The sequence below is a fragment of the Amborella trichopoda genome, chromosome 4 (assembly GCF_054954075.1).
Source record: "Amborella trichopoda isolate Santa Cruz 75 chromosome 4, AtrichopodaSantaCruz75HAP2 v2.0, whole genome shotgun sequence".
Lineage (NCBI taxonomy): Eukaryota > Viridiplantae > Streptophyta > Magnoliopsida > Amborellales > Amborellaceae > Amborella > Amborella trichopoda.
The window spans coordinates 13,920,558-13,992,646 of record NC_142339.1 but is presented as its reverse complement, the minus strand read 5'-3'; the positions used below and the strand labels follow the sequence as shown (position 1 = coordinate 13,992,646).

Below are 72,089 nucleotides of genomic sequence, written 5' to 3'. Positions count from 1 at the left end.
TTAAATTTTGGATAAAGAAAGTACCAGAAAATATTTAGAGAGAGAAACTATCTCAAATTTTTCAAAGAGATAAATTATCTCAAAGTTTAAGTCTTAGAGAGAGATTACCTCAAAAAATTTAGAGAGAAAAACTATCTCAAAATTTGTAAAGAGATAAACTATCTCAAAATTTAAGTTTTAGAAATCTAAAAAGGTTTAAAGAAAGAAACTACTTCAAAATTTTTAGGGAGAAAAATTTATAAAATTTTGAGTTTTAGAGAGAGAAAGTAACTTTAAATTTTAGATAGAAAAACTCTATCAAATATTATATAGAGAAACTATCTCAAAATTTGAGTCTTTGCGAGCACGTGCCTTAAAATTTTTAGAGAGAGAAAATATCTCAAAAAAGTTTTTAAAATTTTTAAGGAAACTAAATTTTTAGAGAGTACTTGAAAATTTTTAGAGAGTACTTGAAAGTTTTTAGAGAGTACTTGAAAATTTTTAGAGACAAAAAATATCATAAGTTTTAGAGGGAGAACTATCTTACATTTTGAGTTTTAGAGAGAGAAAGCGTATTAAACTTTTAGAGAGAAAAGCTTGAGTAGGAAAAATACGGCAGTTCAAATCGGAACCACCCGGTTACATCAGAACTGGCTACTACCCATTTTCGGTTTCAACTGGTTTTGGTGAGCTAGCTGAGGAATTTTTAATAAAATCCCAAAAAAAATGGAATTTCTTTGTAATGCATTTTTATTTTTATTTTCATTTTGGTAAACATTGGAAATTGTTTTGGCCATTTTTACTTATTTTTATATTTTCCCATTTTTAAAAATTTTTCAAAAAACCTCTCGTGCACAAATCAATTGCTTAAATCATTTTTATTAATTTTCAACTTTATTTTGATGTGCTTTGTTTAAGAAAAAAGTTTATATAAGGATGGAACCTTATAATGTAGAACTACGGAATTGGCTACCACCCAGTTTCGGTTTCAGTTGCTTTTGGTGAACTAGCTTGGAATATTTTTAAAAAATTACATAAAACCCCAAAAAAAATGAAATTTCTTGGTAATGCATTTTTAATTTTTTTTTTCATTTTGGCAAACATTGGAAATTGTTTTGGCCATTATTACTTATTTTTATATTTTCCTATTGTAAAAAATTTTCAAAAAACCTATTGTGCACAAATCAATTCTTTAAATCATTTTTATTAATTTCCAACTTTATTTTGATGTGCATTGTTTAAAGAAAAAGTTTATATAAGGATGCAACCTTATAATGTAGAACAACGGATGCACCTCAAAATCCATCAGAAAAGGTAGTTTTAATGTTGAAAACCCCTTTGATTGATCATCTCGACATCGAGATGTATGACCATGAAAAATAAAAAGATTTTAGGTCTCAGAAAGAGTGCATTTTACAACATATTATCTACACCGTTCATTTTCAAGATTTTTGTATATTTGTATATCTACTTGTTTTAAACTATTTTTTAAATTTAAAAACTTATAATTAGATATAAAAATAGATTTTGAGATAATCCTAAGAACATTTTACATTAAAATTATATACCATGATAAAATTTGAAGGTGCACCTTACCTCTACAGCTACAGATGCTTCTGTATGCTTAAATATGTTATATATGACAATACATAACATGTTTATATATATATATATATATATATATATATATATGTTGAGAGTTCCACTCTTTTCAAAAAAATCCATAGAATCCATAGATAAGTGATTTTAGTATCCATGGGATCACATAATATAATGGTATCATCAACATATTGTAAATATGATACTATAAGACCATTATTACCAATATTAACACCTGATATGATCATTTGCCCTGTCAATCTATTAAGCATGACAATAAAGCTCTCAGCTACCAAAGTATATAAAAAAGGTAAAAGAGGGTCCCCTTGTCTCAATCCTCTTGATGCTTTGAAAAAACCAGTTGCTTTTGCCATTAACAAAAACTAAAAAATGGGTAGAAGACAGGCAACTGTCAATCCACAATCTCCATCTTGAACGAAAACTCATTTTAGCCATGATGCTTTGTAGGACCCCCCAATCAACCTTGTCATGTGCCTTCCCAAAGTCTAGCTTACAAATAAGGCCTGGTTTGTCATCCTTGATATCCGCAATGACATATTTCTTTGGGATTAAAGCAATAAAAGTAGAATTCATTGCAATATTAATTTTACCCATCCAATAAAATTCTTCAAATAATTGAAGAATATCGTCTTTCAAAATATCCAAAAAAAATTGAAAAAACGCCACTGGGTATCCATCTGGGCCAGAAGCTTTATCTCTGCCTAGGCCAAAAACTACATCTCTTATTTCTTGCACTTCAAATTTTCTCTCCAACCACTGAGCGTGTTCTAATGGCAACCTATTGAAAAGTAGATCTTGAATAGATAGTTGAATTTGCACTATCAGCTTCGTAAGACTTCTTAAAATAATCAACCAGGGTCCTTTTAATCTCTGATATGTTGTCAAAGTCTACTCCTTCAATACGGAGGCCTTGAATTGAGTTACCCATTTTTCTTGCATAAGCAATAGCATGGAATAATATTGTGTTTTTATCGCCCTCCTTGAGCCATTTCACACGAGATCTTTGTCTTCAATGAACTTCCTCCAAATTAAGCAACTGTTTATACATAGACACCCATAAGCTTCTGTCTCTGAATTGATCATGTATTAGAGCACCTCCCATAAACTCAATATTATCTAACTCTACTATATGAGACTTTGCTTCCCTGATTTTAGATTGTAAATTTCCCCAAATATTCATCTTCCCTGTAATAATCCTTTGTTTTAATAGCAAGAGCTTCTTTGAAATTTAGAAACCTTTCCACCCATCAAGGATAGTATTTTTCCAGAAATCTTCAATCAAGCTGAGTAAAGATCTCTCTGATAGCCATGTCAATTCAAATTTAAATGGGGATGGTCCAGACAAGAAACCGTCAATATTAAGGAGAAGAGGGACATGATCAAAAGAGATTTTAAGTAGGGCTTTGACACTTATTTATGGGAAACGAGAAACAAACTCAAAAGAAATAAGAAACATGTCTAACCTTATCAAAATAGAATCTTGTAAATTATGATTGGACCAGGTATAGTTAGCCCCAATAGAAGAAAGATCAATCAATTCATGGCGCTGTAAAAAACCTTCAAACAATCTCATACAGAAAGACATAGAAGGAGGAGATGAAGATTTACTTGGCCATCTAAAAATATTAAAGTCACCACAAACCAACCAAGGCACATTTAAATTTAACTGGATATTTGTTAGTTCCTCAAAAAAAACAGATCTATCAGCAGCTCTGTTAGGCCGTATCTGCGAGCACTGCTCAAGCAAGGGTAACCTACCCCAAATGCTTTGAGCTTGGGGTTAATAGTGTCCAAGTTGGGGACGAAGGGGAATTTTTATGTTATTGTTTATATATATGCAGTAAGAATAAGGCTTAGAGTGAATCTACTCATGAGGGTCATCGCTACGGAATCCATGGTTGACTCAGTTTAAACCACTATTTGACATATCTCTCCCATAGTTACCGGGAGAGGGAGCGTCGGATCGACAGTTGCCCAAAGCTCCGGAGCTCGGTGAACGAGTTCCGAGGATGGTCAAGTAGCGGATTGAGATCCCGTATGAACTTGGAGGGTGTTCTCAATACATCGGGTTCGGGTACGTTTTCCATGTCAAATGGGATCGTGTTCCCATATTCATTAGGATCGTGATCCCATCTAAAACAAGATTGCATGGGTATGTGTTCTATGTCAAATGGGATCGTGTTCTCGTATTCATTAGGATCATGCTCCCATCTAAAACAAGATCGCGCCCCCATTTTTTACCGTGTTCATATTTGGAAAAGATCGAGCTCCATTCAAGGAAGCATTGCGTTCAGCGCATGATTAGTCAAATTTTGACTTAAAATATAATTATTTTATTTTAAAAGCTAATTTTATTTAAAAAATTTCTTTTAGGAAGCTCCAAGAACATAGGTATGGAGTTCCGAGAACAAAGGAATTGCGTCCCTACAATAAATTATGAAAGCACGGTTCTAATTTATTCAGGAACGAGATCTACAATTTTAATGAACGTGTTCTACGCGACAATGGGATCGAGATCCTTTGCACATGGAATGGAGATTCCTATAAAAAGGAGCCATGTGACAGTGGGATCGAGATCCTTTGTGCATGGGATGGAGAATCCTATAAATAAGAGCCAGCTCCTGAAACATTTAAAACGAGTTCCAATCGAGGTCTCGGTCAAAAAAGGCCGGAGCTAATTCCGGAGCGGAAGCGCCACCCTAGTTCAATGCTCCCGGTAACTAAGGGTCTCCATCACCATCTAATCAACGGGTGGACAATGATAACACTCCCATCCATGGATTGTCCATGTTCACAAGCATTGAATTACGCTTGCAAGAAATATTGTCTAAAGGAGGGAGATGAATTTCAGCTATTTTCCTGTTTCAGACTTGCTAGGAGGTGATCTCTACTGCAAGGATGCTACTTGTGCAGTTGTTCCTGATAAGCTTTGTGTTTTAAAATATAAAGAATAAAAATACCAAAAAGACTACAGATTGAGTAAATCTATAAACACATACAAATATTCAAAATAAATCGTCTAAATAATTTGTTACAAGATACACTATTTTTAGAACTTGAAATTCATTTTTTTATTTCGTATCTGCACATCTCAAAGTCGAGATGATCAATTGAGGACCTCTCCAACGTCGTAACAATCACTTGTTGAGGTACACTTTCAGTAGCATAATGCTGTGACCTTAGATATTTTCATTTAAAATTAGGGAATCTATACTTACCATTGATAAAAAAAAAAGGTTAATTGGATAATTAAAAATGATCAAAATGCCAGCAATATTTCCGGGTATTTTGGTATTTCTTTCGTCCAAGTTACTTTTGTTTTCCTCATTTTTTCTACAACCATGTGATTGTATGAAATATAGATGCCGTAGATTGATCTTAGTCCAATGCATAATTTATCAAAATGCCTATGAGAGATGAACTCAAAATATGTGGGTTTTTACTTGTATAAACTTACATCAAAAGATATAGATATTAAAGTATTCAACTCTCACAGATAATTTTCATATAATTGAGAGAGAGAGAGAGCGAGAGAGAGAGATGTGTCTTATGGTTGGATCCATAGTTAGGAAGTTGGGGAATAATAAAATAAGGTAAGTTATGGAATTGTGAATATTTCGGATTTGGTTTATAAAACAAAACAAACCATAGATTTATTGAGAGCATAAAATGAAACAACAACACTACTAAATACAAGAATGAATTAGCAAATGACAAGAAATTTGAACCAGGTATAACATTATTTTTCAAAGAAAAAAATAAATACTGCCTACAATATAGGAATGTGGTTAATTAAGAGAAAACACAAAGATCCACATATTTAAAGGGATTGTATACATTGAGACCATTACTTTTGGTACAAGGAGGTACCAACGTATAGTTTAGAACTTTCGTATACAACATAGAGTTTAATTCTTACCAAGGTCCCAAGTCGATATTGAAAACTAAATAAATAAATTTCTGCAAAAGTAAGAGGTCTACAATGTGACCAAAGTTAAATACATGGCCCAAAAAAAAGATTGAGAAGGCAATCCAAACTGGGAGTAAATGTAAGACCTGTATTTATGAGACTACACTTATTTAGTAGAGGCATCAAAATTAAGTTGCAAGAAATAAAATTTTCCAAAAAAAAAGAATATTATTTTTTGAAAAAAAATAAAGGATCTCGATCCCAATGTCGCACGGAAAATGTTTCTTAAAATTGTAGATCTTGTTCCTGAATAAATTGGAACCCCGCTCCCATAAGTTATTTTAGGAGTGCAATCCCTATGTTTCTGAAACTCCATCCCTACGTTTTCACAGCTTCCTAAACAAAAATTTTTAAATAAAATTAACTTTTAAAATAAAATAATTATATTTTAAGCCACATTTTTATAAAAGTGGAGTTCTGCAATGGTAGCGCGGACTAATCATGTACGGAACGCGATCTTCCTTGAATGGAGTTCGATCCTTCCGAAATAGGAACACGATCATTCTTAGATGGGGGAGTGATCATGTTTTCAATGGTAGCGCGATCTAATGAATATGGAACACTATCCCATTTGATATGAAACACATACCTATGAAATAAGGATCTTGAACCCGATGTATTGAGAGAGCTTTGGGCAGCCGTCAATCCGACGCTCCTGCTATCGATAACTACGGGAGAGACATGACAGTGATAGACGAAAATCAAATAGTTTTAAACTCAATCAACCATGGATTCCATTACGATGACCCTCACGACTGTAGCGTAGATTCTCTCTAAGCCTGATGATTAATGCATACATATATTTTTTATAGATAAACATAACACAAAAATTTACCTTCATCCCCAACTTGGACACCATTGACACCGAATGCTGAAAGCATTTGGGGTAGGTTAGGTTAAGCCTTGCTTGAGCAATGGTCGCAGTTACGAGCAGGATGCGACGAGAATGGCAAGGACCTTTGAATTCTCCATTTCCTTTCCTGCTCTTTAGCAGGATTGCCTTGCCATATTTATAGCAGAAACCTGAATTTTTAATGTTATGCATAGTTTTCATGCTTATCCAAACTTGGTTGGCATCAATAATTTACTGTCCATTTGATCTGTGGATATGTTGTCTTGGGATCAAGAATGACATCATTTCCATCATGGTTTAAGTTAAAAAGTAAATAAAAAAATATAAAAATTTAAATTGTTTCTAATTTAATATTTAGGGTTTCAAGAAAACTTCATGAATTTAAATGGAAAAATATTCTTTTACTCTTGCCAGATATTTGGTTATTAAATTTAAATTGGGAATGATTTGCCTCATATTCCTCGTGCCAGATATTTGGTTAAAGAAGCAAACTGTGTCCAAGAAGATAAGGATGATGATGATCAACAGAGTTTTTGTTTTTTTTTTTGCCATCTTCTTTCAAAGTTTATTTGTTTAATTAATTTGTTTGTTCTGTTCTTACAATTTCGAGTAAAGTAAGTATTGATTTTATTCTTTGACGATTTACAGTCTTCCTTTTCTTTTTTTTAGTTAGTGATCCTTAGAGTGTATATTCTTCCTCTTGTCAGTAACTATTTGTTTGGATTATTATTACGAAATCAGATATTTTTGTTTGAATTTCACAATATTTTTAATTTAATGTATGAAAAAATAAAATTTTGGATTCAAATAGAAGTGAATTTAGAAATCTTTGAATTAATTAATTTTTGTTCCTAAACAAAAATACAATGAAAATATTTTTTTGTTTTTTTTTGGTAGGGGGGGCCAAGTCCCCTTCTCTGTCTACCCATCTCCCTCTATAATTTGCAGTTCTTAGCTTTTATGATTAAAATTTACGTTTCCAATTTTTTAATATGCATTTCTTAGCTTTTACATATATTAATAATTTGCAGTTCTTAGGTTTTACCACCAAAATCCTCATTTTATAGCTTTTACAATTAGTTACTTGCAGTTCTTAGTTTTTACAATTAACATATGCAGCTCTTAGCAGTTGTAATTAAAAAAGTAGAGCTTTTACGATTAAAAAAGTGCAGCGGTGGTCCACCTAAGCTGTAGTGGCTCCATCTTGCGGCCTGCAAGGTTGGATTTAAGACTTTTTATAAAGGTGTTTGCTCCTACATTTCTTCGATGTAGAATCTCTCGAACATGCCATTGCGTTAGGTGTATAGAATAATATTAGGCTATTAGCTCATTGGAATTAAAAAGAAAAAAATAATATTGGCTCATAAGATATTAGAAAGCAAAAACTAATACTAATACTAGTATATTGAATATTTTAAAAGAAAAAAAAAGGTAGCTTCAAAAGAAAAAAATAATACTAGCTCATACCACTTCAAAATCTATTTTCAAGTTATTTTATCAATTTTTCCATATTACAAGTATGAATTTATTTATTATTTTTCTAATTTTCTTAAAACATGATTTCAAATTTATGTTTTTAAATTCTATATTTTGTCCGTACTAATTAATACACAATAGATTTATTTATTTTTTAATGTCATACCCTTGTTTTCTCTCTATTAAATCAAAAGATCCAAAACTCTTATAAACTTTCTTTTTTTCACTATAAATTTGAGTCAGAAACATCCATTCTATTGCAATGAGTTGCATTTTAAAATTCATTTGACTGTAAAATAAATATAATGGATAACAAATACTAAACATGTTCTCGTACTTATGTATTTTAAATAAAATAATAAAAAACTATTATGTAATACCACTATTTTATTCAATACCTAAAAATAGATTTTTAAGAAATTCGATCAGGATCGCCGATCCGTTGACCCAACCTGTTATTGGGATGGACGATCTGAGTCACCGATCCATTTTTTTCAAAGCTTGGTGTGGACCTTAATAGCATTTATTCTATTATTAAGAGTTGTATACTATGAGACCATTTATTTAGTTACAACGATGCCACAACTACTTTTAGTCATCAGAGGTTTGGTTTGAGATATATTATGAAGTTTGAAAAAATTCTTTTTGAATTTTGAGTCTAGTAAATGACACTCTTACAACCACCTGATTTGAAATTTTATGGACAATAGTGACTGTGATTTCCTTGTTCCAAAAGTAAATATTGTCTTTGTAAACTTTTTATATTATATAATTAGGCTCTAGCATAAAACACTAAACAAAAATCATCAACATCAAACTCTGTTTTTCTTAACTTGAGAGTGATAATACGAAGTCAAACAGTTTACTTTTAGAAAAAAAGAAAAGAGTGACTTTAAAAACTTTAATCTAATTATAAAAAACATGGAGGATGTCCAATCAATTTTAAATCGATATTGGCTCTCTATTTCGTAATTTTATTCGAATCCAGTTACTAAACTACATACAGGTTTACCCGACAATCCCCTCAAATTTTTTTATTTTATTTTTTTCCCTAAATTACAATAGTGCATGTTCTATATTAAGTTTCCATATCACCAACCGTAAACCTTGATCCTCCTATTTAGACAGAGATTCTTTGGGATGATATCACTTATAGAGACTTCGCTCAGAGATATTATTTACTAACAGAGTTCTCTTAGTAAAGCTGAAATTTATTTCCAAACTACCATGAAAATGAAAATATGAGTGAGAGTCTTGGAAATTTATTTAGAGATTGTATACAATGAGACCCTTTACCTTTCGTACAAAGATAATCATCCAATATGAAATCTGATAGCTTGGGTGTATCATAAAGTTCAAGAAAATTTCTTTTGAACTTTGAGATTGGTCAATGAAATAAATTCTGCCACCCAATTTCACATCCAATGAGCAAGATTAATTGTAACAACCTTGTACCAAAGATAAATAGTCTCATTGTATACTTTCACATTTATTTAATACCTAAGACTATAAGAAAACTAAAACTATATTACTGAAGCTTACATTTTCGACATGGTTATATTTGATCGACATGTGGTTTCAAAACGGAACTCCTACTTTTCGTATGCTTCTATACTCCTCCAATACCTAACTTGTTTTTTATTTTTTAGTTCAGTTGCTTTTTTAATTTAACGAAAAAAAATTAGCTGAATGCTTGAAAGGCTTTTATAGCAAGAAAAATAAAAATTTATCAAGAAATATGTTATTCCAAAGACTTTTCGTATGCATGTGATTCCAAACCAAAGGCATGAAAGAGGTTTGGTAAGTTTATATGTCCTACATACTTATAAATTTAAACTATATGTTACTAGGATTTCTAAGCATTATATTTTGCTAAAGAAAAATTTTTTTTTTGTGAAGATAGTTAAAAACAATCTTCAAATTAGCAATCCCCAACATTATTTATGGGGTGAACTACTTCATTAAAAGTTTATGTACCCTAAATCCACCTTAAGAATATATGTTTTTATTCTTGCGATATGTATCCACCTCTTAACTATGACTTAGTAATAAATAATTACATAAATAACAAATGGATTACATTTTTTGCATGCAGTAAATCAATTTAAATACGTATGGCAGAAAGTATATTTTTAGGTCACATGCTCTACATCTTCTCTAGAGATGGTGTCCTCCTTAATTCTTGTGACATGTGTCCACCCTTTAAATATGACTTAATAATGTAGTAGAAATACATACATAGATGATAGAAGATGTTATACTCCCACAAGAATCTACTGTCCATTTATTCCCTTGGGTTAAACCCCACCTAGCCCTAATTTTTGGGGAAGTAACCTTTTCGACCCTAACAAAAAAAAGATTTCCTAATTAAATCCTCTATGTACTTAAAAAAATAATATTTTGAATAGAGACTATCAAATTTTTAGATGGTGTGATTTAAGTGTTAGAAAACTTGAGATTGAAAACATACTATCCAAGTTTTAGATGGTGTCGTTTGAGTATTAGAAAACGCAAATTTCAAATTTGTTCTTTTGATAATTGCCTAGTAATATAAGTGGTTCTCAAAATAAGATAATATTTTTAGATCCCTTGTTTTAAAAACTTTTGGGCTACAGGTTTTTTTCTAAAAAATATATCTTCTAATCCCCTGGACCCAATATACCAATTAATTGCTTGTTTTTTGCCCAAATAAAAACTAAAAAACACCTCTATCTATCTACTAAACTCTATACAACGTCTTTATTTTAGTAGAAATGTAGAGGTGTGTTTTTAAGTTTTGTTTGGGTAAAAAAGTGCAGCAAGAAAGGGTAAATTAGGTCAGACATATAGAGATGTCCTTTTAGTTTTTGTTTGGGAAAGAAAATAGTAGTCAAAAAAGGTAAATTGGGTCAGAATATACAATTTTTAAACAATTTATACCACCATAAAGTTTTTAAAACCCTCAATCTATGATGAAATGATATTACCAAAAAAGAGTATAGAGAGATATTTTCCTCAAAAAATATTAAGAAATTTACAAATAACCCCCAAGATTAGACTTTCTACGCATGTTACCCCACACCAAACTATTTTTCATCACTTTTTACCCTAAAATATACTTTCTTAGCAAATATCCCGAACCCAAAAAAAAAAAAAAATTAAACTACCCTCCCTTATTTTTACACACGCCTCTTTCTCTTTTTTCCCATGAAAAGGTAGTCCGGCATATTCTCAGGGCAGTTCTACAGTGTAATATTAGTTTGGTAAATAATAGTGGTTGTCCGACAATAAAGTGGCGGTCCGACACTGATAAAGAACAGTTTGGTAATAAGCCCATGCGGTTTGGCAATGCTAAATAGCGGTTTGGCAACAGGCCTATGCGGTCCAGCAACAGGCTCAAAGTGTGGTCCGACTATATCAAAGAGAGGTTCGGCATTTTTTTTAATTTAACGGCAGCCCATGTAAGCCCACATTAATGTCCAGCCAAAATTAAATTTTTATGTACGACAAAGGGTATTTTCATAAAAAAAGTGTACCTTTTTTTACTTGGAGGTATGTGCTAGAAAAATGTATTTTGGGGAAAAAAAAGAAAAAAAAAACTTTGGTTGGGGTAACTAGCATAGAATGTCTAGTCTTGAGGATTATTTGTAATTTTTCCAAAAATCTTCCCAAGTTCATATTAGAACTCAACTGTGGGCGGAGTATACGTACTCAGATTAGGTAGGAAAGAGTTATAGGCGGAGGAATGTCTGAGGCTGCCAACTTCTTTATACTAACAAACTCTTGGGTCGTTTGGATACCTGGAAATATATTGTCTATGAAATATATTATTGGCATAATACATTAGTACATAATATATTACATGCAAATTGATTGTTACTGTTTGAGTAGTATTTAAATGCAACCTGAGAAATACATTGTTGTTACTTGACATGGTTTAATATGGAATTGCCTACATTGCACCTCAAATTTGCTATTCCATTGCTCTTATTAGACGTACCAATTTAATATGGAATTGTATACAAAGAGAACATTTATCTATTGTACACACAATCTTGTCCTTTAAATTTCAAAATGGGTGGTTGTACTAGTTTCATTGAATAAATACAAAATTTCAAAAATAAAAATCACTTCATAACTCACCTCAACCCATCCAATTTGACATGTAATATTTGAGAATGATTGTGACCTCCATTCACAAAAGATAAATGGTTTCTTTGTAGACATTCCTATTTAATATTGAAATGTATATGTATAAATAGCATGACTATACCATGCTTGTCATGCCTCAAAGAATAATAACTTATTAGTGTGAATTAATATGGGTCATAAACATTGAATGAACTATTTTAGTCACCATCTTTCAATAACAATAATTTGTAGTTTAAATAGTAAATGGTAATGTATTTTAAAACAAATTATTCTAAAATGGTAAAGTATTTTAAAAAAATTTATTGTAAAATGGTAAAGTATTTTAAAAATTAGATTGAGAAATTCGATGAGGTGAATTTGCAACTAATTTATCATTTCTTTATCTGTATCTAAACTCTAATCCCAAAAAATACATTATTTTCCAAAAAAATTTAATCATTACAATTTAAATAAAATATAATGTATCCCTCGTTTATCTTGATCTAAACCCTAATAAAAAATCCTTTTCTTTTTTTTCAAAATATTTAATAATCATTATAATTTATGTGCACGCTACCTTGTAGAGAGAGATGGAGAAGGGAGGCTGAAAGGGAAAGACAAACTATATCAGAAGCTCATACATAAAACATTTGGTTTTCATGAACGCAGACTGATGAAGAAAGAGAAAAGTTGAGAAAACGAGGGAGAGGAAAGCGAGTGGATTCGAACAAAATGATGGGATAAGAGAAATTGATATCATGATTTAAAAATAGCCTTCAATCCGGAAAAGAGGAACTTGAGAGAGGGGAGTTTAAGAGAGAAGCGGAAGTGGTAGGCTTATCAGGTTGAGAGGAAAAAGGGGAGCTTGAGAGGGAGAAGTGCTTGAGAGTGAGGTAATCAGTAAACTTGGTTGAGAAGAAAAAGGGAGCTTGAGAGGGAGAAGAGGATGTACTCACGAGAAAGGAAAAATGATTTTTTAGATAGCGACCAGTAGATTATCCGCGATTTTCTAGATAGGGACTAGTAGATTACCTGTCATGCATGTAAAAGATTTCCCAACCCTCTCGCGTGTAATAAAAATCATAATATTAAAGAATGATTGTGTAATTTATTTTCAGTTCTTTATTAATAAATGTACCCAAACAGTATAAATTACGGGTACCTCTTATTTCAAATTTTGTAAACTCTTCCGCTAAGCTCTCTGCACTCCCTCTCTCTCTCAAATCTTCCTCCCTCTTTTTTGGTTTTCTACTCTCTCTCCCTTTCAACTCTCATCCTTTACGCTCCCTCTCAGCTCCATCCTTATTTTCCTTTTTCTTCCTCTCTTTTTTCCCAATAAAATGGGGCAAAACTCTGGAAACTCTAATCTGCCATGGAAATGGGTAACAGAAAAATGCCCTCGAACAGTGATGATTGGACCCAATATAAAGCAGGTTGAAAAGTTGGTTGAACCGCATCATTAAATCCCTAAAAACCTTGTTAAAACAGCAGGAGAAGATGTAGAGCACGAAAGCTTGCATGGTCTCAAAGGCTCAGAAGTTCCAATAAAGATAGAAGGCTTAAAACCAATGGATTTTGGCCCAAAATTTAGATTCAGCATTCCAAAAAGATGATTGAGGATGACCTTTTGGCTATGGGAGCCAAGCTGCCTCTCAAGCCCAAGAAGAGACCCGCAGCTGCCAAGAAATACATAAGGGTTAGATTTTTTGCATCTCTCTGTCTCTGAAATACGTTTTGTCTTTTTGGCATCTCTTGTAAAGTATTCTTTTGTTGATTTTGCAGGATATCTGTATTAGGAACGATTTGCCTCATATTTCTCCTGCCCGATATTTGGTTAAAGAAGCAAACAGTGTCCAAGAAGACGAAGACAAGGATGATGATGATTAAATTTTTGTTTTTCTATCATCTTCTTTCTAAGATTCTTTATTTATTTAATTAATTGTTTTGTCCTGTTCTTACAATTTTGAGCAATCGTGAGTATTGATTTTATTCTTTGACAATTTATTGTCTTCATTTTCCTTTTTTTTGGTTATTGATTGTTACAAATGTACATTCTTCCTCTTGTCAGTAAATATTTGTTTGGATTATTAATGTGAAATGTGAGATTTTTGTTTGAATTTGACAATACTTTTTTATTTAATATGTAGAAGAGTAAAAATTATGCATTCAAATAGCAGTGAATTTAGGAATCTTTGGATTACTGAAATACAAAAATACAATGAAAATATGTTTTCTTTTATCTTTTTCTCTTTTGGGGGCCAGTAATGAACATATTTTCAAATCAATATGAATATCAGATTGAAAGTTCCCCTTCTCTCTCTACCCATCTCCGTCCCTCTGTCGTCCTAACCGTTTCTGTCCCAAAAAGGATACTCCAAACTCAAAAAGAATCTAGGATTTGTAAATCCGATTTAGTATTCTCAAGATTTTTCAACAACTCCAAACTTTTCTGAAGTTCCGACAGATTCTATGATCCGTGGAAACATATTGCATTGGCTCTATCGTAGTTCCTCTAATAATTTTCATTGCTCTGAGAGAAGAAAAATTTTATTTTATTAGATTTTTCTTTTTTTTTTTTGGTTCCTTTTCTCTAAAAAAAACACTAATTTTGAGCTCTTAAACCCATAATGGATCAGGGTCCAAAGTCAATATCACATATAGAACTCGTTTAAACAATTTCTAAAAGCCATATCATTTTAAAACAAAAAAAATCTGATGAATAAAAATGATATCACCTTTGAAGTGAAACCGACCATCTAAGATGGTGGTTTTGCTGTTTGTTCCAATGTGCAAATTGGTCCCATCAGGACCACTAAAACTTTTCCGCCATGACTTTAAGCAGCTTGAGCAGCTCTTAATCACACATTCTTGTATTTGATATTACTGGGTTTCTTCCACTAAATATTTTTCCAAGAAGAATGTGATTGTCAAGACATTCTCTGATAACTAAGAACAATTATGCGATTGCCACAAAATTCACTGTTTTACTTCCATTTTTTGTCCGTAAATAAAATTGGTTTCCAAATTCACTATCCTAGTTGTGATAATTTTCGACGAGTAAAAAGCATTAATAAATGTATAATAGTATTGTTAGTTAGATTGAAACTAATTTCACCTTATATATGATAATATTATTTTTAATCTTGTAATATGGAAATATTTTTTAATATTTTTAAATTATTTTGTTGCAATATTATATTATTAAATTATAGTTAATAATTATACTGACATCTATACAAGAAAATATCGTCTCAATATTCACCTATTTTTACAAAGTAATGAACGTACATAATGCACCACTCCTAATTACGTTTGGAAACTAAAAGAACACTATTTTTAGATATTTATAGTGATTTTTTGAAAAACTTTGAGACAAAAATTGTCGATTCCACCAATTCTCTGATCCGATCCACTGATTCCCCGATCCGATCCACCGATTCTCCGATCCGAAACGGGTATGGGTGAGGGCGAATCGATTCACAGAGCTGATTTTTTTAAACCTTGTCTTAATCACTCATTCTTGTATTTGATATTACTAGGGTTCGACCATAAATATTTCTCCAAGAAGAATGTGATTGTCAAAATGTTCTTTGCTAACTGAGAATAATAATTTAGTGATTTACACACAGACTATAAAATTTATTCTAAAATACAAAATGCTTCACTTATACACAAAAATTACAAAGAATGTCGGTCAACTTGTATTATTTTTTTTTTCAAAATCACTCTTCTTCGGTTTCAGGATAGAATCCTTGACTAGAATTTCAAACAAACAAAAAATTTTCCAATTTTTTTGTTAGTAGGGTAGTGCCTGACTGTCAAAAAAACTATAAAATAAAATAAAATAAAATAAACAAACTTATAATAATTTAATCCAATGGACCACAAGAGTAAACTTATCCAAGATTGCCACCAAATTCACTATTTTGCATCCAAGGCAGAAGAAATTGGTTCCCAAACTCACCATTGTTATTGAGAAAAGAAAGAAAAGAATCCATATATTCTCATCCAAATCATGAAAAGAAAAATCTAGACACCTAAATCATGAGAAGGAGCATCTGGACTTAATAAAAGAAAAAAAATTTATGGCAAAATCTAGAGGAGACAATCTTATATTACTAGAGCAATTATGAATCTTCATCTCCGGTAAAGAAAAAAAAAAAAGAGAAAAATAAAATCATTAATATCTTCATCTTGTTCATGCAGAAAGTTACTTAGAGCACAAACTATATCGGCAAATTGGATACGATTGATTGCACTCGAGCCACTTGCATATGCAGTCTTCATGATATTGATGCAAACACGGCATTTCCCTTATATTACTGGCGCCATTGCTCAACTCGGACATGCATATAACACATACATCTTCTTTTGTGTCCGTCGCTTCTACTAGCTTAAGGACTCCACCAAAGAGGCCTGAGGTTGAAGAGAATTCTCGAGCTTATTTCGAATTTCAGATACAAAGTTATCCAAAATCTCGGGTTCTAAGTCACCCGCTTCATCATTCACCCTCAATAAATTAGTGAAAGTCAATTCTTCTTGTGACCCATTAGGATTAGCACGAAGCGCCTCGGCTGCACCAAACATGTAGGCTGTTGTGATCTTACCTAGGCTAGGTATCACCGGGTCTACTTGCTCGAGTTCTTCATCCATAAGGGAGATGGCATCTTCTAAGTTTGTCGGCATGTTTTGGGCAGTAGAAACCATGAAACATCTTCTTTCCTTCATTCCAACTCTTAATCTAACGATGAGTTTTATAAGTAGGTGGTGAGTATTTTCGCGGGGTGGGTAGCAGGTGAGAGTGAGTTTTAGTCTTACATCAGTCCAAGCCAATGTGCTTTGGTTGGGCAGAAGAGTTAAGAAAGAGGAAGACAGGGCTACTTCAATGAACAAGACAGAAACAACTCGAGATGGGAGATAGAAATAGAGAAAAAGACAGAAACAACTAGAGATGGGAGATGAAATAGCGAAACAGAGAGAGATGAGAGCCAAAGTACGAATAAAGTTGATCCAGTTAAGGCTGAAACTTCGGAGAGAGAATTGAATAAAGTTGAGAAGAGAAAACAAGGGAGAGGAACGTGATTTTGAAACAGGAGAGAGAGAATTAAATAAAGTTGAAATAATGAGAGAGGTTTCTAATGCGTTGTTAAAGAGGAAGAGAGAAAAATAAGGAGAGATGGGATTGATAAGATAGAAGAAACAAAGAAAGACAAGGATTGTCTTAAACTTGAAAAAGGAAGAAAATAATAAGAGGAGGGGGAGCACCTGCGTGTTATATCGATAAAAGAGAGGGAGGAGTTTCCTTTTCTTCTTTACGGACAGGTAGATTTGGTTTGGTTGATGAGATAAGAGAGAGAGGGTTCCTTCTTTTCTTAATTTGTTTTACAGGACAAGATAAACATAAATTTGGTTTAGTTGATGAGATAAGAGAGAGAGGGTTCCTTTCTTTCTTGGTTTGATTTACATGATAAAGACAAGATAAACATAAATTAGCGTTTGAAGAGAGAGGGAGATAATTCCTTGTTCTTGAGAGAGAGAAAGAGGTGTCTCCACTTTTGATGGAGAGAGAGAGATTTTCTTCTCTCTTTATTGGCCAGATCGAGAGCTGCGGGGGATTTGTAATGTTAAAGAGGTAATAAGTGTAATGTTAAAGAGGTAATAAGATAGACTATATTACAGCGTTTTGGAGAGAGAGTATCATTTTAAAGGAGAGATAAAGAAATAGATCAAGATAGGGATTTGGGACACGTAGGAAAACTAATTTAAGATTGAACTATTGCTAAATCAAGATTTATACAAGTCCTAATTACTTTCGAAAAGTTGATTTCTAATGGGCGACGCCGTTCTCGATATTGGATTTTTTTTATGTTTTAAAAATGGAAAATGGTTTCATAGAGCTGTAGCCCTATCAAAATAAATAAACCCTCACCTCATAATGCACAAAAAATTCCAATTCAAGCATTGGAAAACTTTACATGGATCATCACGACTTGAACGTATTAGTTGTCAAAAAAATTATGATTTTCAACTCCAAAAATATGTATATTGTAAGAACTTATCTAGACCGTCCATTTCACCCTAAAATTGAGTATTTATAGATCCGCATGATTAGTACCATTTCTTGAGTTTCAAATTTTATTATCGGTGATGAAAATTGATTTGGATACACCATGGAGATTTCCAATGCCAAAAGTGCTTTTAAAATGAGTATTTGAGGTGAGGCTTTATTTTGTTGTTATAAAACCTACGCCCTATAGAAACTTTATCCTTTAAATTTTGTTTATCGGGACTCGAAAAAGTTTCATAAGTTTTCTCACTAAAATAAACTCTAAGCTTTTTAATCTTTATTTTTAAAACCAATTATAACACTTTCTTAATTATTAAAATTTTTATTGTCTATTTTTTCAATTAAAAATAAGGCTAAGGAAATATGCCATCTTTATCCTATTAACTAAGGCTAACTTCTTAAATTTCTCTCAATTACCTTAATTTTTTTACCTTTGTAATATGATATTATTTTTAATTTTTCAATTACAAATTTTATTATATATTAAAAATAATTTTCATCAGTTTAAATTGTTTTTAATATGATCTTGTGCCTGTGCATTGCAAAGACCATGAATGTATTTTTTTTAATGTGTACTTCTTGTCTACCGCTTTCCCAAGGAGGATCGCCTTTCTATGGCTAGGCTTTAGATCATATTGTGCCTACAGTTGGCCTCGTGGGATCAAATTGAACATTTGGTCCGACGTGCAAGACGCCTAGTTAGAGGGGTTTTATGACAGAAATTTTCAAGTCATTTTACGTCACCTTATGACCAAATATATTGAAAAGACAAATTGTTTTGAGCTCTTAAAACCTAATATTGCTTTATATATTTATTTTTATTTTTATGGAAAAGTATACAAAGAGACCTTTAACTTTTAATGTAAAATGCATAATATATGATTAGTCCTTAAATTTGAAAATAAAAAAATTTATTCTTTTTTAATTTCCATTTTATCGTTTCCACACCAATAAAATTTTGCAATTATATGCTATAAGACCGTTTATCTTTATTACAAGGTATATCTAGCCATTAGACAGCTTAGGGTGTGACATAAAGTTCAAAAGAGTTTTATTTGAATTCTGAGTCTAGTCAAAAACATACAAGTACCTGATTTGAAATTTGACGGACAAAATTGTTTGTAATTGTACTAAGAGTTTTTAATTCTTTATCTAAAATCCATGTAGTAGATGTAAAAGAAGAAATGGAATAATAAATCTCAAATTTGGCGCATAAATTCTTGTGGACCCTACAAAGAAGCCTATTAAACAAAATTTGGAAAAGCCCCAGAAAATTCTTTTTCTTGAACTCATCGACCAAAGGCCTTCTAGTTCATGAGTTGTTGGATTAAAGCCTTCAAGAACTTATAATTCATTTTAATATTTTTATTTCTTAAAAACGAAGCAATCTACAGAATTTGAGATCAAAAGAAGTCCACACAATTCACCAAGCTAAAAATACTCTTGTTTTCTTTCCTAGAGTGGCGAGTTTGTATTTAAAATGTTTTCTCTCCTCTTAAAGTTTGGGAAACGTTCTATACTTCCCCGACAATGTAGAAGATCTGTGCTTCCCCTACCATCCAGCCGTCCAATTTTGATCAAGTGAGACACTCACCATTTGATCTTAGATCTGATGCCTCAGAGTATTTTATTTTTAATCTTTTTATAAAAATTGTATGAATATGAAATTTGGTAGTGTCATCTTCTCATTGGCGTGCACCAACAAGAAAATTTTAATTTAATTTTTCGATAAAATATAATGACTAAAATACCCCTTGAAAATTTCAGGGTATTTTGTTTATTGTATTTTATTGCGAATATTTTTTTACAAGTGCTAGAATGATAGAGGATTAGACACCCAAAATTTGGTATCAAAATATTTTATAAAAAATTAAAAATAAAATAGTGTTGTGATTGGCTCAATCTTAGCCCTCCATTCAGAATGGATGGTTAGATAAGAAGAAGTATATAAGTTCATGTTGTAAGGGAAGCATAGAAAGCTTGCCCCTTAAATATTTAAATTTTTTTCTCTTTTAGTTTTCTTAGAGGAGCACAATATACTTATCTCTCATGCAGAATGTTTTTTCTCATTATTTTGAAATATTGGGGTCCATTTTAAAATGTCATATGCTTATTTTAAATAAAATTTACTTTTTTAATGTGGGATTTTCTACAAAGAGCGATTTATCTTTTTCAGATGGAAGTCACAATCATTGTAATGTCTTGGACTGTTTCTATTCAATCTTGAGACTTTTTTTTTATATGCATGTTTATAGGGCGCAATTAGGAAAAAAAAGTTTAGTGAGGTTAATCTATATGTTAAAAAGGTTATATCCCCAAAATTTGAGGTCCTAAAATTTATCCAAGGTGGGGTTTTACCAGGAGTCCCAAACGACTAGAATATATTTGGCTTATGTTGGACTAATTTTCTTGTTGCTATCGATATTTTTAAAAGATAATGTGATACTTGATTTTTAGATTTTCTAAGTATATGTTTTTAGCCTAAATCCTCATACGAAAGTGATATTTTTAGTGAATTCTTAAATTTCTCTCAATTACCTTAGTTTTCTTTTTTAGTATAAATTTAATGAATGTGATGCTACTTTTTATATATAATATGATTTGTTGTGCCTTTGTGCATGAGTAATTCTTAATATTTCCATTTGGTCTGCCATGCAAACCTCATATCTTTTGGTGTGGTTTCCATAAGGTTTCAACCTTAAACAATCTAATTCAGACGTCAAATTTTATCATAACGTATAATTTTGTTGTAAAAATTTTTTAAGATGATGTTAAAATCGATTTTCATTTCTAATTAGAAAATTGTACACTCAAAAAATGTTTAAAATCAAGTAAACCTATAAACATATGAAAATCTTGCAAATGGACGATCTGGATAATGTGTTGCAAGATCCACTATTTCTGGGACTCAAAAACACTTCTTTTTTTTTTTTTTTCATATGCATACGTCTCGATATCGAGATGATCAATTAGAGGGTGTTTCAACATTCAAACAACTTTCCGATAGATTTATAAGATGAATTTATAATTCTACGCTTTAAGGTTGAAACTCAAAAGAAATTAGGATTTATAAATTGGATTTAGTATTGATCAAGATTTTTCAACAACTCCAAACTTTTCTGAAGTTCCGAAAGATTCCGTGATTCTCGGAAACAGATTGCATCCGCAGTTCCTTTTAATCTATGTGAAAGATTTAACTGATACAAACCAGCATATGAACAAAGCCAAAAATGAGAATGGCTCCCCGAACCCATAATTTTCAAAACAAGACACACATGATGAAGACTCATTTTAATTTCTCAATTGCTTTGAGTTTCCATCAACATTTAAAATGAGCTTCTGCAGTTGGGTACAAAGTTTAACAATTTCTGGGACAGATTCGTGATCTTGGGCAATCTGCATAATAAGTTTACATTGTTTGTCTTGTGAAGAAGGGATATGGGGTGGTACTGGAGGAGAGAGAAAAGGATGCTTAAGCAGCTGTGGGATCCTCCACCTCTCACTGCGCTCCCACGTAAGGCACTTTTTCATGAGGTCAAGCAACCAAGGGTTTGACACAGGGCCATAAGAGATCTTATGGTTCCTGTCGGTTATTACCTTGAATTTGGCCCAAAAGGTCTTATAGTCTGCAAATGGAGTTTTCCCATAGACCATTTGATATAAAATACAGCCCAGGGACCATATATCAGATGCACGCCCACATTTGATGGTGTTTCCTTTGGAGTCTTGTTCGTTGCACATGAAAGCCTCCGGGGACATGTAATTTAGGGTGCCCACCTATAATGTCAATGTCAAATGATCAAAGGCTTGAGTCCTTGGGTTTCGAAAGACTTCATATAATGAGAGAAAGAACAAAAGAAGCTCCAAACAAGAAGGCCGACAACATTTACTCCCAAGAATGCCATGCTAAAAGAGACGAAACGTGAGAGAGAAAGAGACACAGAAAACCTGTGAATCCCGCTGAATGTGAGTGGTATCGCTTTGTATTGCTTTGGCTATGCCAAAGTCGATCAACTTCAACGAACCCTTGACGAGAAGGAAATTTGCAGGTTTCAAGTCAGAGTGCACGATACGCTCCTCATGTATTGTGTTCACAGCCTTAAGAATTTGCTGCAAGAACAGTACCATTTGGTTTCATAAGGCCACAAGTCTGGTTTTAAGTTACACAACCAACAAAAAATAGACTCGATTTGCAAATTAAACAAAAGGAAAAGCATATATATTATGTAACCATCCCCTCTATGTAAAAAGATATAAAACCTGATGTCTGTAGGTGGTAAATGATTTTTAGATGCCATAAACACCGAATTTGAGCAGACACTACCATTCCCCATCTTTTTAACGATAATTGATATTACATTTATTAAAGGAAGGGCTTTTTATGTGACCCCACGCACATATATGGTATATGTGACCCCTAGTCTCAGCCATCAGATCTGAATGGATAGCTGAGATGGTTTGAGTCACAATGTCGCAAGCTAGCACTTAAGCATCAGATCTTGATCAAACGGCTCACGGTGTTTTATTTTTTATTTTTATATTTTATTCTACAAATAATTTTGAAGCCAAATTTGGGGCATGCATAGATCTAACAAGGGCGCAAATGATAAAATATTAAAAAAATATTTCCGATGATTAAAAATTACTAGAATACCCCTGAAAATTGTAGGGGCATTTTTGCCATTTATTTTTATATAAAATATTTGTTTTTTTTTACTTTTTCCAGGTTCACCCTAATTTTTTTATGGGATGCCCAAAATTTCATCAAAAAATTTTTTGTAGAAAAAAAATAAAAAATAAAATAGTGTTTGACTTGACATTATGATAGGAACAATCGTAGCCGTTCGATTTAGATCGAACTGCCAAGAAGTGGCGCCGCATATAACTTATATGTTGTTGGGGTCACAGAAACATTTTCCCTTATTAAAAGCTATAAAAATTCACCAGCCTATCATTAATTGATTCAATCCAGCACTTCTTTTAAGTTTTGAACAAGATTGTTCAGAAGACAGCTGGTTTACGCCAATTCAAACTAACTCAACCACTTGTCCATTCTTAATATCTTTGAGGTCCGAGGTCACAATCCCAGAACCAGTGTGTTCTCAATCAACCAGCCAAACTGACAGGCTTAACGGTTCAGTGGGCCACATAATCAAAGTCTAATAAGGATTGGATGAATACAACTCTACTGAACCTGTAATTTCAGTTTTAGTAACACTGATTTCGATCTACGGCTTTTGGGAAAAGCACTAGTTTGGCTCATCATTTATCAATTAACCCACCAACAAACCAAAACTTCGAAGAATAATCCAAAGAAGATATTTAACTGTCATTAAAGTGGACTGGTCGACCAAAAAACAATAATACAAAAACATGTAATATTTGGTGCCTGAAAATTTGAAAACCATGAAACTGTATTTTTTTAGTGCATTTGACTCTTGTGTGTGTGTGTGTACTGTAGATGTACATGTAACGGGAACCAGGCACAACAGAAAAATGTGCCAGCGGGATTGAGATTATACAAATTACAATGCTGCGAGATTTATGGAAAAAAAGAATAGGGGTGGCAAGAGGGGATAGATAAAGTGGAAGATAAAGTGGGAATTGAAGGGCAGGGGTTTCTGGCAAGCATCGGTTAGTGGGCAACACTACAAGGTTTTGCCTTGCAGCTCCTAGTTTTGCTAGTGAGTATGGTTCAAAATTTGCTTCTCCCCACGGTGTTTGAAGGCCATCTATAGGGGGCTGATTGAATAATAGTTGGTCACAGTTGAGGTCTAGGCTCCAAGCTCAAGGGGGTTTTTTGCAGGCCTAATCAATGAAATTTTGGAAATCTCATTCCGCCAAGAGGTTGAGGCCCCAAACAGTATCAAAAAGTTTGGCCTTCCCATAAGGCCTTTGCTTCAGCCATCACTGAGGTAGCCACCTCGATCAAGCATGAGAAGGAGAGCAAGTTGTTTCCCAAGTGCTCTCTAAACAAACCTCCTATCCCAGCTAGGCCAGCGTTACCCAGGGAGCAATTCAAGGTTGAATTTGATGGTATCTAACCATGCAGGAATCTATATGTTCGATCTAGAGATAGACACGGGCATGTAGGACAAGTAATGCTTCCAATTCAGCAGGAAGCCCCAGTGCCCAGTCTGAAACTCTTTGATATTCCTGGCCCAACAGATAGTTAAAACCAAGACATGATCCTCCATGCACTCTTACTCTTACTGATGGTTTGCCAAATAGTTGAAGGGACTGGAAGAGAATTGGAAGTGATATCGGGATCAGGAGCGGTGGGATAGTGAAAGACTAGGACATCCCCATGGTTGGGAGCAATGTCCATACTATTCATAGCTTAGGGATCACGATCCTAGCCTTTCGAGGATCCTAATCCAGATATTTTTAGATCTCAATTCCAAGCTTTCAAGGATCTTGCTTCGAATCTTAAAGAGTACATATAATCTAAAAGTATACATACTCGTTAAAGTAGGGATCTCTTTGTTCATAGACCCAAGCAATGTAGTTATATTAAAAGATAAAAGTATGGCTTCATTACTAGCTGGCCCGAAAAACATCATTTTGATCGTTATCTTAGTCTTCAAGGTCGAGAATGAGATCCCTAATAGTGGGGATCAAGATTCCTAACAGAGGAAATCGAGATCCCAAAATTAAAAAATCGAAATACTTTGAAGATGTTAGGGATCTCGAGTTTCCGAAATTAAAAAATCGAGATACTTTAAAGATCCCTTTCTTGAAACGTGGGAGCAAGATCCCAGCAACTGTTGTTTGCCCACAAAGATCCAGGAGCCTCGTTTGAGCCAGACCACCCATAGGATAGCCAGGCTGGAAGATCTCCAAAGGAGGAGACTTGAGGTTGGGAAGGGAGTTGAATAGTAGGCCTGGAACAGTTGCTCAATGTAGTATGGCCAAACCCAGTTCCAGCTGAAGCATTGAAGAGTGGCTGGGCAGATATGCTAAGTGACATTGTGGGAGCAGGTGGTCTGCTATCTCCTCAGCCTTTGAGCACATCAAGCATCTTTTAGGTACTTGCACACCCTTCCTTTGAAGTTGGTTCTCTGTGAGAATCTCAAGGGAGATAGGCAACCAGGTTGACGCCTGAATTTTGGGGGAGCAGACCTGAACCTGGCCGACTTGAGACCACTAAGGCAGTTGGTTGTTGACATTAGAGTGCAGCAGGAGGTCACATGGGAAACTCCCAAGTCAGTGATGAAGGAAAAATTGAGGGAACAATAAAATTAGCAAGAAACAAGTCAAACAAAAGCAATTTTAGAGAAACCCTAAGGCTTTCTCCCACCAAGGGCTCAAGCCTTAGGCTTCTTTTGCAAGACAGTCTTTTTTTTCTTAAAGAGAAATACATGAATGACTCTACAGCCCATCCATGCCTTTATTTATATCAGAGACTTATTATTTTGGACAATATATGTCCATACAATTAACTTTTGATCAAAAGGTTCTAACAATTAACTTAAATATAACTTGAAAACTACACTCCATAACTTTAATTAAAATATCTAAAAAGCCTCTAACTGATCCAACAATGAAATAAATAAAAAAAACTACAAAACCCATAGAATTCCTAAAAACTAACAAACCCTAGAAATAAACCCTAAAACTAAAATTTAAGTATACATCTCTTAAAATTGAATAGAAATTAAAAATAAATAATTTTACCCTCCATTCTCCTCTGGTTGGAAAAAACTCATCATGAAGTTTTGAAATGTGCTAAGATGAATTTAACATCAAAACTACATCTTCAACCTGCTTCTTTTTTATTGGCTCAAATACTATTTGTGGTAAAAATAATTCCTTAAGAAATGGATCCTAATATGTAGGTTGAGGAATCAGGGCTACAATTTGCAGATTCTAAATCGAGCATGCTTTCACCTCTTCAATATTGATGAGTGCTCCACCTCTTCAATACTAATGAGATCTTCAACAACCATGATTTGGATCAATCCTCTTGTTGCCTTCTCTCCATATTCTTCACCCTCTTCCAAAATATCTTCACCATCATCTTTATCCTTATCATAGATGGGATCTCCTGAAAAATCTTGTTGTTCATCTGAGTATATGTCGAAGATTGCTAGTGAATTCCAATCAACAAATTGTTGACATTCCATGCAATTTGTGTCAAAATAAAAAATATCATCCTTCAAATCGAAAACCCTAGAGTGATGTTCCCCACATCTAGGTCTTCTGTCACTATCTCATTACCCAACTCCAAACGCGGAGCACGAAAATGAAAAGACTTGTACTCGTGATCCTCTTGGGTGATGACTGTCTTGCCCATTATTGAGGCTCACGTACTGGTACGCCAACTGCTGTACTTGCCTTTCAAGTTCCTCAATTCTGTCATCTATGGGATCACATAGCGGATCTACGAAAATCCCCCTTCTACGACCCCTTCTCGCTACCATGGGTTCACTGAAATCACAAACCCTATCCAAATCATACAATGAGTACCAGTTCGCCAAATGCATTGGTTCGGAAGGAGCAACAAACCCATAAGCTCAACCAACTCCTCATCTTGGAGATTACGTTTAAAACTTGGGCTCCAAGCATGTTGGTCCGCAATGACCTAAAATGAGCGACTCATCATATTTTCTTGATTGCTGGTTATAGCATCGTTGTTGAAATGCCTGAGATTACGAATTCATTTTAGGAATTGGAACTGCAAAATCGCAGCTGGCTAGACAACGGGAATTGTGGGAAACGAAATTCCTACATTACAGAAATCAAGATTCGACCGAAATGGAATAGAAATCCCTACATATATGGGATTAAGATTCCGATCTCTTCAGAATCAAGTGTCTAACCTATTCGAAATATGCAATAGATATTCCTTCATATACATAATAGAGATTATGACATCTTTAAAATTGAGTTTATGACGCATTTGGAATCGAGATTCATATCAATTTGGAATCGGGTTTCAATCCACCGGGCCATCGACATTTGTAACTTTTTCAACCCCCTTAATGTCAAGATCCCTACATCAACGGCATCTCATGCCTCAACAACTTAGAACCTCATCAAGTAATGGAGATCAGAAGTCTCTAAGACTTGAAGAATGGTTTCTTAGATTTGAAGTCAATGTACAAACTATTGAGCATCAGACACAGAATCAGAATTAAGGTCAATTAATAAACACTCCTGGTCCACTTAGGGAAATTGCCTATAAAAGATACAAATATCGCCTCCTATATTTTAAAAATGTGATTTGATTTCATTATTATAGTTTGATGGGATTTTATTTGTGCCATGGTGTTGTTTATGTTGCAGTATGAGCCTTTGATACTAAGGGTGAAGATGTGCAGTATTCAATTTTAAATATTGCAAAGCCCAAGTTCTCTTTTCTTAGATTTGAAGTCAATGTATTGACTATTGAGCCTCAAACACAGAATCAAAAATAAGCTTAATTAATAGACACTCCTAGTCCACTTAGGGAAATTGTCTATAAAAGATACAAATATCATCTCGTCTATTTTTAAAATGTTATTTGATTTCATTATTATAGTTCAAAATGGGATTATATTTATGCCATGGTGTTGCTTATATTGCAGTACGTGCCTTCGATACTGGGGGTGAAGATGAGAAGTATTCAACTTTTAATATTGCAAAGCCCAAGTTCTCTTAATTTTAATACTCCAACACAAAAGTAATACTTGCCTTTGTTGCCTACAAAAGATATTGGAATGATGCTTTTTAATAACTTAACTCCAAACATTTGCATTGCATATGAAAGTTGATTTATGGAATCAATAATTCCACAATGTGTTCATCGAATTATTATTTAGAGAATATGAACTACAAGAAACAATCATCTCCAAACCGATTTCCAAATTACTTAAATCAAAATCCATAAATATTTGAACTAATCCATAAGTCACAGCCTTGTGCATCTAAAATATTAGTATTTGATTTGTGGTATTACAATTCTAAGAAAATCAAATCAAGATTCTATGAGGATGGAAGCAAGATTCGATGTTTGATTAATTTGTGGTTTCTTGCATCTACAAATTGCAATATTTGGTGTTCAAGAATCTGGATTCGAAAAGAATTGAATCAACTATCATTATAAGTGGAATCCAAATTCAACAATATAGAATCAAGATTCATCAATTAAGGAATCGACAATTAGTAAATATTAGAAACGAGATTCTCCAAGTGTTGGAATCAAGATTCCTAACTGCACAAAAACGAATTTTGTGAAGATTTCTTGTCAGAATCACCGAATCCAAATAGGAATCGCGACCTTAGGTGAGAGTTTCTAGATTCTATGGGCTATAGAGAAGAGTCTGGAGAAGGGGGAGTCTAAAGTTGACTCCCCAACATAGAGATCCTTCTAGAATTTGATTATATCACCCCATGTTCTAAAATGAAAAATTACCCATTGTCAATAAGGCCATGATATTGCTTTCCATGCCTCTACAAAGTTTGTCATAAACAAACCTCTCTGAAGCCAGCCCAAGTTATACACATCACACTTATGTCACAGGACCTGCTCCACAAGTGACCTTGTTTATTAAAAAAAGTTTACGACCATTTGTCAAGGAGAGTGTATCCATAAACTCTCAGTCTAGGCTCCCATTCTTCTTCAGAAGCCAAACTTTGTCCCAGTTAACAAAGTGGAATTCTTAAGGTGCCTCCTAACCTTGACCACAAAATGATCTCATGCGTTTCCCCAAACAGTGGACCATTGATATAGGCAATAAAAAAAGACCCATTTGGAATATTACGATATTAGAAAGGTAGCCTTAATGAGGGTTATACCACCCCCAAGGGAGAGATATAGAAACCTCAAGTTGCCATTTCCTTGGAATCACTCCACAATCCAATCTGTTAGGGCTTTACTAGGCATTCCAATACATAGCTAAAGGCCCAAATCCTTGCTTGTTAGGATATATCTGCACAAACAGGAATGTTAGCTAGCAAGGAGGAGAGGTCAATACAAAAAAACCTAGTTTTTGACATACTCACCTTAAAACCTGTAGACAGCTCGAATGGCTTTAAAATAACCATAGATTATCAATTTGGATCAGGTTTGCAATGCAGATGATACGGGTATCATTTACATATCGAAGACAAGAGACTAGAGGCTTGCATAGACGACTTGAAACCTTGTAAGAGATTATGCTCAAAGAACTGGCGATTGATTTGCTAAACACCTCCCCCATGATTGCAGAAATGAAGGGTGATAGGGGATCCCCTATCATAGGCCCCTTGCCAAATATACCCTAAGGGAGCCATTGATAATATTGAGAACCAAGAAGAGGTGATGCATCCTTGAATCCAACAAAATCGATTTTTCTCGAATCCATTCGAGATGGAACTTGGTTCAGGATGGATCAATCCACGTGATCATATGCCTTTCCCCAATCTAGTTTAAGAACCACCATCCCTAGGGTCTTGAGTTGGTGTCTTGTGTGGATAAGCTAAGCACTATGAGCGCACCATCCAGACTATGTCTACACTAGAGTAAGGCCCCCTTGGGTAGGGGAGATGATGAGGTGTAATATTTCTCTTAGAGGCAAGGTAAGGATCTTATCCAGAAGTTTATAGGACTTTCTTAGGTGGCCGATCATCATGAAATCCTTGAGATCCTCAGAAACTTCTAGCTTGAGCACCAAAGCTATGAGGGGGGAGCTAAGGCCTCTGTTAACTACACCTTCGTAGTAGAATACTGCAAGAAAACTATGTCCACGGCTAAGGTTTCTCAGAAGAAACATAAAAGTGGCACTGGGACGCCATCAAGCCCTAGATCCATATCTTAACCCAACTCAACAACTACGCTACGATTCTCATCTACAAACAAGCCACTCTGCTTGGTGTTTGAGGGAGGAGAAGGTTGCCTATGGTAGGCCTCACTCTAAATGAGGCACTAGACAGTTTCTTGAAGTAGTTTACTGTGATGTGGTAGACATGTGCAGGTTCTCCAGGATCATGTTGCTTTTCGTTATTTGTTTTATGGTATACTTTCTTCGCGATCCAATGGAAGAAGGCCATGTACATGTCACCTCCTTTGACCCATCAGATGCAAGATGGTTGGTGACAATAGGTCTCTCCTTGATTAACCCAGAGCTGAAATTCATGATTCCCTCCAAGAGGTCCACATCATTAATATCATGAAGTAGTTATTAATTCTTCTAGTTGAACCTTCCTAGGTGGGGTTGAAACTAGTTCTTAATTTTCCTTTTAAGGAGCTTTAAATTTTACTGAGCTTAAACCTGGCCCGGCCTATGACCCTAAAAGATGACCAACAATTGGGAAGCATTTGATGACTGAGAAGCCAAATCATTTTGATGAGAAATGGCTTGTGGCCCTGCAATACTAGTTCTATATCCAGCAAGGTCATGACATGAGCTAAACCTCTCTTCCAAAGACAAAAGAAAGTATGAATATTGCTGAAATTTGTCGCCATTTCAAAGCTCAAGACTAGTAAAATTATAACTAATACTGATATTGTACTCCAGTGGGAATGTAGTCCTGAGGACCATAAAGGCATACTTTGTAATACCCGCAAGTCACCGGGGTTTGACGGTCTAGGCTCGGGATGAAGTCTCAAAAACCTTTTAGCCCTAGGCATAACATTAAATCATGGAACGTTTGTAGGGTTGTCTCTTGATGATGACAGAGAGATGCCCAGGGTGGTTGGTTAGCTAGGGGACTGTTGGGACTCCTGTGTACAATTGACGGGCCTATGAGGGCAATTGCCATCACACAACATGTACATAAGATAGCTGTGTTTTGGGACAAGGCCCCTTGGGATGTGACATGTACATGTGCTGATGAGAGGACCCCCTACACGATTGCAATAGTGTGCACATATCTAGAGGGACATTACTTGTCCTTAGGTGAGACCTTAAATCCACATACTAGGATTGTGTTCCCTCCATGTATTAGCCAGCTTTGATGGACCAATCATGAGCCCTTGCAATAGACTGTGGATCCAATTCACGTTTAATTATTTTTCATTGCGTTGGACTGAGAAAATGATTGTATTACAAGGTTATTAGCATAGGTGGAGCGCCTCAGTTAATTCACATGTTTGATGACCCTTGGATCCAATTCACATTTAATTATATTTTATTTGTATTATGGAACACTTAAACCATTTTTTAAAAATTCTCGATAAATTTTATTTTCTACAAATGGATTTTTACATGCTTAAAAATGGTTTTTCAAGGATTTAAAAAATACATAGCAGCTTTAAAAATATTAAATTGTCTTTTAAAATTTTATTAAGGGTGCCATTATTGCTGGGATCATGTCAAGACCCCATGGCGATGGGCCACATGCGTGATGGGCCCACATGTGTGGATGTTATGGGGCCCACATAAGCCCTTCCTGTCACCCATACTGCACCTATCTCTCTCTCTCTTCTTTCTTGTTCAACGAGTCTTTTATATGATGGGTGAATATTTAGAGAGTATTTGATTCAAGATTTCTTGTTCACCAAGTCTTCTAGATGATCGATGAATATTTAGAGAATATATAATTGAAGATTTATAAAGAGAGAGAGAGAGAGAACGAAGAGAATTTATAAAGAGAGCAAGAGAGAGAGAGAGAGAAGAGAATTTGCATTTTTATGGAAAGTGGTTTCATAACTTGAGATTTTAGGAAATTAAGATAAATATTTTTGAAAATTAGTTATTAATAGGGAGTGGGTCAAGGAAACTGAGAAATAATGGTTCTAGAACCTTTTCTTCATCATGATGGCTAATTAAGGAATGGAGGGTTGAGATTAAATGCCTCTCTTCACCCCATATATCTCCTTAGATTGCGGTCCAGATTAAATCTCAATACGATCACAACCATATCCCTAATTTTGCAGCATAAATTGCGCCTCTAGGGTGGCTTTCCACACAACCCAAAGACCCCTCTCTCTCTCTCTCTCGTAGCCTTAGGGGTGGCAATGGACCCGAACCCGACCTGGGACCCACCGAGTATACCCGACATGGGTGCGGGTATGGATCCAGCATTTGGCCTCGACGGGTTGGGTCTGGGTCCAAAACCTGGACCCGAACACTATTCAAGTACGGGTCTAGTGGACCCGACCCGTACCTGTAAACTGTTGGAGATAAAATAATTTACTTTAAGTCCTATCCTTTGGGTGTATTAAGGATTGTATACATTAAGAATTTGTAGTCATCTTTAGCTATCAAACGACAAATCAAAACTCGTAGTCATCCTTTGGGTGTATTAAGGATCGTATACAATAAGAACTCGTAGTCATCTTTAGCTATTAAACAACAAATCAGACGGTTTGAAATCTACTGGCAGGTGATTGTAACTTTGATGCCAATAATATGAGTATAAGATGGTAGAAAACAGGAAAAAAAAAAAAAAAAAAAGAACTCATAGTGAGGGTGGCAATAAACCTGACCAAACCCGCGACCTGACGGGTATGGGTATGGGTCCAATATTTGGATCCGACAGGTCTGGTCCAGGTCCAAAATCTGGACCTAAATATTATTCGAGTTTGGGTCCAGCTGGACCCGACCCGTACATGACTCGTTGCCACCTCTACATAGCCTCCACACCCCTCCTCTCTACTCTATCCCTCTTTAGCCCATAAACCATAGAGGGGTGCTACTCCCCACCTAAACCTAGAGGGGCGGCACACCCTAACCCATGATCCTAGGCTTTAATGTGAGAAAGAAAAATAAATATTCCTTGGTTGTGCTCTCATTACCCCAACTAGGGTTCTGCCATAGCTTCCCATTCAATAGACTAAGAAGAGAACTAGATCACGTGTGCTTGTTATGTTCGAGATCTAGAGTTGGGTGTGCTACGTTCTTGGAGGTGATCCATGGCAAGGTAGTTTGGTGATTTTCGCTGTCATGTTTCTTGATTCACTCTTGTGCATTGTATATTGATTTCATTTGAATAAAAGGGGTTTTCTTTTTAATGGAATGCAAGTAAGGATCCTAGATTGTACTAAGATTTTGTTTTTATGATTTTTGAGTTCTAATTGGCACTTGTAAGTGGTCTAGCAATTATAAATAAAATACAATGAAAAATTTTAACTACATATACTTGGCTAGAATGGCATTGCCTTTCATTGGTATCAAAGCCAACTTAGAGAGTGTCGGATTGACGGTGTAATATGACCAAGTGAAGCTGGCCCTATTGAGAGGTAGAGTGAAGTGTGGATGAACTAAAAGAAGGCCATTATGCTAGACGTAACATGATCATTGAAATTCCCCTCAAAGGACCATCTAGACATGTTGAAATCTCCTCCAACACACCAGGGGAGCTAGGATAGGGATGCAGTGGGTTGGTGATCGACATCCACATGGAGGGGATCCGATGGTCTAAGGGTTCGATAGTGCACTTGGTTGTATCCTCACCATTTGAGACGAATGCCAATGAGATGAATGGTGGGGAGAGAGACTAAGGCACATAACTAGCCATTGGTTTCTATAAGATAGGACCATGGGATATTAGCCAGGACGATGCTTGTCCCTAGGGGCTATTGACGTGTAGCTTTCAGGGAATAGTGCAGGAGATTATCAAAGTATGAATGCCTATCAGGTCTCCACCATTCCTCCTCATGCCATGGGTGGCCCCTACTCTAGATTCATGCCTTTATTTTATCCATTGTCATCCAAGCGATGGATAGGTGGAGGGATCTAGGGTTGACATTTGTTTAATTGAACTCCAATGACCAATGATCAATGGTTGTGATATGTTCTCAGGACAAAACAATAGGATGATCTTGAGCATTTGTGTTTTCCTTGGGGCGGGGGCAAGGGTATAAAGGCGAATGGTAATGACAAATGAGTCCAATGATAGAGTGGTCTGGCTGTCATGGTGAATTTGAAATTGATAGTCACAGATCTGATAGCACCTCAGGTAGGTGTTCTATCTCCATATCATAGGGCTAAGACATAAAGAGAAGAAATAAATGGCTAAGACATAAAGAAAAGAAATCTGAGAGGTGATCCTATCACAGTTAAGGGGATTCCATAGGGATTTGGCTTACTGGGGTTAAAGATGCGGAATAGTTCTTTCTTCCATGGTATTGCAAAGGTGTTTGTTAGAATACAGGTAATGGACGGCCATGGAGGGGGTTGTTGGGGCTTGAGCTGGATTTGAAGTTTCAATTCAAAGGATCCTCAAGATTTGGCCCAAGGAATCTTTAGGAATGTGGATTTGTGGAGAGTAATGAGGATGATAGGGTAATGGGGGCTACTATTTGGTGGTGTAGCCAGGATTGCCACGTGGATAACTAAAAGACCTTGTTACATGTTAACCTGACCATGTTTTTTACTACACCATAGTGACCTGGCACTATGGTGTAGTAATGGTAATCTGGTACTACACCATATGGCCTTTAATAGAGCATAATGGAAAACCAGGATTCATGTAGCCGACCCCAATTAATTGGGAAAAGGCTAAAATGATAAAATGATGATGATGATGATGAGTAACCTGGCACCTTGTCCTCAAACTACAGTGTGTTGACCACACTTCCCATTCCGTCAAATGTTCTTCCTAACCAAAGTGGTCCAACCCCCTTGATTGTGGTCATGGGGTTTTCTATGGTCCATTCATTCGTGCTCACTTTCATGGCAATCAAGGCCTTGTTGCATGTAGGATAATGGGTTACAAGGAATGGATCTGTGGCTAATTTTGACTAGAAATGAGAGATTAGTCATCTGAAGTTGAATGGAACAGAGTATGGAGACGCTGAAGTGTGATCTTCTATCAAGATCTGAAAAATACCTAGTGGGAGCAACCCCACGATGGTCTAGTTGATTTTTAGGAAAGCCCCGCATAGGACTCTAGTTTGTTTCAAGTTTCTTGATACTAGGTGTGGAGGAAATAGCCTGGGCCAAGATCCACAAATGGGTCTTATTATAGCCCCAAGAGAAGGATTCCATGGAGAAAGGGAATGTGGTCCCTTTAAATTTGAGAGCTAAAATGCTTGAGAGAATTTGGATTTCTTCCTGCGAATGGAATGAAAACAAATATGCCCATCCTGTGATTTGTCAGCAAGCCATCTGGTCGGAGTTCCATTCCATTTGTGCCCAGTTGGAGATGCCCCTCATGTCGTGTCCAGTAATAGTAGGTGAGAAGCTCCCTACAAGTGAATCCCACAGTAGATGCAACCTCTTTACGACAATCTCTTCACCCACTACGATGGACGATGGACAAAGATCAGTTTGTTTTCTACTTTCTGCTGCTTGTTGGATGTTGGATGTTAATGACTTTGGCTGGAGGCCCTCTTTGTTAGATGGCTTGTTTGAAGTGTTAGGCCTGATCAAGTGTGAATGGTTTAGATATGTAGTGGAGGGAGCTGGACCTCTTCTTGACATCAATGGAGAAGGAAAGGAGGGGGGGCAGGGGAAGGCATTTAGGATCTTGTTTGGAATAAGTGGGCAAAACATGGAGGGGAGGGGTGGGTTGATCCATCATAACTGAGCTATTTTACTCAAATCCATTGACAAACTCACCTTGCAAGAAGAAGCAGCAGCTAGGTCTAGAGGAATAGGGAGATGGGCACAGAGGACCTCCCTCTCTCAAGGGCAAGAGGGGGGATAGAGCAAAAGCGAGTTTGAGCTTCCTTATTAGGAGTAGGCTGGGGAGATCTTATCCACCCATGTTTGATGACAATCTAGTTTGTATGGATGGAAAGGAACAGACAGCATATTATCAATTCATTGTAAATGGCACTTTTTTCATAAAAAGAAAATGGTATACACAAACTTTAAGGGGGAAAAAAAGGAAAAACAAACACATAAACCTACATGTGTTTGACATGGGTAATGCCATAAATAACCACGAAGAATATCAAAATGGAAATACATGTAATAAAGATGCAACAAATATTTAACATTCAATAAAAAAACACAAAATATAATTACATTACATTAAAAACAAAACTTTTGTGTGGGAAACTGCATCTAGAGTTCAAAAGAAAGAATGATGTGTCAATCATAGGTGACATGCTCATTATCAATACCCGCTTGTTGCGCACTTAGAATGTACAGTGGATTATGTTTTGAGACATGATATTTGCATGGAACATATTGAGATTGAATTCTGTTAAGATTGAGAGAGAAGAAAGAGCTAGAGAGTAATATTCCAGCACAAGATAAAGTAAATACAAATACTTTTCACACTCTACAAATAGTAGGGCAATGTGCCCTACATATACACTGATTCCTATGGGGGGGTTACAGTATGGGTAGATCAACATGCAAAAAAATTACATAGCAGGAGTTATAATAACTATTACAGCAGGTTCTAATGGGCATGAAGCCCATTATTCATAAGAGTTGCATTTTTTAATGGGCATGAGCCCATAACACCATAATAACCACTCATGCGGCCGATTATGTATAGCAGTTACAGTTGTTACACAAGTTCTAATGGGCATGAGCCCATAACAGTTGCTACAAGCTGGAGCATATCTATTCCGTCAAACTCGAATAGCGGCCTTGATAAGTATGTCTGCCAATTGATTCTTGTAGCGAACAAATGGAGTTCATATTGTCTTTGGAGCAACATTTTCTCTGACAAAGTGGCAGTCGACCTCAATATGCTTGGTTCTTCCATGAAATACAGGATTCAAGGCAATCTAAATTGCCACTAGATCATCACAATGTAGAGGAATAGGAGTTGATACATTAACATCCATCTCTTGAAGAAGAGAACGGAAAAAATTTATTTCACATGTAGCACTCGTCATTGCTCGATATTTGGCTTCTTCTGAAGATTGAGCTACAACACTGGTAAATTGTCGATCAAGATGACATCCAACCCAATCCGCTTGGCAGAAACCTTATATACCAAGAAGACCATGACTGGTAAAATGTAGCCCTCTCGCTGGAGCAGATTTTAAATGTTGTAAAATGAGATAAACAACCTCCAAGTGATGAGATCATGGTGCGTGCATAAACTGACTTGCCACGCTTACAACATATGCAATATTTGGCCATGTGACAATTATAAATAAGTCCACCCACTAATGTCAGTTATACACCAAGGCTACAGAGAGGCTCTGACTGTTGATCATACAATTTGTGATAAACCTCAATAGGAGATTCTGCTAGTTTGGCTCCAAGCATTCCTATGTCATTGAGGAGATCAAAAGTATATTACCTTCGAGAAAAAAAATTCCTTATCTAGACTTAGCCACCTCTATTCCAAGGAACTCTTTCACTTTTTGAATTTCATGATCATTATTTCCCGTGAGCACAATATCATCCACATATACTATCAATACTATTACCAGGCTGCAAACAAAGAGAAGATTAGAGGAAAAAAAAGTCGCATGCATTATAGAGGGTGAGGACAAGGGTGATGAAAGTTTAAATGTACCACTCTCAAAGGTATCGGTCATGGATCCATTAACAAGTTTAACTTGACTAAGAGCGGGAGAAAAAGACAAGTAATCAACTTTCTCACCAGATCCAAGATATAGAAGAGGTGGAGTTGCAAGCATAATTTGCAGTTGCATATATACTTGGCTGCTCCACCAGTGTTTAAGAGCTGAGTGAAGCCTTAAGAGCAGTCAATTGGTGTTGCAAATCTTTTATGGCCTCATCTATTAGACTAGAAGAATTGGGAAGTGTGGCTAAGGTTTCCTCCCCCTCCTTCGACATAGTATGGGCAGTTGCATTCCTTGGTTTAAGTTTTAAGTGTGAATGCAAGTCGCAACAATGCTCTCGGGTGTGTCATCTCTTCCCACAACGGAAGTATTTCAGTTTCTCCTTATCGGCAGGAAATAGTGGAGCACAATTTGGTCCTTTTATACCCACTTTTTCCCCGAACTTGTTGTAAAAGCTAGCGTTCATTATGGATGCTTGAGTATTGTCCTCCTGCAATAGATTTTCTACTGGCCTCCCCCTTATATAACTATAGATAGATTCAAGAGAGGTTAATTTGTCCTTTCTTAGAACCTGCACACTCTGAAGTTTGAAGTCAGGATAAGAACTCAAAGATCCTTATTTGCTCGACCTGTTTTTTTTTTAATGTCATCAACTGTGGGATCAATAGGCTGATAGTGGTCTAGTTCTTCCCACTTTTACGTTTGTATCCCAAAATATTCTTCCACCCTCCACAGTCATTTCCCCTTGTTGTAAATTCGCTATTTCGTAATACCATTAGTAAATCCTAGCCATATCATCTTGTTAGGAGTATGTTTTGGCTACTGCCTTCCATATATCCGTTGCAGTCTTAAGAAACAATAGTCCCCAGCTGATACTTGACTGCATAGACTAAGGAATCCATGCTATTATTGTCAAGTTCTCACTTTCCCATTCATCGTGGGATGGATCATTTGTGGGAGGCTCTTTCACTTTTCCTATAATGTAACCCATTCTTCTTCGACTTCCTATGAACATTTTGGCAGATTGGGACCATGCTAAGTAGTTTGTCCCATCTAGCTTAACTGTAGTTTATCCCATCTAAGTAGTTTGGCAGATTGGGACCATTCTAAGCAGTTTGTCCCATTCTAGGTGGTCAGATTGACTGCTACCCAAGAAAATATTGTGCTTGATATCTGACATTTTCCTTTTCTCGAACTCGAAACCCTATGCTTTGGGCAAGAAATCTATGGAATATAGTTGTGTGATTTTTATATGTGAATGTCATCATGTATCCAGAATTTCTCGAAGAATAAAGAATATATTTGGAAAGAACCATGCTCATGCCAAAAGATTTGCATTCCAATTTCAAAAAAATAGGATTATTGACAGACCTATATACATACATACATATATGCATACATACATCCTTTGTTTTTTTATTAGTTCAATAAAGATTTACAAAGTTTTGCATGTATACCTTTTAGGGCTTTAGAAGGTTTACAAAAAGAATATTTTAAGGAAAAAGGTTATATAAGGATGCTACCTTATAATGTAGAACTACGGATGCCCCTCAAAAATCCATCGGAAAAGGTAGTTTTAATGTTGAAAAACCCTTTGATTGATCATCTCCACATCGAGATGTATGACTATGAAAAATAAAAAGATTTTAAATCTCAGAAATAGTGCATTTTAAACATATTATCTACACCGTCCATTTTCAAGATTTTCATATGTTTATAGATCTGTTTGATTTTAACCATTTTTTAAATTTAAAATTTTATAATTAGATATAAAAATAGATTTTGAGATAATCCTAAGAACATTTTGCATTAAAATTATATACCATGATAAAATTTGAAGGTACACCTTACCTCTACACCTACGGATGCATCCGTATGCCAACTGCACCCATATTATAAACATAATTTGTACAAAAAGACGTTTTCGAGAGAGACAAATATGTGCTCCAGCCAGGAAAGAGCCTCCTTCACTCTCCTCGAAATTCTTTTTAATCCCTTCTCTGGCGAAAGTATAGGCCAGCTCATTCAATTCTCTCCAAATCTGTTACAAATGTCATTGTGATTTCTGAAGCTTTGTCCCAAAATTTCTAGGAACTTGCTGGGATATCACCAGGGGAAACCACTTCCAGCTGTTGCCCATGAAATTACATCCACTACAAGGCAACCTCTGCTTGGTGTGACTGGTCCAAGACCAGCTAGAAGGGCTAAATTCTGTGCCTCTGTTGCGTTGGTATAACCTATAGGAGTAGAGAAAGCAGCACTTTCTATTGCTGTTTCTCAAAAAACCTATGCCTACTGGACCTGGGTTGCCACTCAAGCTGCCCCCAAAATTAATTTTGATGTCACCTGAGGTTGAGGGGACCAAGCCAATTCCACTGATTACAAATTAATACACAGATAACCCCAGAATTCCATCCTACACCGGGCCCATGATGTAGAAAGTGCCCTGATTTTGTTAATGCCGTCCACCCCCCCGGTTTCATAAAACTTAAAATTCAAGAATAACTCAAAAATGGCAATGTTGGATACTTCCTAATAAAATGATTTGACAAACTGCCAGAGAAAATTTAAGAAATACATGCAGAGAGCCACACCACAGCATATTACACCTCATAAACAGCAACTACAGTAAGATTTAGTGAACAAAATCATTTTTACTCTCTCAAAGAATAGTACAGTTCAAAATTGGAAACATTGAGCTATTAAGCCACATCCCAGGAAACACCAATTTTTCTTATCACAAATACAGAAGAAAGCCATTACCTGCCAATAGAAGCGGAGCCAGTTCTCATCCATTTGCATTTCGGATTTATCCATTTCTTTCCACTTCTGCGACAGCATGTGAGCCAAATCAATTTCTCCATATTCCAGTACCATGTAAATGTATGCATCATCAACAATCCTACCATCCTTGATAGCTGTTAAACCCTTCATTACTTCCCCAAACAGAACTTTATCTGTAACCTAACAAAAAAGTCAAACAACAAGTGAAACAAATACCATTAAGACATGACCAAAGAACTGTGGAATATGCACATATGTAAACACCTACACTCAGGGAGAGAGGGGTTTTCATAAAACCTTGAATATCAATAATAGAAACCATGGCGAATGAGATAAAACTTGCAATGTACTCACATCCTAAAAAAACTAGAAAGATAAAACTAAGTTTAACAAATTTACTGGTATGTGACTTCATGATGAAAAAGATGAACCACTTGAAAAAATGAGAGAAGAGTCCCCTTACACACCAACCCTAGGAGGTTTCACTTATGTGGTGTTTTGGATGTTCCATCCTAAATTCTTCAACTAACCCTATCACTAGACTTGAGAAATAAATTGACAGAGGTAGAAGGTCTAAGGAAGGATCCTCCTGGTAGCCCCAAACACTCACCTATCGAATCCCCAAACCGATAGTTGGGGAAGGAATCCCCACAAAACCATATAGTACAAAAGACCCTCAATGTGATTATTTACCATATATATACATACTTCTGTTATTTACGACAGACACTTATAAATAGGGTGAATGTGTTGGATTTTTGTGCCCTTTAAAAGCCTAATTTGGGGGGAGACCTCTCTCTCTTCCTCACGCACCAAATTTGGGGATCTCTCTGTCATCTCCACGCTAATAAAAAAAAGTTCTCTCTCTCTTTTATTTTACCACGCCATCTCTCTCTTAACCAAAAGGGAGACATGCCACCTCTCTCTCTCCTCTATATTTTTGCATTAGAAAGAAAAAAATAGAGGTGACCTATTTTAAGTGAAACTCGAGGAAAGGGTTTGCTGTATTTTTTTTAAGGAAGAAGAGAGAAACTAACTTAGAGAGATATCAACTCCCAAGATCAGCCCTATTTTGTTCTCATAGGGAACCCTAGGTTATTTTCGAGCTCTCTTAAACCCTAGAGTAAGAAGGATAGCCTACAAAGCATGCTATCTAAGAATTTCCAGCAAAACCTTAAGGAGGAAAAGTACCTCATTGATCAGGGAATCGGGTGTGTGGTGTACCAAGTCATGGTTGGGTAACCCCAGGCATCTTCCAGTAAGTCTTCCCATTAGTTTCCATTTATTTTCAGTTTTATTTTTTATTTTTCTGTAATTTATCAGGAACTTATATTGTGTTAAAAATTATTATAAAAGCTAGTTTAAAGTTCCTCGAACGTTTCTATTTCTCTTAGCAATAAAATAAAGATCCTAGGTTATATTTAAGGCATTGATTTAATTTTTCTGCAATATATTGCGGCACGTGTAAGTGGAATTCAAGTATTTGGAATAAAAGTAACAAAAAAAAAGAATTAATTTAATACCTTGAGTTCCACATAGCCACACCGGTCAGAATGAAATACATGGCAAATGAAATTGCAACTATACCACAATTACAACAATGCCCTCATCTATAACATACAAAAGATACACTTGCATACACATGAAAACTCCCCCCTCAAACAGAAACCAGTACATCTCCTTGAAGTCATTCCTTTGGTACGCCGATTGGCCATTTAATCTTCAATACTAATATAAAGCAGGGATATTTCGCCAACAAAGAAGCAATGGCGAGCAAAATGACAACCTACCCCTCTATGTTCTTGTAAAATGACGAAATACTAAATTAGATGTGGTATAAACAGAACTGATATCATCAGTGCATAGGAGAGAATCAGAAGTGACAAAAATCCCAATCTCTACAAATAAATTTCATATTTCTCTAAACATCATAAACATGCTAGGAAATTTAATGAAGAAAGACATGGATCGATATCGCACATCAAAACCAATATTCTCAATGTATATAATAATAATTTAAAAACAAGGTAAAGCTCCAATAGCGCCAGCGGTGCTATTCTGTTTGTACTATTAGAAAAAGGGGTCCGTACCCCTTCACAAACGTATGGTGAACATCTAGCATTGACCACCATATAAACATAATGTGTTACCCCCTGAAACACTGTTTTGAAGTGTTTGAAAATGCACAATAAATCCTGCATGGATCACATGGGCATAAGCCTATTCACATGACATTTTCCAAATACATCAACAGTATCCATTATAAGAACTAGTCAGCAAGATGTTCACATAACCAATTTCCAAAAGGCAAATGAAGCTTCATCCCACAGAGACTTAAACCTTGGTGAAACAGAGTGTGATGACACAATCCCGACATGCAGCCCTGATGTGTTGGCCACGTTTAGAAAATTTAGTCAGACTCCTAGGTAAGTGCCAAATATATAGACATAAAAACTCTTTAACTAGAACCCCCCATCCCCTATTTCAATGAGGAAGGGCATAAAAGCCCACTTTTATGAAATACTAATGACTCTCTCTCTCTCTCTCTCTCTCTCTCTCTCTCTCTCTCTCTCTCTCTCTCTCTCTCTCTCAAACATACACTCACTCACACATGCACACACGCTCACACAGACACGAGCTCTCTCTCTCACACACACACGCACACGCACACATGCTCACACAGACACGAGCGCACGCACCATACACACACATGCAGATGCACACACAATAGTAGAAAAACCAGAGGCACACATGCATGCAAACCCACGACCCCTCACACACGCACCCACATACACGGACATAACCCCTATGCTTGCGAGTTCCTCATTATAATTTTCTGGATTCCTTGTCGATAGTATATGAATATTATGTGCATCAGATTCTGGCATTTTTTGTGCAGCAATACACCCATGTTGCATTCACTAGCATTTTGATTTCTCAATCAATCATGCTCCTCATCCATATCGCGTTGAATCTTGTTCTATTAAGGCTGAAAGAATCCAACACCGTACCTGTCTCACATTGACACATGTACTAATACCCTTGCAACATTTTTATTCATTGGGAGCCACCAGTGTGAGCCACCAGTGAGAGTGAGAGCCACCAGATCTGCAAGAGCCATACTGCGAGAGTCACCAGATCTGCGACGAGAGGAGCCACCAAGATCTGCGAGAGCCATTCCTGTGAGCCACCAGCAAGTGACTCCAGATCTGCGAGGGCCACTGCGAAAGCCACCAGATCTGCGAGGAGCGAGCACCTCTCCACTCAGGGCTCCAGAGATGCTGCTTTCTGAAGCATGTATGTTTTGATGGCTTCCCCACCCCCTTCTGGTGTGCCTCTCCCTTTGGAAAGAAAACCTCCTGATCTTCAAGAGCTTCTTTCTCGTTTATGCAGAAGTAGTACTGCTTTTTGTTTTGGTGGTGCTGATCCCCTTAAGGATAGAACCAAATCTGCTCGTATTTCTATTGGTGGCCGTCATCTCGGTAGTGATGGGGATGGATCTGGTCATGATCCTATCGTTTCTGATCCAAGATACATCAGCAGAGATGGATCTGGGTCTATAGTCTCTGATGTTTCAGCTTTGAAGCTAGATTCTCGTGCTGCCTATCATGTGGTTTCTGGGTCTGGTTTTGGGAAGATGCCTGCAAAGAATAACAATTCAAAGGAGTATAATGGTGCTGCCTTTCGTGTGGTAGCTGATGATAGTATTGTGAAAGTTAATGTTATGGGTCACAATCTTTGGTCTACAGAAGAGGATTGTGAAGCTGCCCACTTTGGGGAAGGTTTGGGTGTTCGTAGTTCTGCCACTTACGATGATTTCTTCAAGATTCTGGCTTTTAAAATCCTTGTATGGGTCCTGCCTCGAGATCTACTGTTGTTGTTCTTTATGGGGTCATTAAGAGTCCTGTAAGGGAGGCCACTCCTCTCTTGATGGGTGTTTCTAGCAAAGGCAAGGAGGTGTTGCTACTCCTTGGAAAAAAAATTTGGGTAGTAAGAGCGACCTAGGATCTACCTCTGGTCTTCATGGTGAAGGTGTCGTACGAGAGGAGTTTCCATCCTTGGTTCCAAAGAACAAGAACGATAATTTAGCTAACTGCTGTTGGGGCTCGGGTAGGTCCTCAGACCTATTATTCGGTGCCAAGGGTGTCCAAAATGGAGTGTTTTACTTTGAGGAGATGGATACTTCACCTACTGAAATTATTAATGGTAAAAAATTTGTCAAAATTGACAAGAAGGTGATGGATTCATGTAGGAGCCAGTGGGAAAACTGTATATTGGGATACTTCTTGGGCCACCGACCTGATTGGAACTACATGAAAGAGATGTTGAAGAAGATGTGGAGGCTTGAGCGGGATGTTGAAGTATTCTCTGCTAATGGGAGCTTCTTGATTTTTCGTTTCCATTCTAGTAAGGAGATGGAAGTTGCCCATACGGGGGGACCTTGGTTTATCAACAAAAAATGTTTGGTACTTCAAGAATGGGATCCTTCAGTTCAACCCTCTAAGCATGCTCGCCATACTATGCCAGTTTGGATCAAATTGCCAAGGTTACCATTGGTATATTGGGAAACATAAATTCTTTTCTGTATTGCCTCCAGTGTTGGAAAACCCATCTTCATGGACAAACCGACAAAACTAAGATCAAGGGCTGAGCCAACGGTGTGTGTTGCATTGGATCTAGATACCATTTTTTCGACTATATATATATATGAAGTTTGGCTGGACTTTTTTGGGAAGAAGTATAGGCACGAAATAGTCTATGAGTTCATACCCTCGATCTATTCCAAGTGTCAGAGGGCAGGCCACAAGTCTGAATTATGTCGAGCAGGCTTAAGTGCAAAGGTTCCATCAAGGCCAGTGCAACAATTGTTCCCAATGGTGATACTATTGTTAAATTACCCTCAGAGGAAGAAGGTCGGAAGGTAGTCAAAGGGAGGCAGCAGTTAGTTTACAAAAGGAAGGGGAAGGAAAGCACTGTTGTTGTCCCAACCCTTCCCACTTTGTCAGAAAAAGAATAATGTTGTTGTCTCTCTTGTTAACAACAGAGTGGATCCAAAGGATATCATCTCTAATGCTTTTGCAATTATAGCCAATGTCCATGAGCATAACGAGGGGTCTCTTATTGAGCAGGCAGTTAGCTCTTCTGAGCAAAATACAGTCGACACGTGCATTCCGATGGGCGATTCTGATATGCAACAGGAGTATGAGGTGACAGCTATGACTCATGTTGATAATATTGGTGTGTCTGGAGAGGTCGCGGTTCTATCGCCAACAATGTTTAAAAAAACGGACCGCCTGGGCGGCTGTACCTGGGCGGGCGCCCAACACAGTTTACGATTTTTTTTTTTTAACTTCCCCCAAAAGGGCAAGGGGGTCATTTTGATCCCCAAGTTTGTATAAAATAAGTTTAGGGGTTTATTTTCAACCCCAAACTGAAAAAAAAAAATAAGAAACCCTCAATCTTAAACTTATTTATGAGAATTTAAAGCAATTGCTGAGAATCAAAAATACTTCTTGTAGATTGAAAAAGTTTGTTTTTCTGATTGAAATTAGTTTTAGGGTGCTATTGGTGGTATTAGAAGACTTTTAAGTTGATTCGTAGCTCGACTGAGATAGCCAACATCGAAGATCAAAGATTGGGTAGAAAAGGTCAATCTGTAATCTTTATTTGAGATTTATTTTTTCAATTTGAGATGTCTTCTGTGGGGTCTACTAGGGGTGGAGATCCGGGATGGAAATATTGTGTTAACCCGGATAAAAATGACAGAAATAAAATTATGTGCAATTTTTGTGGACATGTTTCTAATGTCGGCATAAATAGATTTAAGAAACATCTTGCCGGTATTAGAGGTTATGTTGCCCCATGTAAGAAAGTCCCAGATCTTGTAAAGAAAGAAATTTTGGAGTACATTGAAGCTGAAAAGAGTAAAAAAGTTGCAAAAAAAAAAGATATAGCAGAATTAAAGTCAGGGGTTCATATTTTTTATGATAATATTGAAACTAAAGAAGAGAATGATGAAGAGGGGGAAGAAGAGGTAGCCATGGTTGGTACTCAGAGCTCTAAGACCAAGAGGGCTTTTGGGTCTAAGAAGGCTCGTACGAGAAGGCCTATAGATAGTTTCTTTACACCTAGCCCTGATACAGTAATTGAGAATGGCAAAGGAAAGGGAAAAAACAGGTGACAATTGAAAATAGGTTTAAAAAGGAAGATAAAGCCAGGGTGATTCAGTATATTGCTCGGTGGTTTTACCATGCGGGCATTTCTTTTAACACTGCTAGTTTGAATAGCTTCCATACAATGTTGGAAGCAATTGGGCAATTTGGGCCAGGTTTGAAAGCTCCAACTCCTTATGAAATTGGAGAGCCACTACTGAAGAAAGAAGTCGAGTACACTAATGAATATCTCAAAACTCATAAGGAGGGATGGGCTAAATTTGGGGTTTCTTTGATGACAGATATGTGGAGTGATAGGAGGAGTAACATGAATTTATTAGTAAATTGTCCCACGGGTACAGTTTTTTTGCGCTCAATCGATGCTTCCAATGATGTTCATGATGCGCATGATATATTTTCTTTCATTGATAAGGGTATTGAGGAGGTTGGAGAGGAATATGTAATTCAAGTGGTCACAGATAATGCTGCTCCCAATCTAGCTGCAGGTCATTTGTATTCATTTGCTTCGACAAAAGAGGCCTCGCAAATTTTGGACTCCTTGCGCTGCACATTGCGTAAATCTTATGCTTAAGGCAATTGGTGAATTGCCTCCCATTAAAGGAATTATTTTTAAGGCTAAGAAGGTTACAATCTTCATATACAGTCACATACTTACCCTTAGCATGATGCGCAAGTTTACAAAAAAGAGAGAGCTAGTGAGGCCTGGGGTCACTAGATTTGCCACTGCCTACCTTAGTCTACAGAGCATGTATAAGAGGAGGATCGCATTAAGGTCTATGTTTGCTTCAAAGGAGTGGAGTAGGTGTAAGTGGTCTAGAGATGCCAAGGGAAAGACACGAGATATTATTCTTTCGAAATATTTTTGGCATGGGGTGAAGCATGCGATATTGGTATTTCTTCCCTTGGTGAAGGTCTTGTGCTTGGTTGCTGCTGATAAACCCTCCATGGGCTTTATATATGATGCAATGGAAAGGGCTAAGAATGAGATTGCAGAGAATTTAAGCAATGATGCAGCGAAGTATTCCCCAATTTGGGAGAGAATTAAAGACTCAAGGAGAAAAAAAACCAGCCAAAGAAGGACCCTATCTCTTCGAAAGACATGGAGAATGCTTCAGATTGACTAGTTAGTGACCCTGGTATTGAAGAGATCTTCCCTAGGGAGGGTTTAACATGGGAAATGGTCGAGGAGGCTTCAAGGCAAGCTTCTGGTCCTAGGAGAGCCACTCGAGCAACTTCTTCTTATGGTACTTCACGGAGGGAGATAAAGGAAGAGGAGCCAAATTCAGAAGAATCTTTAGAAGAAGAGGAATATGTTGAAGAGGGTGATGATTCTGATGATGACGGCCTCAATTCTGATGCAGATGAAGGCAATGAAGAAGATGATTCTGATTCTTATTGATGTCTTGATTGTCTTCTCTCTTCTTTTGAAGTAACTTTAATACTTTATTGCACCATCTTGGTTTGGGCTTTAGACATTTGGAGTTTGAAAGATTTTTATTTAGTTATGTGTTTGTAATTTTTTTACCTTTTCGGACTATTTCGTTGTGTGGTACTGTGGTTTACTGGTTTTTCCATAGTTTTGGAAGTCAGTTTGTTGACGACTTGGAGAGTTGGAGACTTGGAATCTTGGATGTTATTATGGTTTATTTTATAGATATGGAATATGCCAATATGGAGAATTTCTGAATTTGAGAGTTGGAGACCTTACACCTATTAGACTTTTATATGTTTTGTATGGTTCAAATTTTGGAATAAATCATAAATTTTGACACAAATATATGCATATATGTGCATTTGGATAACAAATATATAAAAAAAAAACTAAGAATTTGCACCGCAAGGCGCCCAAGGTTCTGGGTGCCCGCCTAGGCGCTGGGCGCCAGGCAGGCCGCCTAGCGTTTTTTGAAACCTTGATCGCTAGTGATTGGGACAGCACCTGTTGAGGATGGGGACTCCTCGTTATTATCTCTAAACAAACAGGCTGATGATAAACATGTTGCCCATTCTAAGAAGATATGTGAGGACAGTCCCAAGCAGGTTAACGTCACTACCGTCATAGAGAATGATGAGGAGTATGATGTTGAGGGCCGTTTGGATCACTTGCTTATTAAGGATCCGACAACCCTTGGTTATGGTAACGGTGTGGTTGGGCCACAGGGGGACACGTTAGAGGATGGCATGGGGAATATTGTTGGTGATCACAACCCTAAGCACATAGCCGATAAGGTGGATGTCTCTAGTAAATGAGTGCAGGATCATACGAATAGTGAGAAGCTTCCTCAAGCTCGAACTAAATCACAATTAAAATCTTCTTTGGCAGCTTCTAGTGAGAAGAGGGGTCATTCTTCATCAGGTACAGGTAATACAAAAGGATTAACTCCAACTTCTATTGGTGACAAAATGGGGTTACCCCATAAGGCTCAGCATGCTCTTACAGCTCCTGAAGGTAAGGTTCCAAACATCCAAACCTTTGATTTTATTTATGTCTATTGCTTGGAATGTCAAGGGCCTTCAGGGCCAGGGCAGAATATTGGATATTGGGGTTTTAAAAGGACAACATAATCTTGGTCTTATTTTCTTATTGGAAACTAAACTTCCTGTGGAGCTGAGCCGTAGTTGGTCAAAAAAGTTGGGATTCTATAATAACTTTATTGCTAATGAGATTTAGGGTAGATCCAGAATTTTAGTCCTTTGGAATCCTCTAATTTGCTCAATCAAACTGATTGATGTAAATGATCAAATGGTTCCTATGGAGGCTACCCGTATCTGTAATGGAAACATTTCAGTGATTTCAAGAGTCTATGCCTCTAATTATGTGTCCCAAAGGGCCTTGCTATGGGACCATATGAGGACCTTAGGAGCAACTATTGCTCTTCCCTGGCTGGTACTGGGGGATTTTAATACGTTATTGGATCCCTCAGAATCAGTGGGGGGGAGCAATTCTCTACCACCAGACTCAGGCGATTTTGCTCAAGTAATGACAGATTGTGCTCTTGTTGATCTTGGTGTAGTCAGAAGATGGTTCTCCTCGTCTAATAACCAGTTGAGCAGAAGATGCATTCAAAGAATGTTGGACCCAACATTAGCAACTACTGATTGGATTTTGGCCTTCCCTAAATCCAAAGTCCAATTACTCCCTAAAGGTACCTCAGATCACTGTCCCTTACTTGTCTCTATTTCTGATCTAAGTCCAATTGGGCCCAAACCTTTTAAGTATTTCTCTATGTGGGAGCAACATCAAGGTTTTCTAGATGTTATCTGCAATTCGTGGCGAGGGCAAGTGGGGGGTACTCCCATGTATCGCTTTGTGGCTAAACTTAAGAGGCTCAAAGCTGACCTACGGTTGTGGAACAAGGAGGTGTTTAGCTTTGTTGGGGAATCCATTGCTATAGTTCGACACCAACTATTATCTTTGCATGATAGTCTACACATGGACCCTTCTAATGAGACCTTGCAAACTCAGGAAAAAGAGTATACTCAGAAATTGCAACTCTTCTGGCTAATGAAAAAAGATTCTGAAGGCAAAAATCAAGACAAAACTAGTTAAAAGAGGGGGACTCCAACACCAAATATTTTCACTTATCGACAGTGGTCAGAAGGAGGACTGATAGAATTATCTCTTTGAAAGATCAGAATGGGAATCTCTTGTCTACTGGGGATGATATTAAAAATCATATGATTGGCTATTTCAAAGACTTATTGCTCAAAAGAGCAATATTAACCTTCACATGGTTGATCAGGTCTTGCGGCCATTCCATCTCAATTCTTCTCAGAAGGACAAACTAGTGCATGTAGTATCTATGGAGGAGATTAAAACATGCATTTGGGATATGAAAAATGAAAGTGATCCAGGACCAGATGGCTTTTCAGTGGAATTCTACAAGTTTGGATGGGAAGTTATTAAAAAGGATCTTTTTCTGGCCCTTAAAGATTTCTTCACTAAGGGTAAGCTACTCGAGCAAATCAATCCCACCTATATTTGTCTGATTCCTAAAGTGGATGCACCTAGGGTGATGAAAGACTTTGATCTATAGGGTTATACAAAATCATCAGCAAAATAATTTCTAATCGCCTACGAGTAGTTCCTGCTGATTTTATTGACCCTAAGCAAGCTGCATTTTTGAAAGGTAGGCTTATCACTGATAATATTCTCATGGCAAACGAACTTATGTCTCTTTGCCATCGGAACTCAGAGCAGCCTAAATGTGTCTGCAAATCGATTTGAGCAATGCATATGACAGAGTATCCTGGGATTTTATAGTGGGTAGGATGCATGCTTTGGGTTTTCCTGAGTTATTTGTTTCTTGGGTTCACTTGTGTATTTCCACTACTTCTTTCTCTATCCTGAGGAATGGCTCGCCCAAAGGTTTTTTTAAAGGTAAAAGAGGTTTGAGGCAAGGGGATCCTCTATCTCCTTGTCGTTTTTTGCTGGTCATGGATCCTTTTAGCAAACAGCTTGATTGTGTTATGTTGCAAGGCATGGTTCCCAGGCGTTTCCTTCAGGGTGTGACTATGGGGTCTCTCATCTCTTTTATGCTGATGATGTGCTTATTTTCTATGAGACATCCATCTTTATTGCCACAGCTATGCGTGAACTTATTCATAAGTTTGAGAGGAGTACTGGTCAGATTCTGAACTCATCTAAAAGCAAGGTCTTTTTCTTTGATGCACCACGGGGAGGACGGAGGAAAATTCTGAGGGAGTTAAAGTTTGTTGAAGAATCTCTTCCTGTCCGCTATTTGGGCCTGCCATTATTTCATGGACATCTGAGGGACAGTTATTGTCATAGTTTGGTGGGCAAGGTATTCGGTAAGATCGGGTCTTGGCAGCCTTTATGCCTCTCATCTGCCGGTCGACTTCAGTTGCTTAAGTCTGTACTGGGGGCGTCATCTGTTTTCTGGTTATTATCCTTCATTCTTCCGAAAAAAATATGTAATATGATAGAGAGACTACAGAGAAACTTCTTATGAGCCGAGGAAGCAGAAAAAAAAGGTGTTCATCTTATAAAATAGAAAACGGTGTGCCTCCCTATGGTTGAAGGAGGTCTTGGGGTAAGAGATATGGCGGATTTCAATATCGCAAGAATGACGAAGTTAGCATGGAGGATTTTGGAAAATCCATCCTCGTTGTTGGCACGGTTCTTCAAAAATCAATATTTTAGAAATTCCTCTATTTGGGAGGCTGAAGGCAGAAGAGGATGTTCTCATGCATGGAAGGGGATTTTACTTGGCTTATTTCATTTGAGAGGCAATGTACAGTGGAATATTGGTAATGGTCAGATGGTGGATTTCTGGATGGATCCATGGTTAGCAAGTCAGCCACTTTCAGATCTCCAAGATGATAACATTCAAGAATATTTGGGGGCTGCTGTAGGGAGGAGGGTTTCAGACTTTATCAGAGAAGTTCCTCAAGCTTGGGTTCTACCGCATCCCGCATCAGATTCTTTGAGGATTATATGGAGAGAGGTTGAGAATTATACTCTCCCTCTACAGCCCAAGAAGGATTCACTGGTCTGGATTCAGTCTGCTGATGGATCAGTCTCTATTAAAAGGGCATGGGATTTTATTAGGCATAAAAGTTCATCACAGCCTATCTTCCGTGCACTTTGGTCTTCCAAATGCCACCCAAGGGTTTCTATGGCTGGCCTTGCATAATCGATTACCCACTTCATTCTTACTACAGCAGTAAAGCATGCAACTGAACTCTTTATGTCCTTTTTGTAATAACCATGATCACAATCTTTTTCATCTATTATTCCAATGTGCCTTTGTGCAGGGTGTATGGAGATCACTCGCTTGGAGATGTGGAAAAAGGTTTATCCTTGGTACCTCTGTCCCTGATTTACTTAGGTGGTGGTTACTTTTCAACTTTAAATCACATGGACTTCGTAATATTTGGGCTTCCATCTTTTTTACTGCTTTTTGGTTTCTATGGGAAGAGCACAACATAAGAGTTTTTTAGTCAAGACCTACCAGGAGAGAGCTTATTGTGAAAAGAATTACCCTGCATGTTTAGGCACTAGCAGAAGTTAAGAAGTGATCTTTTCATTTATCAGAAAAGGCCATCATTGGTAACCTTCGGATAACTTGGCAGCAGCAGAGGGCTGAGCCCTTTACTTCGGTAGCGTTGTCTTTTCCTGAGACTCATAATTACAAACTCAATATTGATGGTGCTTCCTTGAGAAATCCAGGTTTAACAGGTGGAGGTGGAGTTATCAGGAACAGTGCGGGTGGTTTTATTGCTGCTTTTGCAAAGCATTTTGGTTTTGCTTCTAATAACCATGCAGAATTCTTGGCATTTGAGGAAGGAGTTCAATTGGTTATTCAAAGTAATTGCTTTCCAATCCAGATTGAAAGTGACTCGGCCTTGCTTGTGAATATCATTCAGAATCGATGAAATGCTCCATGGAGACTAAAGACGATTGTAGACAATTGTTGCACCAGACTGTCTTCTCATCGATGGTCCATCACACATGCCTTTCGTGAGGCTAACATGGTTGTTGATGCCCTAGCTAAGAGGGCAGCTGCTGGCCCCGGTGCTACTGTGTGCGTCATAGACCACCAGATTTTCTTTCCTCTCTCTTATTACATAATCTCGCGCAAGTGCCCTACCATAGGGTTGTATCTTAATTGTTTTTCTCTGCTTTTTATTAATTAAAAACAGGTAGGGGGCCTTCTCCCCCACTGACTTACCCAAAAAAAAAAACATTTTTATTCATTGAAAAGATTCAATATAATTATAATATATTATATTTATATGCTGATATGTGTAATTATGTACTTTTCAAATACAAATATTTTATTGTTTTGTCAATTTTTACTTAATTTTGTAAAAGGTACAGCATCTGAATTTTAAACTGTGATCTTTTATAATTTTAGATTTTATATTATGCAGCAATTGTGTTAGGTCCATAATTTAGGTCATCATATCCAACTCCTCCAAAATACGTCAAACACAAACACACGTCAGTGTCAAGGTAAAATACCAATCAAGTGCTCAACTCCATACAAATTGTTTCATAAAAAAAGCCCAACATTAGGGCTCCTTTAACTTTCTGGATCAGACCTTGATATTACTATTATATAGGCTCCTTATTAAGTTCCACATCTAAAATCCTTCTCCCATCTCTCTTTCAAACTAAGTGATGCAGACCACTTCCGGAAACATAACTTTCACCTGGATGTTAGTTCAAGGTGATAAAAAACTCAATATGAAGTTCTTCCAGATCTGCAATCCTATCTCTGTTGGTTTCTTTTAATAAGCACATTTCAAGCTTCTAAGTTCAACGCCTACAAGAAAAACCAATGAAAAGTTTTATTTTCCTAAGTGTGTTACAATTCTTTTTTTTTTGGATAATTCAATGGGGAAGACAGACCCCTACCCGTTTTTTCAAATAGATTAGGAGTTAGCTTTTTGAATTTTATTAGTGGGTGGTGTTAGTGGTGAGAATGGAAACCACAACATGGTGACTATTGCGTTACAGTTCTTCCATTATTGAGTATTAGAAACCATAGCATATGGAACCTAGGCAATCTTCTGGAAGATTCCATAAATTAGAAAGTTAAGAATCTTTAAAATTTCAATAAGTTGTTTCTTTCCCTTATTTTGCAAGTTAGTTTCCTAGTCTTGTTTAAGACTCTAAAACTACTCTTTCCATGCTTTGTTAGGGTCTAATTTCCTAAAGTTATAAAAGAAATAACATAAAGGTGTTCAGAAATTTCTAAATACCAATATATGGCTTATGGCAACATTATGATTCAAGTTTGGCACTAAATTTTGGGTTTCAATTGCGATGAGAAGCCACATTTAGAGGAGGTGTTCCTCAACTCTTTTAATAGAAAGGGTGATCCTAAAACTCTAGTCTAGAATACACACATAAACTTGGGTCATTCTTCTTTCTCCCTTTTCCCCGTAACCAATTCTGTTATCCATCCAAACACTTCTATAATCTCAAACCATACATCCCAACTAAGGTAAACAAGCTCAATAGCTACCCATACAACATAACTACCCTTCGTATCGATGATTGCGAAGGATTCTGTGCGGCCAGGTGGGGCGACCGGTCTCACGCCTCGAACCTCATGGACCTCTCATCGTATCTTGCTGGATTGGTAATTTCCAGCACCGTATTCCCACCCTAAAACCCTTTAACCAAACAAATTATTTCCCTAATCATAGGAAAAGCCACTCTTCCCCAAGCATAGCCTAAGTCATGCTGCTTTTAGGCCCCCTATCAACCACTCCTACTTGAACCTCGAGACTTCCAAAACCCTGCCATCCCAATCCTTATAAGGACCAAACACCCTTTAGAACTACTACGTGCCAACCTTCTTAGAATTCCTAATCATACCGAAACCCTTTCTTTCCATGTGCACCTAGTGTATTACATTTATCTAGGAGCCAAGGCCCCTTGGTCCTACATTAGTAAGCATGCTAAATGTGTCATTGACCTTCTCAATCAATCTATTTCTACGACAGGTGCCCTAAGAAACTAACATAGGATTTTCTTTTCCTTAGAACATGAAAGCAACTTAAGGAGAGTTCTCAAAAGTGATCTAGTTTGAAGGTATCTCTAACCAGACTGAAACTTCAATCATTCACCACCTCTTCCTAAAATTACTCTACCAGGACAACTTCTAGGATTGAAATCTGTCGTCATCTTGAGCTGTGCAAAGTTCTTTAAAGAAACTGCTATTAACCTGTCCTTATCCTTATTATATCATCCCTTAATGATCTGGTTGAAGGTGTCATTTCTATGGGCATTCAAATTATGTGAAAGCATGCATTTTTTTACTACTTTTATACATATTACGTGCTATCAGCACTTAAAAATAGTGTCACGTAGTGGATGGTTAGCATTAACAATGATTTGTTTCAACAACATGCAAGGTGGTGTTGAAGCCAGGGCTTAAAATAGTGCCGCGTGGCAGATTACTAGGGTTAAGTGGAAGACATTGCTAAAAGCATGAAACATATATCATGTGTTAGGTGGTATTAAAACTTCTTGTTTGTCCACGTGATGATGATGCATAAAATTTTACTTTTAAGGGATGAGTGCCTTAAAAAGGAAAAAAACGAGAAAAAAATATAAAGGGAAAAGAGGGGGAGAGTATCCAACTTACCCATTGTACTTAAAGGGTGAAGCGAAAGAATGGCTAGGGCATGAAGCGGCATTATATTAGAAAAAATATAATTTTAATATGGAAATCAAAGATTATCGACAACTTCTACTTGCCATTTTTATATTGCAACAATATAGCAGCCCCTCTTCTCAATCTTGGCCACCTGAGAATCAAGGTTGTGGCCCAAATGCCGAGGGGACCCGGACCCCAAGCTGCCTAGATGGCCGAATCCCCTCTTGTTGACATTGAGTGCTAACATCAACCCAAAAAACACATGCATTAACACATCCTTAAACATTGAAGTAGACATCGACACAATAATGAATGGAAGCAAGTTTGATACTATATGTAGAAGAACAATTCAACACTCCATCATAAAAGAACCAACCCGAAAAGCCAAGGCAAGTTCAAGTCCAACTTAGTGATGAACCAAACAATGATCAGTAAAAAACTTGCTTCATATGTTTGCATGAAGAATAATCAAATAGTAAAGGCTACTACTATTTAATTTTTTTCTTTAACGAAGTGGTACGAGTGTAATTCCAATCCACAACATGGAATAAGAGCTCTAAACTTAGCTCTATGATATTTTCCTAAGAGGAATAAGAAATATTACTGAATTTCTAGTGTCAAACAGGAGTTCAATAGTTTTTCATGCATCCAATGGAAAACAAAAAGTCTATTTTAAAAGAAATGCTAGCGATTGCACATTATGTCTAATAGTAAATAAAAAAATATAAATTGAGTGAAATTTAGTACCTCATAGTCAATAAGTTGAATAATGTTTTTCTTCCCACGTAGTTTGTTTAGGTATTCGATCTCTTGACAGAAACCATAAGCAGTAGCATAATCACGACCCTTTAGCTTTATCTTTTTCAGTGCATAGATGGTACAATCTGAGGTTATGACTTTATGAACCTCACTACTTCCTCCACTACCTATCTTTCCTAGCTTCTGATAGAGCTTCCCATTAACTTCAAAGAAGTCGTGAGAATTGTGATGCCTTTCGCGAGGACCAGATGAATCCTTGTTGCTAGCAGCCTTCTTTGGGTTGTTTGAATGAGAAGGCTCAGTATTTACATTTGATGACGAGCCTTTTGAATGTGGAAGTTGAGTATGTGTATCTTTGGGAGTTCCTGCGTCTTTGGGCTGCAAGACCTCTCTTCCTGGAAAAGATACATGTGAAGCCTTTGCACCATCTCCTGCTACCACACTCTCCTTCTGCAAGGAACTCTGAACCTTTGCTTGGATATGCTCCTGGATGTCTGAAGCCTTATGAGCACATGTAGAAGCTAATTTAATCAAGGGATTCCCCTCATTATTAGCACACTTCATAGCTGGAATAGGAGCTCTCCTGTTTCCATCATGCATTTCCAATTGATCAACTTCAATACAAGCATCACTGATCTTCCCATATGAACAAGGATGGTAAGTTGAGGAAGCAAGGGGGGCAGAGGTGCACTGAACTGAAGTTGCAGTAGTGTTCACAAGTGCTGATAAGGAGGTGCACGAGGAGCCTGCAACTGAAGATAGGGTGAATGGGTTGATTGCTTCTTTCCCAACAAAGGCCATAAAAGGTTGAGTTTGTGGGTCAGTGCATCTCCGAGGCAATAAACCGTCAACAACAGGCCTTGGTTCCACGGAGTGGAGAACTTGCTGCTTCAAATCCCTACCAGCAATGGCCGATGGTCCAGCTTGGGTGGTCACAGTGCTTCCATTTTCTGTCAATGCAAGGGAATTCATATAAGATGTCAAGTTCTCCATTCCAGTATTAGTGGCCATTCTTTCGTCGGCCCCTGCATAAACAGATAAAGAAAGACAGACGATGCAGGCAATCATATAAATGAAAGCAGTAGTCAGCTATTACTAAATCGAACTCTAGCCTAATAAAAAGAGAATTGCTATCTAGAATGCCATATATTCAATGTAGCCATGAGTGTGAAATTTTTAAAATGATGAATTTGGGAAAATTTATGCAATCCAACAGACTATGGATAAATCACACTTTGTTAGGTCCTCAACATCCACTCAAATGATGGACTCTAAATAAAAGAGAATGAAATCAGAAACGAACATTATATGCCAATGCTATGTTCTGCTCTTGCCACCATCCATCATTTCAGTGGACAGAAGTAAACCAATGAACTATTGCATTTCCAAAATCCATTTGATTTTAGTACACCTTACTCCAAGTTTATTGAGATAACATACCCAAAGGTTGCTTACTCTGAGAGAAATCCCCTGGGTAAGTTGAAATCAGAGCATTCATCCTATCCTCATCACAAGATGTTGGAAAATTTGTCAGTCTCACTGCTTTCTGCATGTCATCAAATCTAGGGTCTGGTTCAGAGCACTGTTTCAATTCAACACATTCCTTCGAGGCCTTTGATGGCCCACCCTTTCCAGTTTCACTGATTACAGAGAAGTGAACCTTCTTGGAACCACCAGCTGACATAGCTATAGAAGGAATCCCATGATCGAAAACAGTACTAGGTAGTTTCCTAGATGCTCCAGTAACAGAATTTTTTCCATCCTTGTCACTATCTGGTTGGCTATTTGTAAAACTAAGATGCACATCAGCCAACCTATGACCACTTTGTGCATAGTCAATGATGCCCTGGATTGGAAGGGAAATACCATCGTTTCTAGAGTCAAGCACACCTGGATTCTCATCCTGGCTAGTAACAGTTTCCATGGTGCAGGGTGAAGTGAGCGAGGTGACCTCAGAACTATCCTCCACATTTAATTTTTCCTTTCTCTCCTCTGCTATCTCTTTTGTCCTAGATACTTGTTCCAATATGTCATGTTTAATCCCTTTGTTCTGTAAGTTCTCCACTTCGCTCGATCTTGAGTCCGGGGACGCATCCCTTTTCTCTCTAGTGTATGCAATATCCATCCCCTTAGCTTGCACTTGTCTACCATTCGAACTGTCTTCAGTTCCCACATTCGTCAGAGCACTCTCTGTTGAATCTGTTTGTCCAACTAATATGCGTCTTGCCCGAAAAGTATTAGATGTTGGCATACCTGAAATCCATGATACATTGCATGAAAAATAAATGACGGCTTAAGCTCAAGGAATTACATGTGAAGAAATCTAAATAAAATTTTAAATCTAATTATTTAAATTCAAAGTCCCTACCTCATTTTAGAAGACAAAACTATCTTGTGTGTGGAATAATGATGGAAATAAGAGGCCTATAAAGTGATAGCCAAAAGAACTAAGATATGTATTCATGGGAGAGTGTTCTACAAGCATAAAAGTTAAATGTATGAAACCTATCTATATTGCAACTGAAACTTAAAATTGATCACAACCAAAACATGCTAATGAACATTGATTGAACATAAGCATTTGGTCTGTGAAGAATAATGCCCTCCACTTCTGCCTAGAAGTGAAACTTATATTACTCTACATAATTCACCATGGGGACATCACTAATTTGCTGCTACTTTCCAACAAGGAAGAGATCTAAAGCCCAACGGATGAATACATGAATGTTATGTCAAAAGGAACATGAACCAAATGAAATAGTGTCGCCAATTTGTTTTCAATCTGTTTGATTGAGATGGAACTTATACAATTGCATGGACCAGTGAGCAATTTGCCTTCCAATTAGTAAGCTGATCATAGAAAGGATTATTCTCTATAGCTGCTAATCTATTAAGAATTTAACACAAATGCTAGATACTCATGAAACAAAATAACGCAAGGCATTCTCCATAAATGAATCATGATAGCAGTCCAATCTCTGCAATTTTCATAAGTTATTATGATTAGTGGCAATCATGAAGTTTATAGAGGAACACATCTTTCCCTGGTAAGACTTAATAACCTCTCCCAGGATCAAGGATGCCTACTTTCCACGTTTGACTACTGACTACTTCCAAAATGGAAGCTGAAATAATTGATAGTCATAGTCTGCTATATCCCAACCAATGGATACATGATATGAAACTACCATGCATAGTACTGCATTTTTGCAAGTCCTATAGTTTGAAAACTTTAACATCAAGTGCTGAGTTCCCTTCCTGCCTCCTATTTAAAGATATACTCTATGCTTTAACAGATTTTAACGCATTCTTATCATTCTACCATTCTAAAATGCAATTTTGTCATATATCTGATGATATGTTTTTTCTTTCAATACCTAAAATCGATGCTTCTTCAACTGATTCTATCTAAATGAAGGTCACACATCGTTTCATTCCTAAAAAAACTCTCTACTTTCTCATCATTTTCAACCAAAGCCCCTCTAAGGCTCTACATGCAACCAATCAAGAACTTGAAAACATGAACTTTTTCTAGCTGCATGAAAGATTCCTTGTCCATGTTCCCCGCATTTGTGTCTAAAAATCCACCATGAATGATTATCATAATACAGTTGGCACCCATCCGCCAAAACAAAAGTACTCTTTCTTTGCCATTGTTTCCCATTTTCCCCTTTAAGTTATTGTTGCAATTGACCTGTGTCTCAGAGTGCAGCCCAAGTAACTATTAATCATAGTGACCAAGAGAGGGAGCGGGAACGGCTCCGGTTCCGAGAGCGGGAGCGTCGGATTGACGTCTGCCTAAAGCTCCGGAGCTTGGGGAGCGAGTTCCGGTGAGGGTAAAAGTAGCAGATCAAGATCCCATATGAACAGGGAACACGTTCCCAATACATCGGGATCGAGATCCCCATTCAACGGGAACACATTCCATGTCAAATGGGATCATGTTCCCATATTCATTAGGATCGTGCTCCCATCGACAACAGGATCGCACCCCCATCTAAGAATGACAGCACTCCTATTTAGAAATGATTGAGCTCCATTCAAGGAAGAATCGTGTTTTGTGCATGATTAGTCTGGGCTCCAGAACTCCACTTTTATAAAAATTTAACTTAAAATATAATTATTTTATTTTATTTTAAAAATTAATTGTAGTTAACAAATTTCTTATAGGAAGTTCCGAGAACGTAGGGATGGAGTTCAGGAAATATAGGGATTGCGCTCCTAAAATTCTGGAAGGGGATGTAATTTATTCAGGAACGAGATCCTAAAATTTAAGGAAGACGTTATGTGCAGTATCGGGAGATGGAAGAGAGCTCCAATGTGAATGGGATTGAAAATCCTAAAAATAGGAGCGAGCTCCCAAAAAGTAGGGAATGGGTTCCAGTTGAGATCCCGGCTACGGAGCACCGGAGCTGGGTTCTGGAGCGGGAGAGCTTGGGCACTCCCGGTAACTATGCTATTAATGGCCAAAGGCTATGTAGCTTCCCATTCCAAAACTCACGGGTGATACTCATAATTCAAGGGCTTACTTGGTCACACTGTGCTCATCGCCAAAATAATCATTAACAAATCATTATGACTCAACAAAACTTTTTGGCGACAACCCCTCTAGCAAAACTATTCTACTCCATTTCACATTAGCGAGGATTCAGCACCACTAATAAACATTATCACCTTAAAAATCCAAAAATTTGGTGAATTCCATAGAAAATCCTCAGAAATCCACTCAGAATCTTTCTCTACCTTCTCCCAACCGAAACCCTAAAGCTCCAATCTCAAACCAAATCGCAAGATGTATATATCAATCAACTTACAATGATGCCATAAACATTATTAATAATCTAAAACTGAACGATGAGATAGCTAATAATTTTTTGAAATTAGTGGAAATAAACAAGTTGCTCTACGTTGAATTAAGGTGAACATACTAGAACCTAGTGTCATTCTTCTCCAGAATTCAAAAAGACAAAACCTGAATTTCATGTATGAGAGATAGCGATAAAGGTAAGAATTTTTGCATAAAGAGGAAAAGGGAATAAGAGGGACATACTTAGTGTTTTGCGCCGCTTGAGAGCAGCTTGTACATCTCTGTAGATATCAGGAACAGACGATTTGAATCGAAAAGCTTGAGGATTCAGAGGGGCTTCTGCAGATTCAGAGCTTTGCTTCTCAGAACCAATCGGAAGGTTAACCTCCCTCTCCATGGCAAACTAAAACCCTAGAAAACAAAGGCATCTCTGATCTCTCCAAACCCAACTAAAAATGGCCAATACCACTGCTAAAAAAATCCAGAAAAAGGAGAAGATAAGTTGTTAATATGATAGAAAACGGAGGGAAACACCACTATCCATCACAAAGAGGAATTTAACAGATCTCTTTGATCCCCAAGTAAACATCAGTAATTCCCATTGGAAAACCCCAAAACTTCAGTGGAAAAAGAAAAGGCAAAACAAAAAACTCTTGCTTTGGAGGAAGAGAAGGAATTTCCAGTGATCATAACGAATTGGAAGTGTTAGGGTTTAAAAAAATGCCAAAAAGGTGGGATTTTCCATTACAGAAGGGGGAGATTTTGAGAGAGAGAGAGAGAGAGAGAGAGAGTTTGAAATGGTATTAGACGCTTTGCCGCTCGGGATGCACAGTGGGCCCAATTGAATCAAGAGGCCAAAATTACCCTCGACAAAACAACGAATAACCTAGGATGCAATTTCCTGGGGCGTAGGGCCTTATGAAAAATGTGAAGCTTCACGTCGAAACCTTTTCTGGAAAATACTTCGGGTATGAGAAATTCTTATAATGCCCTGAAATATATTTTTATGGAAAAGTTTATATAGAGCCGAGGCTCTAAACCATCATATTTGAATCTATGTCAAAATTTTTATTAGAAGAGGTTGTTTTGATGCTCAAATATCTCCAAATCGATCATCTCGATATCAAGATGTATGGATGTGAGAAAAAATAGATTTCAAGTTTTAAAAATAGTGTATTTTGTAACATATTTTTGGGCCATCAATTTTTAAGATTTTCAAGTTTTTATATCTCTGTCGATCTACACTATTTTTTAATCTTTAAATTTTATAAATAAATATAAAAATATATTTTAAGGCTATTACACATATTTCCAATATTGCAACCACATTTATCAACACCATTTGAAGGTAGGCTCTAATTTGATTTTTTAAAGCCAGGCTCTATACAAACCGCATCCATATTTCTAACACCAATTATCCCAAAATTGGGATTGCATCATTTATCTTTGGGTGTGGTTTCTATAAGGTTGCAACCTTAAATAATCTAATTAAGGTGCACCGCTAAATTTTATCATAACATGTAATTTTGTTGTAAAAAATTCTTAAGAATATCTCAAAATCTATTTTCATATTTAATTTTAAATTTTTAAACTCCAAAAATAGTTAAAATCAAGTAGAACTACAAACATATGAAAATATTGAAAAATGATGGCCTAGATAATATGTTGCAAGATGCACTATTTCTGAGAGTTAAAATATTTTTTTTTTTCCATATTCATACATCTCGATGTCGAGATGATTAATTAGACAGTATTCAACATTAAAACATCTTTTTCAAATATATTTTTGAGGTGCATCTTTAATTCTATATTTTAATGTTGCAATCTTATATAAACTTTATCTTTTATCTTTTATATATACAGGTCACAATCATTCTTATCCCTTAAATTTCAAAATGGGGGGTTGTATGTCATTAAATAGGCAATTTCTTGAACTTCGGAACTTAACTCTAGCCATCCAATTTGACATCTAATGAGTGAGAATGATTGTGACCTCTATTTACAAAAGATAAATGGTCTCTTTGTAGATAATCCTTATAAATTTTGTTGCTTAAAAAATAATATAGATCTTATAGCTATGTGATGTGCATAGTAAAAAACGGATGGTCTAGATAACATTTATAATATATAGTATTGGATAAAGTTTATATAAGGTTGTAACTTTACACTGCTGAAGTAAGATGCACTTCAAAAACCCCATAGAGAAGAGTGTTCCGGTATTTGAGAGCCCTCGAACTGATCATCTTGACTTCGTGATGAATGGACATGAAAAAAAATAGAATTCCAAGTCTAAAAAGTGGTGCTTCTTCTAACAAGTTATCTAAACTCTCTATTGTGTTTTTTATCTACTCAATCTACACTGTTTTTGAAATTTTAAATTTTATAACTGAAGATAAAAAGAGATTTTCAAGCCATTATAAGGTTTTCAACACCAAAGTGACATCTCTAACTAAATTTTGTTGGAACGCCTTATTTCTACAGGCAACCATATACAGACCTTACCCTATACTACTTAAAACCTGATTTCTTCTCACATCGTCAAGTTTTAAATGATTGACTTTAAGGTTTTTTTGATACCAAAACTACAATTTTTAATAAGGTTTGGTTCCTTTCCTCCATAAGACTAGATCATATTTAAACTTTTTTCTAACCTGAATCACCTTATCCCTCGTAAAAATGCCCAAATATCCCTTATTCTCCAAATTTGAAGGGGAAAATATTTTGCAATCTCACTCATACTAGGTTTTTTACATAGGGGTGGGGTTTGTATAGAGCCTAGGCTCTAAACAATCAAATTAGAGCCTAACTTTAAATAGTGTCGAGAAATGTGTTTTCAATATTGGAAATCTTTGTGATAGTCTTGGAATATATTTTTATCTTTATTTATAAAGTTTAAAGCTTTAAAAATAGTGTAGATCGACTGATCTATGAAAACTTGAAAATCTTGAAAATTGACGATCCAAAAATTCAAAGTACAAAATGTACCATTTCCAAAACTTGAAATCCATTTTCTTCTCATTTTTATGCATCTTGATGTTGAGATGATCAATTTGAATATATTGGGCATCAAAACAACCTCTTCTAGTGAAAGTTTTGAGGTAGGCTCTAATTTGATTGTTTAAAGCCTTGGCTCTATATAAACTTTTCCTATAGAAATACATGCCAAATATTTATTTTAAAAACAAAAGATGTCTATTTTCAGGCTTACACTTTACTAATATTTGAGCTTTTTAAGAGGAGTCATCTTAAAAGTACTTTTTTGAGATACAAGAGATTTCACTTTTAAAATTTTGGCATGGGGTATTTCCATCCCAACCTAATTGTTTTAGAGGAGCAATGAACAAATTGCCCTTCTTCCAAAATCAAATAATGGGAAATAGCGAGCTCATTGTTCTTCTGATTTTTCTATAGAGGACATTAAGAAGTCAATATCGAGCTCATTGTTCTTCTTATTTTACCTTTGTAAAATAAAAAAAAGGAAAAAGTTTATATAAGGTTGCAACCTTAAAACTAGAATTACAGATACACCTCAAAAATCCATTGGAGAATGTTGTTTTAATGTTGAAAACCCTCTAATTGATCATCTCGATATCGAGGTCTATGAATATGAAAAAAAAAATAGATTTTGAGTTTCAGAAATAATGCACCTTGCAACACATTTTCTAGATCGTCCATTTTCAAGATTTTCATAAATTTAAAGATCTACTTGATTTTTTCCATTTTGAAATTTAAAATTTTATAATTACATATGAAAATAGATTTTGAGATAATTCTGAGAATTTTTTACATCAAAATTGCATGTTACGATAAAATTTGGAGGTGCGCCTTAATCGGATTGTTTAAGGTTGCAACCTTATAGAAACTGCACCCATTAAAAAATAAAATCAAAGATTGAAAACCAAATAAAAAATAAAAAATTAAATGTTGAAAACCAAATATTTGATTTCATATAGTATGAAGTATAATTCAAAATAAATAAAAACACTTTAATGTGAAAATGGCCATCAAACCAGATACTAATTTTATATAATTTTGGCTTTTAATTCAAAAGAAACGTTAGGGCTTTTGTGGATCATTGTGTTACGAACATTTTGGGACTACTTTGAAGGGATATGACGAAGTAAATGATTGAAATATAAGGTTTTGGATTTCGAGCTCAGAAAACTCCTAAAATTTGCACTCCTATTTCCTTTTATTTTACTTTTTAATCTAACAAATTGTAAATAAGGTTTGTTATAGGGTTCCAATACCAATATCTATATCTATTTATACAACATTATTAAGCCACAGTTACAAGGTAGACATCTGTTGTAAAAATAAGAACGGACCCTAATTCTATAAAGGATGTAGGAGACATTCCAACCTTTAAGGGAAGAGAGAGAAAGAGAGAGTACGCATAAGGGAAGAGAGTGTTAGAATATGCATTTCTATATATTTGGGCCTTAGGCCTTCATGGAAGAATATTTCATAATAGTATAGATAACTCTCTCTTTATTGATTGATTTATAAAGAATATACAAGACCCATATAAAGATATGGTCAGTAACAATTAAAAATAAATATCAACGGTTGTGGATAACTACTAACTAATCTTATCATAATCAAGAGACACTTAAGAGATATGAAAGAAATACCTATGTAATCTTTTGCCGGGGAAATACAATTTTTTTTTTAAATAATAATAACCCCTTATAATTTTGGCAATAAGATCACTCACAGATGGTCTTATTACAAACAATAAAAATTCAAAAAATAAATAACACAACAATAAAATAAATCTCAACTACTTGATGCCATTCATACAACCTAATACTGTGCTTGAGAATATAAAATAAAAGAACTTAACAAAATAAAAGAAAAAGATGCCAAAGATTACCTCAACTGAGCTTTTTACACCCCACACCGAGTCGCCACATCCAATAGGGCAGGATCTGTGGTCTAGCTTCAATCTCGAATAGGGATAGCTGATTTCAGCCAAACTAGGTAACCACTCCTTAAAATCTCTACTAAACCTTAACCCCCAAAATTAACTTAGATCTAGAGAGGAGAGAGAGTACCACCTAAAATTTGGAGAGAGAAAATTAGAAAAAGAAAGATGGAGGAGAGAGAGTGGGGCATGCCCCTCTAGTAGAGAGAGTGAAGAGAGGTTGTGTAGAAATTGGGGGAGAGCACCCCTATTTATAGTGAATATTTAGGTTTAGGGTTTTCCCATAGTTTGTCTCTTTCATGAGATTGAATCTAGATCGTCGATCAAGGTGACTTGTGCGGTGAGAGATCTGAGTCATCCATTCCATAGATGGGCCATCAACATTATGGAAGGTGCTTTGACTATTATCCCCCTTTCCTTAAACCATTTTCCCATCAATATATTTAAATAAAATAAATATCATGCATTCCATAAAATTGCATGATCCATGTCACATATTCCATAAGGATATGTTAAATATTATCAAGTAAATAAATACTAGCAAATATAAATAAGATGAGATCAATATTTAATATCTATTCAAATTGGCCATATCGCTTTAAAACGAACTTGCTATAAAACAAATAAAGCTATGGTCAATATTTCCCTTCCAAGATTTGGCCACATGCTACAAATCAAACTTACCTTATCTTAAAAACTTGAACATAAAGCAAACAAGAGAATCCAAAGAGGGTGGGGTGTGCCACCCTTTTGTGGCACATGTGGGCCCCCACCCACATGCCACATGGTGGGTACATGTGTACTTTGGGCTCCCATGAAATTTTTTTATAAAAATATATTATTTTAAAATTGAATAAAATAATTTAAAATATATATTTGAATTTTTATAACTTTGTAAGAACAATAACTGTATTTTTATAAGTCTAAAAATTAAAAATAAAATATTGAGAGACTCATAAAAATTCAAATAATAAAACTAAAACCATTTCAACAATAAAATGAACACAATTAAATTAATATAATGAAAAAATGATCCATATAGTTTTAGGAATCCAATCTGTAATAATGGGGTACTCTACCTTCAACTGTAGACTACAGACCACGCTAGCTTTATCGAACCGACCCAGTGTTTTTCGTGACCCACAGGCCAAGCAAGGGCTCATTAGCGGGTCATCAAAGTCAGGTCGATGAATCAAGGGGTCCTCCCCTAGAGACGAGTCAAGGTCACCACGACCTGATGCAACCACAGCTCTATGACGCATAGGGGTATCTCTCGCACATGCATACGTTTCACCCAAAGGAGGATATCTAGCTTTCTCGAACGATATATCAATATGCATGCCGTGTGATGAAACATGGATGAGGTTTTGGCCCCCGTCTCAGTAGGCCTACCATCACATACAAGGATTACACAGCCCCTCGATCACTCATCTAGGCATAAGCTCCGACCTCATCAAAGGGCTAACCCAAAACCCTCCTCGATTAATTCTTTATGCCCAGGTACCTTGGGTTTTCCAACCGACTGGCCTAAATCAATAAGCACAGTCCGGTATAAGCAAACATTATTTGCTTAGTATGGCCCTCTAGAGACCACACTCCCACTGAGTTTATGTTTCACTATAATAAAAATATTTCAATACAAACTCATAAGGCCTTTAAAGGCCACATAAACCCAACAAGATATATATTCATATATATACATATCTCATTATGCATTCATAATGATATATATCAATATATATATATATATATATACATAGTTTAATACTCCCCCTCAAACTCAATATGCTTTTACACAAAACAGTTGGAGTTTGAACAATAAGTTATATAAACGAACGAGTTGGATCTTTAAGTATTCACGTGCATGACTTGACCAATAGAAGCAGTGGTCTTGTGCTTGAAGAAGAAGCACAGAGGAAGCAGTGGTCTCTTGCTTGAAGAAGAAACATAGATGAAGTAGTAGAACTCTCTCTTTATTGATTGATTCATAAAAAATATACAAGACCCATATAAATATATGGACAGTAACAATTAAAGATAAATACCAACGGTTATGGATAACTACTAACTAATCTTATCATAATCAAGAGACACCTAATATATATATGTGACGACCTAAAACTTTTGGAACAAAAAAAAAAAAATTAAATTTTTTAAAAAATAAATTAATAATAATATTAATAATATTAATGGTGTTAACATAAATAAATACCAAATAAATAAATAAAATAATAATTATATATTAGTAATGATAATAATAATTTTGTGCCGTTAAGATATTGCTACTTTTATATTAACAATAAATAAAACGATACTATTGTTAAGATACTTGAGGGTTCAACTCTATTTGGGTGGACCTTAAGTCCACCACCTTAAAACTTTATGTTAACACTCCTCTTATCTAGTTGTAAAACACCTTGCATATGAGGTGTTTCTATTTTATTCTACACACACACACACTCTCTCTCTCTCTCTCTCTCTCTAGCATGGTTACTGTTTATGTTTAGGTAATGATAAATATGTGCTTCCTTTAAAAGAAGATTGGGGATGTGAAAAAGAAGGAGGTTGTCGATTTGGTATGCAAGGTAACTTTTGCATAAATTATTTTCATTTGCTCTTGTAAATCACAATCCTTGTTAAGTTGATTTTATATGCCATCTTTCCCTGGAAATGATTCTTCATTCATATTGAGTCTCTGAAGAAAGTACCGATGTTTTTGTGTGGGATGGAACTGATGCTCCCCCAATTTCGAAGTTAATATAAGTGATCTCATTGTCTCGAAGAATAATCTTTTTAGTAAAAATGATGATATTTTATCTATTGTAAAATATTTTAAATGCTGTAAATTATTAGAAATAAATGTGATATTTTCGCTTTTAGTAAAATTGTGAGATTTCTTTCTACTGTTTTTTAATATTTAGACATTGTAAATTTCATGTGCAAATGACTGCCTTATTATTTGAAAACTGATATTTTTGTAATTGATTATAGCATTGTCTGTGAAATGTTTATTTGCGAATTGACATCCCATAAATTGTGATAATTCGGTATTCTTGAATTTCTATAAGAGTTTTTCTATACATATTAGATTGGAAATTATGCTAGAATGTCTTTACGAACTGCTACCTTTCTAAATTTGAGCCCAAAATATTTGACTGGTTATTCTTGAAATGTTATTGAAAGTGACTGTTATTAATAATTTCAGTGAAATTCATATTAATAATTGCAGTGATATGTTGAGTACATGATATTGCTGCTTTCGAATGTTTAAAGAAATTTAAAAATACTTTAAGTATGCAAGTGGACTCATCCGATTCGTCGGTAATGTATAAGTGGACCTATCCGGTACGCCAGTAGGAATTAAGTGGACTCATCTGATACGCTGGTGAGGTATACGTGGACCTGCAGGGATTAAGTGGAGCTATCTAGGATGCCGATAGGGATTATGTGGACCCATCATGACCTTGATGGGGGGTATATAGGTGACGTACTTGGGACGTCAGTAGGATATTTTATGAAATCTTTTGAATTTATGCACTGTCGTTAAAATGTTATACGCATTTCGATTATTCGAATTATACTTAATTATGCATTTTTTTAAGGTGAACCTGTTGATGCATTTCTGTTAATATATCTCTTTTTTGAAAATATCGATATCTTTCAACCATGATTATTTTTAGGATTATCATGATCACTTACTGCATAGCCAAACTCATCAAATTATGGTAAACAATTTTTTTTCAGGATAACTGCGGTTTCATTTTGAGTGCTTGTCAGGATCAACTCTGGAAGATATTGTAGTTATGCTTAAACTTTCTTTTTTTACTTTGTAAGAATTCGCCATTGTAAATTTGTCCTAAAAAGTATATATGTTTTGACTGTCACATCTCAAGAATATCAGTATTGTAAATTCTTGGGGCGTGACAATATATATATATATATATATATATATATATATATATATATATATATATATATATAGATATATATCATTATATATTCCTAAGGATGTATATCAATATAGATATACATACTCTAATAGAGAAAGAGAGAGAATAGAAGTTGAAGGAGACATTCCCATATTTATGGGAAGAGAGCGAGAAAGAAAGAGAGTGCTGAGAGCAAAAGAGAGAAAATACACAAAAGGGGAGAGAAAGAGAAAGAAAGAGAGTACTGAGAGAAAGTGAGAGGCAATACACAAAAGGGAAGAGAGAGAGAGAAAATGAGAATGGTTAGGGTCTTGGTGGTAGTATTGCTGAATCCCATGGTAATGCCTTTGACTCTATTTTCACTAAATAATAGGGGCCCAAAAATCCCCACTGACTTAATACTTTTGATTCACCCAAAAAAGAGAGAGAGGAAGATTATCAGCAAAATAGATCTCATTGCTTCCATATTTACCATAACAACAAAATTGATAAAATTGATAAGGATCTCACTGCTCTCATAAGGGAAGAAAGAGAGAGAGTACATATTATTTTCAATAAAATTAAATGATGACGGAGATACTTATCATATATTGCTCCTACACTTACCATATCAACAAAATATATAAGGATCTAATTGCTCCCATATTTATGAGATAATTAACATTAGCATTAAATCCAACTTAGAAAGTAAATAAACCATAAGGGGCCGTTTGGGTGCCTGCAAATCAATTGCAGGGAAATAGATTACTATGAAATTCACTATTTTTAGTGTTTGGGTACGCACATGGTAGGCAGGAAATAAAACACATTACCAAAAATTTCCTTCAAAATCGTGAAATCAATGACCTATCCCACGAGATGAAAAATGCATTACGGAGTTGACGGGTAATGTGGAGCTCGACAAACCCGCTACAAAATATACAATAGAACTCATAAATTTGAGGTCCCTATATAAGTGACTCTCTCTAAAGTGTTGCCTAAATTTGAGGACCATAACTTTTTAACTTTACCAAGGTGCTCCTCTTTCCTTTTCTTTTTCTAAAATATTCACCCATTTTTTTACATAATGCCCTTCTTTTTGTAAGTGTTCTCTGCAAATTTAAATGTATTGGTACTTTATTCACTATGCACATGTCTTCAAAATATTGTTGTTATATTAATATAAGCATTATAACTATTTTTTATTTAGTTTTAATTGATATTTTCCTTAACAAAGGAAAAATATTAAAAGATATAAAAAAATCACATTACTATAGGCAAATATATGCAATATTCCAAGCTAAAATGACGGTAATACATTTCTTAGATTTCCTTCAGACATAGCCAAACATCAACAATAACTTTTTAACAGAATAATTATAGGGAGAAGAGAAATTAAATTAATCCATGTGGATATTACTTTCATATATTAAAAAACAAAGTAGTTTTAATTAATTATTTATCCTAAAAAAGAATAAAATATTTTTTAAAAAACCACCTTATTATAGATAAAATTAACACAATATTTACTAGCCAAAAATATTGATAATGTATTTTCCATATTTCTTCTAAATATAACCAAACAGTAACAATGTATTTCTTAGGTTGCATCTAGATACTACCCAAACAGTAACAATCTATTTGTAGGTAATGTATTACGTCAGTAATGAATTAAGCCAGATAATATATTTCCAAGTACCCAAACGAATTAACCCAATAATATATTTACCAGACAATATATTTCTAAGTACCCAAACGAATTAAGCCAGTAATATATTTATCAGACAATATATTTCCAAGTACCCAAAAGACTCCTAAGAGAAGAGAGAGAGAGGGAGATACTTACCATATCAAAAAAAAAGATAAGGATCTCATTGCTTCTATATTTATTATATGAACAAAATAGATAAGGATCTCGTTGCTTCCATATTTACCATATCAACAAAATAGATAAGGATCACATCTCTCCTATATTTATAGGATTCTAAGGAAGTGAGAGAGAGTATGCATTATTTTGTTGTTAACATGAATATTAAATCCAATTTAGAAAATAAATAAACCACAAGGGAAGAGAGAGAGAGTACGCATAATGAAAGAGAGATAGAGAGTACACATAACGGAAGAGAGAGAGAGAGAGTATGCATTATTTTCAATCTCCTAACTTATTTAGTAGG

At 35.9% G+C, this 72,089-nt stretch overlaps 1 protein-coding gene across 7 annotated transcripts; it reads right to left on the bottom strand.

The window, feature by feature from the left end:
* Window positions 1-21,190: 21,190 nt before the first annotated feature.
* On the bottom strand, window positions 21,191-62,073 carry LOC18423230 (uncharacterized). 7 transcript variants are annotated; one of them, XM_006827832.4, is made up of 6 exons: window positions 61,324-62,073; window positions 57,714-58,526; window positions 56,262-57,298; window positions 40,187-40,387; window positions 22,024-22,185; window positions 21,191-21,852 (listed from the first exon to the last, which is right to left on the bottom strand). In XM_006827832.4, exons 1-6 carry the CDS (start codon window positions 61,475-61,477, stop codon window positions 21,367-21,369), a joined length of 2,853 nt encoding a protein of 950 aa, XP_006827895.2. In that variant the 5' UTR covers window positions 61,478-62,073; the 3' UTR covers window positions 21,191-21,366. The 7 variants fall into 7 exon arrangements, with proteins under 7 accessions (XP_006827895.2, XP_020528897.2, XP_020528894.2 ...); XM_020673238.2 differs by having other exon boundaries at window positions 56,262-57,223; window positions 61,324-62,072; XM_020673235.2 differs by having other exon boundaries at window positions 57,729-58,526; window positions 61,324-61,919.
* Between the last annotated feature and the right edge of the window lie 10,016 nt (window positions 62,074-72,089).

Coding starts and splice junctions, on each gene's coding strand:
- LOC18423230 (XM_006827832.4), bottom strand. CDS start 61,477: ATGGAGAGGGAGGTTAACCTTCCGATTGGTTCTGAGAAGCAAAGCTCT. Junction 58,527..61,323: donor CAAGCGGCGCAAAACACTAA/GTATGTCCCTCT, acceptor CATGGATTTCAG/GTATGCCAACATCTAATACT. Junction 40,388..56,261: donor TTCAACTTATTGACTATGAG/GTACTAAATTTC, acceptor CTTTTTTGTTAG/GTTACAGATAAAGTTCTGTT.